The following is a 71,913-nucleotide window of genomic DNA, read 5'->3' on the forward strand; positions in this document are numbered from 1 at the left end:
GATAATGTTGATATCCTATCAACCATTCAATGTTATATGGTGGATAAGATGTATTATTGGCACCTTTAGCGTTATCTAGATGATTTCCCTTCTTAGTAATTTCTTTAAACTTTCTTAGTATATGTTATGTTATGAATTTTTATTTTCAGTCTCTGAACCATACTTCTGTCTTTGAATTTATGATATGTTATGAATTTTTATTTTCAATTTTTGAATCACATTGCGGCATTTTGTTGAACGTACGTATGTGGTTGGCATTCTGGAACGACCCGTTTTGAATTCAGAACGGCCCGTTCTGCTACACTCGTGGTGTGTTAATTTTGCATCTGGAACGGCCCATTCCAGATGCAAAATTAACACACAACATATGCAACCAGAATGGGCCGTTCTTGTAACGACCCGGCAGGTCACCACACTCATAACCGCAGTACACCGGAAATACTAGACAGAATAGAACGAGTATATAAATATAGGATCTAGAATATAAATATATACAAATGTTTCAATCCGACTAGAGTTAGGGCGTACAATATAAAATACAATCCAAAATATCCAGATAGTGGCTTAACATCCAAAACATCAGCTAGTTAAGACTCCCCGTCCTCTGCCAGCTATAAGCTTGCTCCTATCACAAATCTAGCCCTGCTCTGCTCCCATACAAGTATGATCATCGCAGTCCAAACACATGGAAACAACAAGGGTAAGCTAGAATAAAAAGAACAAGATATAGGGAAATTTTTAAGTAATAACAGCAATTACAACCATCAACAATTCATCAATAAACATCCTGTCAGTTATTACCACACAGTTTATCAATACACACAAAATGCGTCGTCACGCATATCACCTCGGAGATCTCCTACAACACCTCAGCCTTTCGGCCTACAACATCCAATAGCAACACACAGTGCAACACAACTGTTCATCTTAACATATCATCTTCCAACACTGTACAACTAATACAACTCAACATATCCACTTACAAGAATGTGCAACTCACATAACTCAACATCAGCAACAACATTATTTACTTTGTATTCTTCCATTTCTAATCAACTCAGCATAAAACAACATTGCACTCTATATAATATAACCTCATTCACGCGCCCGGCGTACTCGTAGTTGCGCCCAGCGCAGTGCAACCAGAGGGCACCAGAGGGTCAGCGCGCCCAGCGCAAGCATGCCCGCGCCTGGAAGGACTCAGCCAGAGAGCCAAAGGCTCTCCCGCGCTTGGCGCAATAGTTAATTGCGCCCAGCGCATGCCAGACAGAGACTCCCAAGAATCTCTCACGCCCGGCGTGCCCAAACCCGCGCCCAGCGGGGGGAAAGGCAGAGACCTTCCTTGGTCTCACGCCCAGCGCAATTTGGATTGTGCCCGGCGCTTTCCATGGCAGAGACTCCAAAGAGTCCCCGCGCCCAGCACGGCCAAAATCGCGCTCAGCGCCATGCCAGAAGTCCAAAATCAAGTTACAACTGACATCACGCCCAGCGCGGTTCAACTCTCGCCCGGCGTGGGCCATCCAGAGGCAAATATTTTCAAGCACGCCTGGCGCACACATCTTTGCGCCCGGCGGCTTGCCTAAATACTACCTTCAGGTGGCCACGCGCCCGGCGCGAGGAACTGCGCTCAGTGCGAGTTCAGCAGCAAACCTTAAACTTTCGAAATCTTTTCAAAAACCTGTAAAAAATCATGAAATTCCACATGCAAACCATCCAAGTTATCCATTTTCATCCAAACGTCAATAAAAACAGTTCATTTACAACATGCAAACACAAAACCAAGGATTTTTTTCTCAGATTTTCTCTGAAACCCCCAAAACCCGAAAACCTCAATTGTAGCAAGATCAGTCAAGCACACACAATTTTCAGCAACCACATACGTTCCTAAACCTATTTTCAGCCAAGAACAAAGCAAAATTTCTAGCTTCCCTTACCTCAGTGACGAATCCGAGTTCCAGGACGGCGGGTAGGGAAGAAGAAGAAGCTTGAGGAAATGAAGAACGGAGAAGAAGAGTTTGCGTCTCTACTAGCTCTCAACACCTAGAATCAGCACCCTGAATCCACACCAAAGGGGAAAGGTCAGCCAAGAGAAGATTTGGGAGGGAGTGAGAATTGAGAGTGAAGAGAGCTTGGGAAAGAGAGTGAGTGAGAGAGTGTGTGTCGGGGAGAGAAAAAGGAAAAAGGAGGGTCTCACAGTTCTGGTTCCAGGTGCATTTAAGAAATTTGACATCCACCTATGCATCTACGTGGCATTCACCTGACATCCACGTGGCCAACAGTTAACTTTGTTTAAATAATTTGGACGGAAGTCTGACATTGCAATAATTTAAAATTATTAGCGACCAAATTGAAACCAAAAATTAAAGTGAGACTAAATTGAAACAAACAAATATTATAAGGGACCAAATTAGGGTTTTAGCCTTATATATATATATATATATATATATATATATATATATATATATGGCTGGCATTAGAAAAAATATTTTTTAAAAAAATCAACTGAGTCAACCTATTTAACCCATCAACTTATGGTGAGCTAGATCGAATTCATTTTTTATTTGCTCACTAGAAGGTGAATCAGATTGGGTTAACCTATTTATTAGCCAACCCATGATGGTGGGTTGAGTTGGGTCAACTCAAGTGACCTGTTTTGACAACTCTACCCACGAGGATGTGCACAACATGTGCAAGATCTCGTCATTGACAATATAAACTAGGTGCAGATGGGACTGTTGGATCTCAACGCCAACTTGGAGAGTGAGGGAGGTTCTTAGGGAGGCTAGAAGAAGTTTTGAAAACTTGAAACAACCAATTTGCGGTGGGGTGGCGCCTACCTCGCGAGCTTCATCATGCCTATGACGAGCCTAGGGATTAGGGATGGTAATGGGACCCCATGGGGGTGGGCGCTGAATGAAAATTGGCCTCATACCCACCTCATATCCGTGCGGGTATCTATAAAGCGGGTATCCATAAATTTCTTGAATACCCACGGATATCCATGGATATTTATAAATTTTTTAAGAAATTAAAAAAAATTATATTACAAATAATTTTAAGTTTATATTTAATGTCATTGAAATATTAAAAATAAAAATTCAATGTTAATTTTGAACTTGTATTTGACGTTAATTTTGTTGAAATAATAATAAAAATGCAAGATAATCAATAACTTAAAATACACTGATCTCACAAATAAGTTAATGTCTCATCACAAAGCTACAATAATTCAATCTCATAATTCTAAACGAAAGTAAACAACTTAAAATACATAAATTTTATTGGTCCAATCAAAACTAGAAAATTAATCAAATTACATCCAACATAATTATATAACATGCTTAACACATGTTGGTAACTTCATCAACCTCACTTTTGTAAGAAAATAATATGAGAGAGTGTAGTTTTAGGGTTATGTGGTACAAGGATAATTAGGATATTGAATAAATATTATTAAACGGGTACCCGCGGGTATAGATATCATCATACGTGCCCCCGTCCCGTTTATAAACGGGTAAAAAATTATCCGTCCCCATTATCCGTGGGTACCCAATTAGCCTATCTATTTATTATCCATAGTGGATTTTACCCGCAAATACCGACGGGTACGGGTATTTTTGTCATCCCTACTAGGGATATGAGGTCACATGAGATGAAATGGTGGAGGTGGAGCGAAGATGAAGTTGAGAATGAAGGCATGAGATAGAAGAGAGAAAGCACAAATGTGGGAGAGAAGAATCAAGGGCTCTTCCTTAATTTAGTTAAATGATATTTAAAATCGGTTATCTAAGAACCAATTTTACATACTACATACAAAATCAATTATTAAATAATTGATTTTAAAAGTAGTATGAGAGAAATCTTTTAAAATTGGTTAAAGTTAACTAATTTTAAAAGAACTTTTAAAATCGATTAAAGTTTAACCAATTTAAAAGTGGTAACATTATTTTAAAAAAATATCACCGTGTCACTTTTAAAATCGATTCCCTCTTAACCAATCTTAAAATACTAATTTTAAAAGTGATTTTTGCATTAGTGCAAACCATCAAATTTTAACTTTTAAAATATATATTCTTAATGAATAAATTAATTTTACAAAAATAGTCTATGTTAAACTTGAATCATTAAATTAAATGTTTTTAATGAACAGATCAATTTTACAAATTTTGTAAAAATTTAAAAAATATTTAATATTTTGATATATATTCAAATTAGCATATGATATATTTCTATGAATATATGTCAATTTCGATTAATATAACAAAGTAGTAAAAAAAATTAATTTTATAAAATTTTGTAAAGTTAGTATATTCAATAAGAAAATTTAATTTAATAATTAAAATTTAATATAAATCATAAATTAATGAGTGAAATAACTCTGTCAAAATAATAACAAAATTACTCAAAATTAGAATATATAATGATAATTTTACTATATTAAGTGTATGGCATATTATCAAATCTCTTCACCACGAAATTAATTCTAATGCATTTCCTCATATAAATTATCTTATTACATTCATGTTTGTGTATGAATAAAAAAAATCAAAATAGCACTATTTTAAATTTAAAAATACTTTTTTATCAACTAAATTAAAATACTTTAATTCTCAATGACTTGATAAAAAATAGGATATATGAATATTTGTTTTTCTTTTTTTTTAATAAGACTTCAAGAGTTCATTTGATTCAAAGAAGGGGAGAAAAAAAAATTTAATGGAAGGAGGAGCAAGTGAGGGAAAGTAGGATTAGAAATTTTGTTTGGTTTGAGAGGAAGAGAGGATAAATAACTCCTTTTATTTGGTTTGCAGGAAAAAGTTAGAGGTTTTAAAAATTAATTTATTTTTATACCTTTATAATTTTAAATTTAATAACATAAGTAAAAATATTTTAGACTATATATTAAAAAAGTTTTTAAATCCCTCTTCTCCCATCCAAATCACCTCAATATTAGAGGGGAGCTAAAATTACATGAGAGAAGAAATTTTTATATTTTTATAATTTTAAACTTAATATCATAAGTAATGATATTTTTGACATTATACTAAAAAATTTTAAAATTTCTTTCCACCTCTTCAAATCCTCCTAATATTAAAAGAAAGTTAAAATTAGATGAGAAATTTTTTTACACTTTTACCCTCCTAAAAAATAAACGAAACAATAGATTTTTTTTCATTTCCATCTCCTTCCCTTCTCTCTCCTCTCTACCAACCAAACATTTTATAATTATTAAACATTTCTATTCATCATAAATATATAGTATAAACTAAAAATACATAGAATTATTATAATCATCCGATTCGATCGCTAGAATTATTCTAACAATAGAGTCAAGATAATTTATATAAGATTTTATATTTTAATTTTATGATTATTATTGTGCACTAAAAAAATATCTATTCAATTTTTCTTCTATCTTACTTTCATTTCTGTTCTTATTTTTTATATTTCTTACATGTTTATCCAAAATTTTCCTCCCATATTTTTTTTTTATTTTTCTTTTCCTTCCACTTATACACGTTTAGTTTTCTTCCACAAACAAAATTCTCCTTACCATATTCCACAATCGCAAGAGTGACGGAAATCACATAATGAATTAAGGATTAAAATAGATTAAAATCGTGACGTGTTAACGAAGAATTAAGATGCAAGACAAGACATGCTTCACTATGCAACACTAGATTAGAGACAAAAGTGTGATCCTCTTTAACCTCTCACAAACACTCCTAAAATGTTGGAAATAGAAAATTAGGGGGAAAAAAAAGTCAAAATAATGTTAAGAATGCAATCATACTGAGAATATTATATTTGAAAACTCACTCCTTAACATAGACTTGTATATTTTTAATATATAAATGTCATGATACTCCACAATCTAGAAAAGGACATATAACTTATAAGTAATATAAATTATACTTTATCATACTGTATGATTGATTCATAATTTTGTCCATTATAAATATAATTAAAACTTAAAAAGTCGTAATTATGAGCCATATATAATTTTAGTTTTCTCAAATAAAATTTTATGAGTTTTATAGATAAAAAAAAAAGTGAAAAAAGAAATTGTACTGTCAACTTCCTCTCGATGAAAAAATTAATTTTTTTTATGTTAACTCTCTTTAAATGAATTTTGAATTAATTATTGATTCTCATTAGAAGTTTAAGTTAAAAAAATTTAAGTATTGTAACAATTTGTTATGATTCTTACATTTAACAGTTCAACCACTAGTATAACAAAAATATAAATTAACTACCTAAGATTAACATACACAAAGTACCTGGATATACATACCATAATATATATATGTGTGTGTGTGTGCTCGCGTGTGTATATGTGTTGTATGTGTATGTGTGTGTAGAAATTTAACAACAACTGAAAGTATAAAATAGGCATACAAACACACATATACACACAAAGTAATCTAGTACTAAGAATGAAAAATCTTAATGGTCGGTCAAACAACATCTACAAAACAACTACATGAGAGTAGCACAAAAAAATACCTAGACCACCATTCTCCAACATGGCCTCAAATGTACTCTTTCTTATATCCATTCTTACTCTACTTTTGTATCAAATATAATCATTATAGTTCAATCATATGAAAACATGCAAGGGTCACATAAGTAACTTAATATACTTCAACATAACATTAACCTGCAACTTGTCAACACAATACAACATGATACTCAACTAGAAAAACACAACAATGCAACCCAACACCATTTAGATAGCATGTGAACAACATAAATGTCAACACTATGACACCCTTATCCCATAGGTCTTAATACAATATAAAACTGAATAACCTCAATATAATAAATAAACTCAAAGTTCACACAGGTAGAGAGAATCACATTTTAATATAAACTAGACTTAGCGAAAATAACAATTACAACGAAAATAAAAATTAAACTACTCAAAATAAATAGCAAAAATCAAATCCTAACTAATTCTTCAGTGTCACATGTCCTGTTAGAGAAAAACTCAATGTTTAGGACTAAGCCTCATCATCGACATCCTCAGCACCATGCCTAACTCACACCTAACGTCATTGAACTAACACCTAGTGTTGTCTAGCAAGAGTCTTTATCTTGGTCACCAAGTCAGAAATGTTTTTGAACTAGATTACAAGAAGGGGGATTGAGTTGCTTTCTATTTAAAAATCTATTCTTTATAAAAAAAATATGTTCTTCAGAAGACAAGTCTTCTAAGTATTGAAACTTAGAGTATTTATCTAAAAACAATTTTTTATTTTACTTGTTTGTAAAATAGATTATGCAGTAACGTAATAATGGATGCAACAAGACAAATAAACAAGTAAAGAGATAAGGAGAGAAAGATTGAACATAGGATTTATATTGGTTTACCCCAACTAGGCTACATCCAGTCCCCACACAATCTTGTGGGATTTTCATTAATCACAACCAGTTGTTGTTCAACAAAACTCAGTCACCTACTGATACAACTCACAATAGTTTTAAAAACCAGATCAGTTATCAAACCAGTTAGGGTACTGGGTTAGTGGGTCACTAATTGAACCGCATGACTCGGTTTTTATTAAAAATTTTTAAATATTCATGTTAAATATATTTTATACTTATAAATTTCAATAAATTCATATCCTATTTTAAATTTCAGTTTTCATCTTATTTAAAATTATCTTTATTTTTATTTTGTATAAAGAAATATATAAAAAATTACATGTTAAACTGTATATTAATACAAATTAAAAATATAAATAATATGTATATATATAATATGCTTGTAATTGATATTACAAAATAATATATGTAATATTTACATAGATATTATATTATTAAATATATAATTTAAAATTAATAATATATTATAAAAGTTATTTAAGTTGCATATATTACAGACAAATACATTAGAATAAGTAGTTATTCTTATGTTTAATAAGACTTTTTGCTCTTCCATTAACAAATTCAATTTTCATTTTTATTTTTGTGGTTTGTGGTCCTTTAAAAAAATTATTAAAAAAAAAATTGTGGTTGAACCAGTTTGACCCACTGGTTCACTGGTCGAACCGAAAAATTGACCGGTTCAACCGGTCCGGCCGACCGGTCCGATCCGGGTTTTTAAACATTGCAACTCACTACTACATAGCCACCTATTATTAGTAGCAAACACTCTACCACTTGCTGGAATTTGTACACTCAATCACCTGTTATGAAACTATATAACACTTATTGTAATTTCTTTCTACTTCCCTATACCATTGTACACTCAGCTCTAGTTAGGGACAATATTTATAATAATGGGCGTTTTGTGTTCTTGCAAAATGCTAAGATCATAGATAACTCTCTTATGATGGAGCATTCGCTAAGGAAGGTTTCACACTTCTTTTTATTGCAAAACTGATATATAAATATGAAGTAGAGATCTTTGAAGCAAGGATTACAACTTGATTGCTTATGTAATTGATTTCTCTCTTTTTTCTTACTTGCTTCAAAATATTACCTTTATCTTCCCTTTATAACCATCAAAAATAGATCTATTGTGGTTTGCTTAATTTTTAAGCAAATGCTGACTCACTGTACTTAGTTTTTTCTGGTCTTGTTATCTTTTTCTATAGATGAGTTGCCTTCCGAGTATGTCATCACTTCAGGTCTTCTAAACAGAGTCTTCAATACAAGTCTTATGAGAAGTTGTGTTTTAATTGAAGCCTTCTGATACATAGACCAAAGTGTTGGTCTTCTAAACCAAATTTTCAAGACATTTATCCTAATAGGCAATCCACTAGAATTGATTCTTATATAAAAATGACTTGTGAATATTTTTTTACTATTCATGGAACCATGAGCTCATATAACCTTTTGATCATATTTAAATATTGTTGAAATGCTTGAACAAATTTATTGACACACAAATGAAAACTCTTCTTATTTTAGTATTCGAAACTAAGAATTTGTCATTATTAAAACTAGTTTTTAGGCAGGCTTCAATAGTTTTTCTCTCTTCCAATCCTAAGTTTGGCATGACCAAAGTAGAAGACCCCCAATGCCATGAAAACACACCCGACATAATAATGAAATCTACACTTGACAAAATCACAAAATTTCTTAATCCATCTGAAACTCAAAAGATTCGAAGCATGCATTGCAACAAGTCATATATACTCATCTTCAACAACATATTTCGCACCCAAATAACAACATCCAACACCAATTAAGATATAATCACCAAAATTCATCTTTACAAGTTCAAGACCCCAAAACTAAACATGCACCCAATCCTAACTCAAATTCATCAATATAGCCATGAATTTAAAGAAGTCTAGACACATACAATTCAACAATTCAATCAAGATTCAAGTTGTAGCTTCCCTCACCTCAAAATTAATAAAAAACGAGATAGGAGAAAATAGACAATTACACTGAGCTACTCCACACCACCACCAACCAACTGTGTTGATTCTTGGCTCGAGTTGAGAATCTCCTAAACAACCATGGACCACTATGGGGGAGGAGAAGAGAAGGAATTTTTAAGCTAAAAAGAAATTGTTTCGCTTTGTCTTCGAAACTCTTCTTTCTAAACCATTTCTCTAAGTTTTTTAAAAAAGAACTTATGAAACTCAATTCTTAGAACAACCTTATATATTTCCCTACATATCAAACTAAATCTCTACTTAGAGACACTACTAAGCAACTAAAACTCAAAAAAATTCTTAATTTAAGAGTTTCTCAACAATCAAAATTCAATCACCATAACATATATTTCAATTAAATGAATGATAATTAATAAGACTATATGGTGTTACAAGTATTAATTAATTAAAATCAACATTTTAATTGATCTGTGTTTAAATTACTCTGATCCGTGTACAGAAATGTCATATTCTTGTTTAATAGTTTTTCAAAATCAAATGTTTCTGATCCCGTATCATATATTTTCTATAGCGCATTATTGATTGTAAACCTTTTTTTTTATTTTATTTTATATAGATTTAATGATTTCTACTTAAATACTTTATTAGAAGATCAGGATGATAGCATTTCGATGTGATCTAAAGAATATGTTATACACGCAGACGAAAAAGTTGGCAAAAGCTGTTCTGCATTCTCATTATCATCTTTTTTTCTATTTATTTATCATTGTTAATCATGTGTGAACTACCAAAAAAAAAAAACCTAACAAATAAACGAAGACATTGTTTCTGGGATCCAATTATGCAGAATAATGTTCTCTCTGTCGTGGCTCGTGCTAAAGTTTTTTTAACTCAAATTAAAAAAAGTTAGTATACAAATGAAAGCGTAGTATCGATTTTATAAAATTAACTTTTTTTAATTAAAAAGTGCAATACAGTAATATCTCTTATTCTAATTATTAGTAATAAGTTATGTTTTTCTTTGATTTTATTTATAATTAGTAATCGTTAATTTTTAAAACTATTCAATATTAAATTTTTTATACCCCATATTTATTATTAACTCTATTTATTATATATTCACTATAACTAATATTAAATATAATAATTATTTAAAATAAATGGTATTTTGAATGTTTTTGTCCTGATGATTTGTCTTATATCACTTATAATTAAGGCTAAATGTAGTATAAAATTTATTTATATTTAAATAAAAAAATTAAAACACTTTTTTTTTTAGTCAGGAAGGAGTACTAATCAGTATTTTTACTGCATGTTAGACACATAACATGTATTTAATATAAATTGAGAGTGAGAAGAAAGGAAATTAATGAGAATCCAATAGAAAGATGAGTAGTATTGACCATCAATAGCCAGCTGTTTTTCACATGAAACAAGTAAAGTTCATTGCTTCCCAACCCACTCCACCACACTCCATAATTGATTTTTATTGCAAAAATACAAAACACAAGGAAAACAAAACCTTGTTTTCTTAATCTAATATGTACTATACATAGTAATAGAATCATCCTGTGTCAACAAGACTCCATAAGAGACAAATTTCATAGCCTCTATCCTCACACCGTTTGCCAAAAATGTATCCATTTCGTGGGGACAATCATGGGTTGCAAAAGAACAAACAAGAAAAATGGTAACCAATTATCGCAATTATCTATGGCACGGGAATTAATTAATAATCAATGGAAATGGCTAGGATTTCTGCAATGCCTTAGCCTTACCTAAGTTGACCATAAAGGCACTATCATTTCCTACGTACAAATTCATTTTTAAGTAAAACATAAATATTATATATATATATATATATATATATATATATATATATATATATATATATATATATATATATATATATATGAGGAGGGTTCAAACGACACCGGGGTAACTTTTACTAAGAGTTACACCACTCAATAACTTTATATTATCTGTGAATTTTGTAAATTCAACCGTTAGATTGAAAATTCATATCACTTTATATGTGTATATCAAATTTTGTTAAAATTGAATAACAACTCGAAGGTAATCAAAGTGTTCATATTTTAGTATATTTTGAAATGAATATATTACATCAATTTTTTTTTTATAAAAATGAAGTATCAAATTATCTTGGATTAATATAAAATTTTGTATATATGATCTAAGAGATATAAACTTTCAATCTAACAGTTGGATTTTCAAAATTCACATTTATTATAAAGTTATTATAACCCTCCTCATATATTCAAACGACACCGGTGTAACTTTTACTAAGTGTTACAAAATTCAATTTATATTATAAAATTTTGTATATATGATTTAAGAGATATGAACTTTCAATCTAACGGTTGGATATAGAAAATTCACATTTAATATAAAGTTATTGAACAGTGTAATACTTAGTAAAAGTTACACCGGTGTAATTATAAACCCATCATATATATATATATATATATGAAAACTTTGATTCCTTATATTCTAAGTGAGATGGTCTTACATAAAAGATCATTTTTATTTTATTTTTAAAAGTTATTTAATAATTGATATTTTTTAATTATATTATAAGTATGAGGTATTTACTTGACTAATCTCCAATAGTTGACCATTATTAGTAGGTCTTCCTTCAATTTAATAATTGAGTTTAATTATATTTTAGTCTTTAAACATTTGTAGATTTTCCATTTTAATTTTTGAACAATTTTTATTAAATTTAATCTCTAAAACTCTTGTTGATTTTCATTTTTAACTACTGAAGATTTTCTTCCATTAATGTTTTTTTGTTAGCATCAAAATATTTTGTATATGGAAAAACATTTAAGAGCTAAAATCAAATAAAAATTTATTTAAAAATTGAAAGTAAAAATTAATAAAATTTCAGAAATTCAAAATATATTAGTCTTAATAATTATAAGGATTACATTAACACACGCTTAATTATATTTTTTCATCAAATTTTTATTCGAATAATTTTTAAGTTTATTTATTTAACATTTGACAAAAAGGTGATGAAAGTAATCATATTTTAAGAATGTTAATCGGTTATTCATTTAAAATACATTTTTCAAAAGAAAAAAATTATGTTCGTGAAAATATAAGTACTCTAACTCGTTTATTATAAAGTAGTGTAGAATCCTTAACACTAAAATTTAATATGATTTTATAAGTTGAAGTCGAGTAAACAATAAATATAATATTTTTTTTTCAATAAATGTACTAAATATAATAATACAAGATCTTAAATTCGATTTTTTACGTTGTCAATATAATTTTAACGAATAATATATATATATATATATAATAAAAAAATAAAATGTATTTTAACTCTCACAAATTTTAATCAAAATTAGTTTAGTTCATATATTTTAAAAGATGTAATGGATTTGGATTATTTTTCAGGTTAAAATGGAGTATACGATAAGGAACGAAATTTACTTTGTTAAAGTATAATGTTAAAATTACAAATTTGAAAATGTAGGACCAAAACTAATTTATATCAAATTTTGAAGGAACTAAATGACATGTTACCGTGATATTTATAACCAATACCAATATTCGTCGATGGTTTCGATCAAATTAAAGGAGATGTATTGATTTAGGATTTTATAGAATTTTAAAATATTTTTTTTAGTGAAAAAGTCTGTTGATATTTGATCAAGATTTTATGTCACTTAAAAATAATCTAGTAGTATTTAATTTGGATTTTCAAGATTTTTTAAAGAATCCATTAAAATTTATTGATATTTATTTAAGACTTTTTACAACTTAAAAATAATTTATTGGTGTTCAAAAATATAAGAATTTTAAAGGATTGTTGTATTAGAGGGATTTTGAAGGATTTTTTAGTAGTATCTATAAATACCAAATTCATAAAACAATGATCCACGCTTAAGCAAGGTCAGGGGTTCGAAACCTGCCTTGTGTATGCAGCTGCGTTAAATCTTGGGGCTAGCTATCCCACCCTTTGAGGTGCCTCCAACGTAGCGAGGAGATTAGTCAGTGCTGTCGGCGGTGGATACTCCAGGGACGAACCAAAAAAAAAATCATAAAACAATCCTATCCAAATCTATCAGATTTTGAAGGATTGTTTGAAGTGACTTTTCAAGTGCTTCAAGAATTTCAAGTGAGTTTTTCATTTTTTTTTTCTATGCTCATATCTTCTCCATTTTTTTTCTTGTTAATAATATTGCACTACTACTCATATATAATACTGTATTATTATTCTCATTTCATTCCCCTATTTGGTGAAACTTCAAATGATAATGTCATTGACTTGCTCTATTTTTATCTCCGTTCTCTTTAATTAACTTGCTCTATTTTGCTCTATTTAGTTGAGATTGTTCCTCAGTTATATAACACAGAAAATACTTAAAATTTTAACTTTTAAGTAGTAATTTCTTTTATAACACATGTCAAGAAAAGGGAAAAATGAAAACTACAATTGATATCATGATCTCTATAATCAACTGTAGATCTTCAAGACTTTGTAACTAATTTAGATTTATTTAAATTATATATATATATATATATATATATAAGATGAATTTGAGTTAGAGTTTTTGTAAGTAGAATGAGATAAGAATGGATCTTAGTTGAGGGGAAGAACCCTCTCAGCACAAAAATTGCAATCTCTATCCTTCTCTTGAATTTGTTACTGTTATTCTTCCCCTTTTATGACTAAACAATTATTTTATTTCTTTTTTTTTACTGTGAATTTTATTTTTTAATTTTTATATTGTGAAATTAGGATTTTTTATATTTAAAAAAATTAACATAAGACATTGCAGTATCTTAAAATTCAATACTAAAAATATTTTTTCACGAGTGAATAACTGAAAGCAATTAAAAAATTTTAAAAATTATTTTGTAAATCTCTAAGATATTTTAAATGAATAAAAGTGTATGAAAGACAAATTTTCACTCAAATATCAATATAAAATGAAGGAACATATTTAGTTATAAGAGAGTAGGGTAACTGTCCTACTATTTTTTTAATCATTTATAAATAAAATACTTTAAATCACAAATTATAAAAAAATTTGAAATGTTGTTTATAATAATTTTGAGCATGTGCAGCACTACATAACTTTCTTCGTAAAGAATGTCATTTTGATGAATTTTTAATTGAAGTAGTGGATGAACCTTCATCTTCAACATTATCAGTTAAAAAAAATCATAATTTTGAGTCTATTATTAAAACTTAGGAGCAAGAGTGAAAAGATGTTAATGCTTAGGGGACTATTATAACTATGAATATGTGGGTGAATGCTATTTAGAAGGATATGATATTACGAAGAATTATTATTATTATTTATTCGGATATAGTTGTTTATTTTTATTATTTTTTGTCTTTGACTCTTTTTAAATTTGAATGTATTAAAAATATCTTGAACTCTTATCGTATGTCAAAAATCTATGAAATTTTGCAAAGTTCATAAACTCTCGTAGAATCCATTAAAATCCTGACTTAAAAGTCTTACAGAATCCATTAAAATCTTTATTGAAAGTCTTGCGGAATCCTATAAAATCTTAAAAGTCATGAAAATCTTGCGAAGTCTTTTAAAATTCACAGGACTTTTTTTAACTAAAAAAGTCCTTTAAAATCCTAATTCAATACACCCCTAAGTATTTTGGGGCTAAACTCTAAAATTGTCTTTTAACAAAAAAAAATAAAAATACCTTTAAATGTTAAAACGTTTGTCAATAAGTACAAAAAAATGTTAACATTTTCTTAGTTTATAATTTATTAAATATTAAATTTTCTTCTAATAGCGCAAAAAATTAAATATATTATTAAATGTTAAATATTTGTCAATTATTCAAAAATTAAAATATATTAAATAATTTCTTAATTTTGTATTATTAAATATATCTTTTCCTAAACACTTTTAATTCATTCATGAACTAATAACCAATGTAAATGAATTAAATAAATTATTAATGAGTTTACAATTTCTTGAGAAAATGTGTAAATCTAAACATTTATATAAAATTTTATACTTTTAATAAATTTTTTTATAATATAAATTTAACCGATTTAACTATTGAATCACGTGATATTATATTTAAAATCATGTATATTAAATTTTACATAATTCTAAAATTATTTAGTAGTGTATCACATTATTTTATTTTTATGTATAATATAATATTTATAATATGTATAGTGTGATATTTAAAATACGTATAGATATCTATTTTGACATAACATATCTAAAAAAAATTAAATTATATAAAATTTGATATACATAATCTTAATTAAAATATTACATAATTTAACAGTTTGATGGTTAAATTTGTTGTTTAAAATATTATATTTAAAAGTAAGTTTTTAGAGTTGCATCTATTATTAAAGGATTCTGATTGATTATTAATTATATCCATGAATCAATGCTCTTAATTAACTTTTAAAGTAAAATAAATAAATAAATATTCTATCAAATACTCTCAATGACCATAGTTTTTAACATTTAGAAAATATCCCAACATGAACCATACTCTCGCTTTTCAATGTATTATTATTTAATTTTTTTCTAATTTTCTTTTCCATTAATTATTCTACCACCACTTAAAAATAATGTATTTATTAATAGTGTCTTATTTAAGTAAAATTATATAATAAAAAAGTAACATTTTTTTTTTAATTCTTAATGTATGTGAAGAAACTTTAAATAACAGTTATTATGAAGACGAAAGGAATATCATAAATCATGTTAAATAAGCCCTTAGTTGTTGAAAAAATCATTTAAGTTCATTCAATAAATATTAATAAAATTATATCAATTTAGAAACTAAGTTGAGAAATAGTTGATACTTATACAATTTTATTATTCTATAAGTATAAACTACTTAAAAAAATTCAAATCTTGACCAAAATAGTTATTATAAGAGAAATACAAAAATTATGCCGTAAAAACGAATTCAATTCAATGAGTTAACTCTAATATCTTGTGCAATAAATTGGGTTAAATTGTACTTTTTAACCCTTCAATTTACATAAATCAACACAATCTACCAATTTAACGAGTTAAATGAGAGATAGAGTTGAGTGGGTCTTCTCTTATTTTTTCCTTAACTTTTATATATTAACATTGACTTATAATATTATATTTGTAATTTATTTGCTTATTAAAATTTATTTATAATTGCATTTTATATTTATTTTATTATTATTGATAAACTTGTAAAGTTATTTTCATGTTAACAAATTTATTAAATACATGTCTTATTAAATATTTGAGTCATTTGATTCATTATTACTTTTATAATATATATTTTTTTCTGTTTTAAACTATATTCATAAAATGTGAAAAAAAATTAAGATATAAAATAAAAATAATTTATAATTTTTTAATGAGATTAAGAGTTGACTCAACTTAACCCACTATCCTAGAATACTATAAGTTAAAAACTTTTAATCCAATAAAATAACATGTGAACTTAATTCAATTCAACTCATTTTTTCGACATGTTGAGAATTAGGAATATGAAAAAAAAAATCAAATAAACCAATTTAAAATTGCAATTGAACCACACCATTTTAAAAAATTAAAAAACTTAAATTACATTTTTTTATACAAAATGAATTTTAGAAATCGAACCATATTGGTAATTAAGTTTGGTGCACCATTTTTTCAATAATAAAATAAAATAAAATCAAAATAATTTACTTATATTTCTTATATCTATATCGCATAAAATATTTGAGTATTGATTATAATCATTATGTTTTTTTTTATTTTGTGTTTTTATCTAATTTTTTGTTTATCTTTAATTATCAAATCGTGTCTCATAATCAATTTTTCACTTAACAGTCATAGTTCTTCATGTGTTTGGTTCATTTGTGTAAAAAATATTCTTTTAAAAATATTTTTTTGATAAAATAAATAATTTTCTACCTTATATGATGTATTTGTTTACTTAATTATTTTCTAAAAGTTAAATGTTTTAGCTAATAAACATTTTTAATTTGTCTAGAATGTATTAATCATGACTTTTATCCACAATTTTGAAGAAAAAATTATTTTTTTAAAAAAAAAATGGTTCATTTCTCAAAATTACTTTGAAATTAATTTGAATATGAAATCAATTCTAAATAATTTATAAAAATAATTTAACTATGAACCAATTTATTGATGTAATGCAAATATTTTATAAACCAATTTAATTTGACAAAATGATATGATACCGTTCGACATAATTTTTTTATAAAAAAAAAAAAAAACAGAACTATGTACACACATGATGAGAATGAGCTGGATTAGATTAGATCACGTAACACTTCTAACATATCCTAGTTAAAAAGGAAATTAAAAAAAAAAAGAGTATAATTCTAGTCTAGTTCGAAATTCGAATCCAACCCGATTGGCATCCAAATCCAAGGGTCCCCCAGCGTGTGATTTTGTGCTGGTCTATTCCACTATGTCACACTATGACTTGTAGCATACTTCTAACTTGTGGCCCCAACTTGCTATCACGTTCACATACTCTCTCTCTCTCTCTCTCTATTCTCCACTAGTGTTGATTGATATTGATGCCCATGAGTTCATCCATAAATACTAGTAAGTGAAACCACCATGCAGATTCCAACTCAATCCTTGGAATAAAGGTCTAAACACCAACTTTATCCCAACACAAGACACTCAATCTAGGAAGCTTCGCCATCCTTGGAGATTCCGAACTCACATCACATAATAGCATCCACAATTGTGGGATCTCAACCACTTCACTTCACCATGGCTCAGAATGGAAATGGAGACAATGATTTTGATGAATCCCCTGACCATGAACATAAGCTAGGCCGAAAGGGTAGCAGCACAAAGGTGAAAGAGGATGAGGTTTCTGTGGAGAGGATGTTCCAGCACATGTTAGTGCCTTCATGGAGGAACCAATTGACTGTGAGAGCCTTTGTGGTCAGCTTTGTACTCAGCATATTGTTCAGTTTCATTGTGATGAAGCTCAACCTCACCACTGGAATTATCCCTTCACTCAATGTCTCTGCTGGCCTTCTAGGGTTCTTCTTTGTCAAGACTTGGACCAAGTTCTTGGAGAAATCTGGCATGTTGAGGCAACCCTTCACAAGGCAAGAGAACACTGTCATCCAAACCTGTGTTGTGGCCTCCTCTGGCATAGCCTTTAGTGGTACCCTTTTTCTTTCACTCTGTGTCTGCCTTTGTCAATTTGCTGCTTTTGCTGTGATGTTTTTGATTAATTGTTTTGACCTTTTTTTTATTTTTATTTTTTTTTATTCATGGGATTGAAATTGTGGGTTTTGAAATTGACAATAAACTTTTCTAAAAGGAGGATTTTTGGTGCTGTTTCAGATTCTACAGTGTGTTGATTTGTGGGGGGTTTGAATTTGAGGCAGGCCTAGTTTAATTTCTAGTGTTGACCTTGATTGTAATCCGATTTCTCAGAGAGAAAAAATGGTTTTTTTGTCACTATTAAATCATTTCAAGAGAAGTTTCCAAAGGAGAAAGCCTAACCAGCATATAGATGATAATTGACAACCTCTGGAGTGGTTAATTGAATCAGTATATAATCAATTGTGTTCTTTTTTTTTTTTTTTGAAGATTTCCTAATTTTAGGTCAATTCTCTCTGTCCCTCTGATTGAGTAAATTGGAAGAAATTTGTGGCCGGATGATATCATAAGCTTTGTTTTTCGTGGGGGACAGGGGAGGGGAGATATCACAATCTTTTGTTATCAAAGGTCGCTTTTTTCACTCAGGCACTACCTTCTAGAATATACTAACTTCGGAAAAGCAACAGGAGATGAGTCGCAAAGTCATCAAATTTGTCCATGCATTGAAAGAGAACTTTTTTCTTTGTTTTCAAATTTCAACTCACGAGAAGAAATTTGGAAAATTTTGGGCTTCATTTATTTAACCAAGTTGATGTCATTGAATAATATGTTGATTTTTTCTACCAATTTCAACTGTTCATCAGAAGAAATTTGAAGTTACTTAATCTCATCTTACATCGTTATTTAAAATAATCATAAATTTTATATTGTTAAATGTATTGCATTACATTTTGAAATGAAGTATTGCAAACTGTTTAATCTGGTTGAAATGTTATGTGATAGTTATTTAAGAAAATTGGACTTTAGAACAAACAAAAACTCTAGAATGAGATATTTCGTAGATGTCATGATTGGCCCAGTTAAATGAAATTTTCATTCTGTGACTGGCTTGTGTGGACAGGAGGGTTTGGAAGTTACCTCTTTGGAATGAGTGAAGAAATAGCCAACCAATCCACAGACACCAGTGACTTTAAGAACCCAAAATTAGGGTGGATAATAGGTTTTCTCTTTGTTGTTAGTTTTCTTGGCCTCTTCTCAGTTGTACCTCTACGAAAGGTATGATACTTGTACATTCTTGAAATATTGACTAAACTGTTCATCAATGTTCCATTTTATTCCTAATAAATTTGAAAATGAATGAGCTTGTTAGAATACAAGTTAAAAGTACTTTTGCGAGATTCTCTAATGAAAATAAAGAGTTATTTCCCGTAGAGAAACTCTCAAAAGTACTTATAGACTTGTACCTAAACATGCTCCATATTAATTTAGAGAAGAAACACCCACTTTAGTTCTTGAAATTTAGGAACTAATTTGGGTGTTTGGTCTTAATTTAGAAAACCTACATAGTGTTTTTTAACCTTATTTATTTCTATCATGGAAATTGCATTGCAAAAAATGATTGTTAAGTAGGGGAATGGTTGTTTTTCTAAGTGAGTTTTTCATTTTCTTTTCTATGCTCATATCTTCTCCATTTTTTTCTTGTTAATAATATTGCACTACTGCTCATATATAATATTGTATTACTATTCTCATTTCATTCCCCTATTTGGTGAAACTTCAAATGATAATGTCATTGACTTGCTCTATTTTTATCTCCGTTCTCTTTAATTAACTTGCTTTATTTTGTTCTATTTAGTTGAGATTGTTCCTCAGTTATATAACACAGAAAATACTTAAAATTTTAACTTTTAAGTAGTAATTTCTTTTATAACACGTGTCAAGAAAAGGGAAAAATGAAAACTAAAATTGATATTATGATCTCTATAATCAACTGTAGATCTTCAAGACTTTGTAACTAATTTAGATTTATTAAAATAATATATATATATATATATAAGATGAATTTGAGATAAGAATGGATCTTAGTTGAGGGGAAGAACCCTCTCAGCACAAAAATTGCAATCTCTATCCCTCTCTTGAATTTGTTACTGTTATTCTTTCCCTTTCATGACTCAACAATTATTTTATTTCTTTTTTTTACTGTGAATTTTATTTTTTAATTTTTATATTGTGAAATTAGGATTTTTTATATTTAAAAAAAATTAACATAAGACATTGTAGTATCTTAAAATTCAATACTAAAAATATTTTTTCACGAGTGAATAACTGAAAGCAATTAAAAAATTTTAAAAATTATTTTGTAAATTTCTAAGATATTTTAAATGAATAAAAGTGTATGAAAGACAAACTTTCACTCAAATATCAATATAAAATGAAGGAACATATTTAGTTATAAGAGAGTAGGGTAGCTGTCCTACTATTTTTTTAATCATTTATAAATTTATAAATAAAATACTTTAAATCACAAATTATAAAAAAAAATTGAAATGCTGTTTAAAATGATTGTTAAGTAGGGGAATGGTTGTTTTTCCTTATTACTTTAGCCCTTTAGCAATTGTTATCAGTATTTCACTTGCCACAGTCTTGATCAAGTTTATCTTCTATTATTGGCTGTAGATTATGGTCATTGATTTCAAATTGACATATCCAAGTGGTACTGCAACTGCACATCTCATCAACAGCTTCCACACTCCTCTAGGAGCCAAACTAGCAAAGTAGGCACTGTCTTATACTCCATGTTACAAGAAGTGACTGCATGAGATGTTTGACATCCAAACTAATTTTTTCTGTTTCTTTCGTTCTCTTCCAGGAAGCAAGTGAAAACGTTGGGAAAATTCTTCAGCTTGAGCTTTTTATGGGGTTTCTTTCAATGGTTCTATACAGCTACTGACCAGTGTGGATTTCAAGCCTTCCCTTCATTGGGGCTTAAAGCATATGATAACAAGTATGTTGTCACATCTTCATTTTAACTGAAGTTTCTTTTTGTAAACATGCATGAATCTGACCGCAAGATACTTCAAATTGCTCCTGTTCTAATCGGGAATGGGTAATCCAATCTTAACTTATTTGCAGGTTTTATTTTGATTTTTCTGCCATCTATGTTGGAGTGGGAATGATTTGCCCATATATCATAAATATATCAGTTCTTCTTGGAGGAATTATTTCTTGGGGAATAATGTGGCCTCTCATAAAAACCAAAGAGGGTCAATGGTATGAAAAGGGCCTTGGTGAAGGCAACCTTCACGGTATCCAAGGTTATAGGGTAAGTTTCCTGATGTAAAGCACCTATACTGCCACAATATTTACTTAGGAACAGATCATATATATTGTAAAAAACTTGACATGGTTAAGTGCTAGAAATTTATTAAAGGGCTAGGATCTTGTGCAGTGATAAAGTCACTGCAGAGGATTCCTTCCCATATTTATACACTTTCTAAGGTCTATTAACTAATTGATTTACCTTATACCTTGACTTCAGGTATTTATAGCCATTGCCTTGATCCTGGGTGATGGTTTGTATAACTTTGTTAAGGTGCTAACTCATACCCTTTGGGGGTTGTATCATCAAATCCGAGAAAAACAAAGGGAGAATGTTCTTCCTGTTGCAGATCAAGATTCCCCCACAAATCCTCAGCTATCTTATGATGACCAGCGCCGCACCCAACTCTTCCTTAAAGATCAAATTCCCACATGGTTTGCAATTGGAGGTTATGTTGCTGTTGCTGCCATCTCTACTGCCACTCTGCCACACATCTTCCACCAACTAAAATGGTATTACATAATTGTTATCTACCTAATTGCTCCCACCTTGGCATTTTGCAATGCTTATGGTTGCGGGCTAACAGATTGGTCCCTCGCGTCCACCTATGGAAAGCTAGCCATCTTCACAATTGGAGCCTGGGCCGGTGCATCACACGGTGGAGTTCTTGCCGGCCTAGCAGCATGTGGAGTGATGATGAACATTGTTTCCACAGCCTCAGACCTGATGCAGGATTTCAAGACAGGCTACCTTACGCTGGCTTCACCACGTGCCATGTTTGTGAGCCAAATAATTGGCACAACAATGGGTTGTGTAGTTTCTCCTTGTGTGTTTTGGATTTTCTACAAGGCTTTTCCTGATCTTGGGAGAAGCACAAGTGAATATCCTGCCCCATATGCAATCATATACCGTAATATGGCTATATTGGGGGTGCAAGGTTTTGGCTCTCTACCCAAAAACTGTCTCTTGCTTTGTTACATATTCTTCGGTTCTGCAGTCACGATAAACTTGATTAAAGATTTCCTCGGTAAGAGAGGGAGATTTGTACCGCTTCCAATGGCCATGGCGATACCTTTCTACATAGGGCCATACTTTGCCATTGACATGTGTGTTGGAAGTTTGATATTGTATGTCTGGGAAAGGATTAACAAGGAGAAGGCAGATGCTTTTGCACCAGCTGTGGCTTCTGGTTTGATTTGTGGGGATGGAATATGGACTCTTCCTGCTTCAATACTCGCTCTTGCCGGAGTTAAGCCACCAATTTGTATGAAGTTTTTGTCAAGAGCGGCAAATCAGAGGGTTGATACTTTATTAGGGAATTAAGGTCATATTTGAATTGGACATAGTTGGTTTCGTGTGAAAAGTTACTGCCTGTAAATCTTTGAAACATCACTCAAGTTTGTGGTTTTAGACTTTTGCAGCCATATAGTTGAACAAAACAAAGAAGGGAAAATATTGTGTATTTTATAATTTATACCAGATAGAAAGTATGTTTACATGTTTAGATTGCAGTGTTTTTTGTGGGGCTCCTAAAACATCTTCATTTGAAATATGCTTCCTCTGATCATGCCATAATTTTTGACGTATTACGTGTACTTTTAGTGGTATTTTGATGACTTTGATCTGACCCCAAGAGTTATTTTGATGGCATTAAGTTTCCTAGGATTTCAATTAAGGGTAAGAAATGGTAACTTTCAAGTGATGAGTTTTTTCTTTCAACTAGCAAATTCTAGAGTAATAAGAAAAAATGTAACGTAAAATGGTTACAATCTTCTGAGTCTTCATAGATAAGACTCAAACTTTGTTATAGATGATATCATGCACACCTAGCATCAACAGTGGGCATGGCATGGCATCAATTCCACCACACATTGCACCTCTCAGCTTCACGGATCTGGTTAAGTTCTTGGCGAATCACAATTCTCACAGACCTTGAGTAGTAACTCATGTCATGATATCTTTGAATACTTCCTCCGGATCCATATATATACAGACCGGTTACTTAATATCACAAGTACCTGTTTTTGCTAGTCTTGGACAGTACCAATGCATCAGGTTTAAGAATTATTTTTGGAGTTTATTGTTATATTTAATAAACTTTAATAATTATAGTATTATACTATTATATTTATGAATTGTAATGTTAAATGTTTATGTTCCTAATGTAATATAGTATGTTTGTATGATTTAACAATGATTTTTCAACTCAGTTATAAGTTCTTTAACTAATTATTTATTTATTGAACTCACATTTTACTTTTATCAAGTTACTGGTCACGCAAGTATAAAGTCGGATAAGAGAAATTTTTTTAATTCATGTATGGTGGGGATGGGTACTGTATTAACGATGGGTACAGTAATACCTTTCACTTAGATATGCTCATTTACCATTTTATATCTTACCAATTGTTGGATTATTAGAACTCTTGTTATCGAATCACTTTTAAATATTTAATTTTGTAAATTATACATTTAAGATGTTCGGTCATCTTAAAAAAGTTTAAATAATGTACAAAAGCAATCTTTTTAAGCTATTTTTATTGTTGATCAATATGTGACCAAACTGATGTGATTCCTCTATGATAGATAATTGTATAATTGATGAACAAGAAGATTCATAGAATATTAAGTTCTAAGTAATGTTCGTGTAAAAAAAATTCAAAATAATGTTTTAAAAATTAGATCTAGTCTAATGATCAATCTATTAAATATGAAAAATCAGAATATCTTATAATTGGTCCAAAGTTGATGATGAAAATTAGTTTTTCTTTTTTATAAATGGAAAATAAAATACAGAGCAACAAACAAAACTAAACAATTCTAGTGAAGGTGAAGCCAGAGGCATCTGCCATAATTAAAAGCTAAAGAGAAGTAGAACATTGATTGTAGGCAGCAGTTGAAGAATCAAAAATTGCACTAAGCTTTGCTAATCAGTTAGCACAAACATTGACTTTCCCTCCCCCTTATACATGAGTAAAAGTGACCTATCAAGTGAAAGCTGAGAAAAAAAATAGTTTAAATTAGTATTTTATTTTTTTAATTTAATTTAAAAGTTTTTAAAATAAATAAAAACACATTTTATGTAATCATAAATTATTCAGTCAAAAAAATGTCCTCATAAATTATTTTTCAAATTATTATTATTATTATTATTATTATTTTATCTTATAAAATATATAATTTTTAAAAATATATAATTTTATCTTATAAATATATAATTTTCACAACTTTATATTATTTTATTATTTAAAATATTATATAATATTAAAATATAAATTTATTATTACCTGTTCACCGTAGTTTGATTACAGCCAGATCATTGAACTTCAAACTAGTCTTTTTACTGATTTGATTGCGGTTTTATTTTAGAAAAATTGCTATTAATTATTTGAGCTTGAACTTGGATTCAAACCTAATAGGGTATAGATTTGACTAATGAACCTTATCCGTTTTTGTTTTTATTTGACTAATTATAGTAAAACAATCTAATAATAAAAGACGTGACAATGACCACCTTTTTCGAAGATGAACTAAGCAGACAATCGTGACTTCTGAATCCATTCCCTCATTCAGAATAATATATTGGGTTGCCATATAAGAACAACCGTTAAAAAGGTCGAATTTTAGTTTGAGAGGGAAATTGTTTTCTTTTCCTTTAATTAAAAGACATGAGAATCTATTGGACTTTGGCTTAGTGAGGAAATATCAAATTATGATATAAAGCTTTGAAAATGACAATTGAATGACAGAGACCATCTTTATTATTTCAAGTTATTAACCCTTTGGGCAATTAAAGACAATCATATTATCTTTTCAAGACAATGAACAAGCTAAATAATTCCAAACTATTCTTACATGTAGCCCTAATTCTGATTTCAATTGGCCCCCAATTTTAAAATTATTCCTTACTCTCGATTAAAGAAAAGGGAACCATTCATCCCTGTGGAACTCTTTAAAAGATAATTGGAATTAAGAATATAATATTCCCAATTGTGTGATAAAAGATTGGATTGGTAAACAGTGAATAAATTTCATTCTTTCTCCATCATAACCTCAGGATATTACATCTATTCTCACATTCATACATGCACCAAGGTAATGGGGTATACAAAGCTAACTCATTGCATTTGGTTTGGTCTATCTTGGTGACTGGTGAGACAAAGGGGCATTATCACATCACTTGCATCAACTTGCCTTGTCATTTCTTGTGCCTAGCAACCACAACTTAGATCACTCTCAAGCAGCCCAGTCTTCGTCGCTTTCATCATCATTATCCTAAATAAAACAATTATTATAAACACAATTAGTATATAAAAGGTTAACACCATGCCTTTTATAAACTATAAACAATTAAAAACTAGTTTCATGTCAGTATGTACATGCATTCGTCTGTAAGGTTAGGAAAAATTACCTCTGAAGCATTTGAAAATTCTTCAATGTCATCATCACCATCATCTTCGACCTACATTGATTATATAAATATCAAATTACTGGTGAAAGGAAAACTACAACACTAATGCAAAGTTTCTTATTTCCTAAGATATTTCAGAGCACCAAGTGGCATGTAATCATGTTGGAGAGATTGATGTAATTTAATTTTGGTTAAATTATACTTTTCATCCTTTATTTTATTTATTAGATTCATTTTAATCTTTTATCTATTAAAATGTTTATTTTGATCCTTTATCTTTTATATTTGGATCAATTTGGTCCCTTTTAAAACAACAATAATTTTTTATTTTATAACTCAATTTTGAATTAATTTTTAATTAATTTGAGACATAAAATTTATAATAATAGATTCAACTATATAAAAACTATAAAATTTAATTGACGTTTGAATTCATAAGCTATAACATAATAAAAATCATATAAAAAACATGTCTAATAAACAACTAGAAAATAGTATGAAATTATAGTTTTTGAAATTTTAATTTCCTTTTAACATTGTTTTTATGCAATTTTCATCATGTCTGTAATATTTTTTTATTTAAACTTTAGTTGTGTTTAATGGTTTTCATATAAGTGAATCTAAAGAAATAAATTTAAGTATTGGATCTGTAAAAAAATAATCTAAAATCATGTCTCAAAATTATAAAAAATCATTATTTTAAAAGATCTAAATTTAAGAGATAAAGGACCATAATGAACATTTTAAAAGATAAAAGACTAAAATTAATCTAACAAATAAGATAAAAGACCAAAAATATAATTTAACCTTTAATTTTTTAGAGTGAATAATATCATATGAAAATATAAATGGAATTTATATAGTACTAGTCTCCCTTTAGACAACTATCCATGCCAACAGAGAACACGATGACACTCAAGTTCTTCACACCTTCATGTTTGAGCATGAAGACTCTGTATTGTACTAGTCTCCCTTTGACCGACTATCGACGTTGACAGAGAACAATAACCTAGTTAAACGTTTGTGATTTGCAAAACGATTACGATAATAATCATAATGACTAAGATTCATGGGTATTATAGCATTAAAGGCACGACACAATTCACGAGATTGACGCAAGAAGCAAGGGATCCTTATCTAGGGGATAAAACTAATATATGTAAGCTTGAAGGGCTCCAAGGAGGCCAAGTTACATTCACCGAATGTTCCAGGTCGGGATAGTAACTAGGTTTCCTTAATGACCATCTCATTGAGAATTCTTTGGTGATCATCACACTTACCGGAACATAATTATATGGGTACGTAATTCGCTTATAGCACAAATCAATGCAAATCTAAAATTGGAATATACAACTTCCATCACAATCAAACAACATTGTACCAATTTTCAGATAGTTGCCTTCTTGAAACTACCATGGAAGCTAGAGACATACCTTATCCATAGAAAGAGAGCAACTATTTTTCTTTTATACCTAGTGGGATAAGGCTATTGTTGTATATAAATAATCTTAACATAACTTGAAGACTAAATAATATACACATAGAGAGACGGTAATAACACATTCTTCTTAACACACTCACTCTCATTGGTTAAAATTTATTGAAAACTACAAAATTAGAAGAGAGAGAGAGAGAGTCATTAAATAGGGTGTGCGACCCACCAAATTTTATGTTTTCCAATAAATTTCAACCAATTAGAGTGAGAGTATTTAAAAGAGTGTGTTACTTATATTTATCTATACATATATATTCCTTTCTGCCTTTTCACATTGAAGTTCTTATGACCCTTGAGACATTAGGAATGAATTGATTTTTCAGAACAGTCTACCACGCAAAAAGTTTGAAAACTCAACAAGAAAAACAGCGCAAAAGCTCTAACCAAAAATATTAATGAAATCAATGATATGTGGAAAGGGAAAAAAAATTAAAAATAAAATATAACAATACAGAATTATAGATATTAAAACTAAAGGGGACAAGTAAACAAGAAGCACGTGAAGATGCAAAATTATCTGGGATGAAATCAAACAAAGATATTGACTTGAATATGTACAAACCGACCCAGGAGTACTCCAAGAAGTAGAAAGCAAAGTAGACAAATTTAATAGCATAGAAATCAAAAGTGAGATGATAAATTAGCGGTAGCAATTGTTAAAAGCAAAGCTGATCCCAGGAAATAATTAGAGATGCCAATGGATAACACAGTTTGCAAATTGCTTTCCTATCAGTTGCTGAGTTGGGTAGTATTATGATTAAGCACAAAACATAAGAAAACGTTAAAAGAAGATTCAATCACTTAAAGGCATGGAGTTTCAAGAAAGAGGATAAACTTACATCGTATGCCTTGCTTTTTGCCTTGTTTTTTCCACCTAAAAAAGTTACGCACATGGTAAGTTAGTATAAGTTTATTTACGCAACAGCTTATTTTAAGACACAAGTTTTAAGTGCAGATTGGTAGTTATCTGAAAAAGAACGTGTATCCGAATATAAATTTTTTAAAATATTTAGACAGATACTACAACAATAAGAAAATCATACAAGGCCAAAACAAGCCATATACTATGCCAGTTTGGCATCATCAACAAGGCCAAAATTTATATATCTAAAATAATAATCTAGAACTAATCCTTACCGGAAAATTATATTGCTGACAACTGTTTTTTTTTTTGGATAAACGGAATTTATTAAGAAAGAAGAAAGCAAAAGACTAAGAACGTGAAACATGTATTACAACACGCCAATCTCTCTGAAGACCTTCCAAAGACAACCCCATAAAAAGAACTTTGGCATAATACCACAAAAAACCCAAGTGAACAACTCTGTCCCAAATGAAATCCAAAGGTGATACTTGACAAGTGAAATTTCTAACATTTCTTTCCAACAAAACACGCCAAACAAATGCAAATTGAGAACATCGCCAAACTTTTAGCATCCTTATTAGTGCCAAAACCTCTAAAGTAAAAGAGGAGCATCTGGAGATCCTTGAACAAATCCTATCTTCAATATTGTCAGACAAATTTAAAGAGCAAGCAATATCTGTGGCAACTCTGAAGTTGGACACAAGAACATTTAAATCATGTACAGATGGGCATGTTAAACTTTTCCAAACAAGTATCAATTCTCACAACTTTTATATCATTTCTAGCATAATACAGCTTCAATAACATGCATCTAATTTTTATTCGGTTGGGTCCTTGTCACTACCCACCATAACTACAAACATCACCGCAATGAGGGGTACAGGGATCAGCAATTTTCTCCACATTGTGGTCTTACCAAATATCAAGAGATGCATATTCATTCATTTTATCAAAGGGAAGAAGGGAGAATACTCACCAGGATCTTTGTCCTTGGTCTTTCTTGCCCTTTTCTTGGATCCTTCATCCTACAATAATAGCCAATAACTCAGCATGTATTCAACTCCAACGTGAAACACTTATAGCCAATTAAGGAAATTTCTCATTCCCACTTGAGGAAAGAGAGATTCGGGAAATTAAGAAAAAGAAAATTCAACCAGATCAATCTTTCTTTTTGAACCAGCAGGCTGCAACTTCTTCCCAGATGCTGAAAAACATCAATATTTTTTGTTATTCAATCTTCATAATCTTGCTCGAAATAATGCAAGAGAAACTAGGAAAAGTATAACCTTTTGATGGAGATTTCCTTGAGTTTCTTGGAGTCTTCTGAAAAATATTAGATTTTTGTAAGATGATCAATTTGACGGGTGTTGAGCAATACCAGGCAGTATGTACATGATATGGAACCAGTTTAGTAAGAAGATAAAACCATTGTAAAACTAGGGTCTTCTAAATCATATAGAAATTACTTTATAGATATAAACAATCATGAACATTTATCTATTCATGGAAAGGTTTAATCAAGGAGATCAAATGATAACATAGCCTAATGACTAGCGAGAGATCAAGATAACCTTTTGCACAGTTGCTTAGAGACACAGTAAACACATAACTTCAAAGCATCACACATGTTATGTGCTATTTTACCATAATATTTTTTATGTAGGAAATAATAGGAACCTAATAATGACATGCGGTAAGGTACTGGTACACCTAGGTATGGATGAAGAAAGAACAAAATTGCAAGATAGTACGTATCATTGATCTGAAACTCTCTTGGAAAGATTTCCTCAAGAGGAAGGAATGAGATACAAACTCAGGGAATTTCGAGAGCCCTATAACAAACTCTCCAATTGTCAAAATTGACCCCTCATTACAAGGTTTCTCTGAAATTATTCTCTCATTTCTATGGTAACTAGGTTTTGGAAAACCACCTTAATAGTGATCACCCCTTGCTAGAAAGGGCTACCTATGAAGGACCTGACCAAAAAAGTTGAGTTAACCGTCTAAAGTTCAACAACCAGGAACTATTAATTAAAGATATGGCTTAAGCAATGCTTATAAAACTTGAACAATCCTCATTTTATAAGCTGGTTTTGTGGGATTGAAATAGGCTCTAAACCCAAATTCTAAGATGGTATCATAGCCTCTCCTAAATCCATTGTTGGGTCACTTGCATTGCCGGTTGGCCATGCTCTAGGTCTATAGCCATAGACATAAGGGGATGCAGCTCTTAGGCAGTTTAATCCTGCATCAACTAGAGATATGCCTTAAGTAGATCTTATAAAGCTTGAACAGTCCTTACCTTACAAGTCAATTTTGTGGGATAGATTCAGCAGAATTAGGCCATAAGCTCAAACTCTATAAAGTCTAAGTATAGTCTGCCCCCCTTTCCATATTCTAGTCAGCTAATTACCACAGAGTTGGGTCACTCTAATTCAGCCCTTTTAGACCTTCTACTATGGACTTCATTAATTGGGGGCCTAAGGGATGGCAAAATGGGTCCCCCAGCTTGCAAGCTAACCTATTGGCCCTCCAAAAATTGGCGGGCCGAGTTAGACGTCGTAACCCACTAGCCCACCCCATCTAACGTGCCAACCCGTTGGCCTGCCTTTTTTTTTTTTTTTTTTTAATGTTAGCTTTAAATAAGTCACACGAAATTTATTATGTGAGTATTCTATGATTTATTATGCAACAAATATGTTATGCATTTGATTTATTTTATTATATATGATTTGAGATTTTTTGCACAGCAAATTTGTTGGAAGAGATATTATTATTATAATTACATATCTATTTTATTATATAACAAATTTGAGATCTGTTGTGTAACAAATCAAACCAAATCTATTATAATTTGAGATTTATTTTATTATTTAGGAACATTAATTTATGTGAGTCCTTTAGAGAATAAAGTGAAATAACAGTCATTGATTAAAAAAAACAACCATTGATATTATAATTAATTATAGATTTTATTTTGCAAGAATTTGATTTTATCACAAATCTTAATTGTTGATTTTATAATCAACAATTGTGACTGTATTTTATCCTCTAAAGTACACCCCTCACTTAAGAAGAGTCAAATCCAAGAAAGAAATATGTTGGAAGAGGTACCAAATTAAATATGCAAACATTTTTTTTTTCCTTTTTTTTAAATTTTTTTGGCGGGATGGCTCGCTGGCCTGCTAACTCACCCTTAGGCAAGGCAAGGCAGGGCAGGGGTGTCTAGCCTGTTTTTACTTGGCAAGCTAGCTCAGCTCAACCTATTTTTGGCGGGCAAACAGTGAGACGGGCCTAAATGGGCCAGACTTTGCCATCCCTAGGCCTAACACATGCATACAGCTATTATACATTTATAAAATATATAAATGATGAACAAACAATTTGACATTTTTCTTTAAAGCTAGTAAGGGTTGAGACTTGAGTCTCATGCTAACAATTTCAAAAGCTTACCTTTTCTTCCACTTTCTTGAATAATGTGGATATAGTAGCCTGAACAAGTGAACCACGATTACTGGACTTAACTTCAGTAGATGCACTGGCTGAAGGAGATTGAGACACTTTTTTACATTTTGAACGAGAAGCAGACTCATTATTTTCCACGGCCAGTTGATCTACTGGTGCATCATCCTTATTATCAAGGTCAAAAACTACAGTTTTTTTTCTGCATCTGTGAATTAAGGAAGATAATATATAAATTTATTGATAACATAAGCTATATAAGATCAAGAAGCTATCAATTTCAGGTTGACAGGAGATCAAAAGGAAAATTAAAAATGAACACAGCCATCCTATCAACTAATAAAGTATAGGGGTCAGTTTGGAGTAACCTCAGAAATGAGGTGCAAAATTCAGAGATGAAGTTTATATAAAAGAACTGTTTGTGAAAGCACATCTAGCATTTTTCGCCCACAATTTTAAGGGGATACCAAACTGACAGTGAGGATATTTGAGTTATTATGATCATTTACAGAATTATCAACTTCTGCTGCTTTCTCTTCATGTTCCGAAAGGTCAGGGCTGTTTTCACCAGAATCATCACCAGAAGAAATTTCAGCAAATCTGGTCCAACAAAAAAACCAAATGAATAGGACTTCCAGTCGCAAATGCTACAACTTTTACTCAAGTCAGACATTCCACTTTATGTTAAATAACTTAAAATAAATGGTCAAACAAAAACAAAAATATTAAAATTATATTTTTAAGCAAATAATGCATTGTTACACACAACATAACAATTTATTTTTCAAAACTTTGTGGCTTGAAAGCAGCACATATTGAGTAAACTGATATAGAAGAGGCTTATACTTATAAGATTTTCTTGCAGTTCTTGCTGAATGCCGAACAGGGACCGATTCCTTTGTATCTTCTAAATTGACTTCACTGTCTGACAAATCATCTTCAGTGGGTGTCTTTGGTGACTCTTGCTCTACACGTTGAATCCTGGTTCTGGGAACATCGTGATTAACTACAGAAGTTGCACCGGCACCTGCACCCCCTTTAAAGTCATATTCAGCTTGGGGTCCCTGAAATAGAAGGACATTACGTGAATGGACTTCATATTCTCTACAGACCAAACAATAAAAACAAAAAAGTTACTTCTTATGCCAGGCAACTATTATATTGTTAAAACTCCCAACCTCATACAATTCCTTAGGAAATTCAAGTTTGGCTTCTTCTGGGTTTTCATCTTTCCTCCCGATCCACCATGCATCCGAAAATACAATCTAGTAAAATAAAGATATTGCTGATAAGGAACATAGGTGAATATACACAAACGGTTCAATTCCAGAAATAAATTAGTAAATGAAGAAGAAAGAAGAAATGCATAAAATATTAATTCCTATACCAACAAGAAGTCAAAACAGGAAGAGGAAGGGGAAGAACACCAGCGATTTTAGACATAGATACATGTATGTTTCAAAGGAGAAATGAATCAGTCATAACATTCACTCTAATATCATAAACATAATTATTAAAATTGTATTATGTATGAAATGGGAATTGTGACAGCACTAACTCAAGTTTAGTTCTGTTGGCTACTTTCCACAATATTCTGGAGAAATCAATGCATCATTCTATCCATCCTACGTATTACAAATCAGTTAGAACCCCTGTTTTCTGATAAGGAGAACGTAACAAGAAAGAAGGTATGCTTATTAATATAACTATTACCCATGTACCTATTTACCTAATATAAAATTATGATATGAAAAGGCTGTAAGTATGCACAAGGAAGTTCTTTGACTGAGCATTTATTAGTCCCCTTATAAATAAACATCAATAGGTCCTGCTCTAATCCATGCCTCAAAGGAAAACAAAAATAACCAGGATGGGTAAAAAGAACAAACCATGTTATCAAAATAATCCTCGCACATTACACCCTTTCCGCCTCTAGAGAACTGTAAAGTCAGGTATCTGTTCTTTGGATATACAATGGTCCCGAATAACTTCATTTGACCCTGTAAAGTGAAAATGCATCTTGTCAGTTAAGAGTTAACATTAGCAATACACAATATACCATATCAAAAGTCTTAAAATGATCCAAAATTTAAAAGAGAAACAATAGATATATCATATATTAAAGAAAACGTTTCCTCTTTTAATTTCCACTCTCCTCCAACAAGACTTTGACCAACAAGTTGTCATTGATAATTATGCTGAATTAGACTAGTTAACTACAAGTCAAGGAATATCAGGGTCAGGTACAACTTATAGATCATGGTGCTTAGTGGTAAGCCCACATGAAGGTAATTCATGAGGAGGGTCTTGAAGAGAATTAGGAGAGGAAGGGGGAAGGAGGGGATGGAGCAATTTGTATTCAAAGTCTGCGCTCTTCTATCTAGCCTTTCTCTGAATTTCTTGCTGCAGGCCACTACTTATTACTTCTTTGCTTTTAATCATGAGTATTCTTTAACCAGTAACCATGGTCTGTTATTAGTCCTGGAATTACCTTGTTACAGTTCCATTTGATACACTCACTGATAGCAACAATAAATTGGCAAACCCATTACAACTTTAATAAAATTTACTTTACTAGTTCCCCTAAACTTCTGCTCAGCACATAACTCAATCAGTGTTTATGACTGCATGAGCTACCACCACACAAGCTTAGTCAACCATACAACACAACAGCATACATTCGATGTTCACAGATAACAGATTCATCATAAACTCCCTTCCTTAACATTTCTCAAAAGAAGCCAAACAGAACCAAGAGAAAACAAATGCAAACACTCGTACTAAAAACCAGCAACACAAACAATATTTCAAGTAGAAGGCTAAAAAAATTAATATGCTTAAAACAGGCTAACAAAAAAAATATCCCACCAGGTGAGATTGGCTAAATGGATCACACACAACAACGGACGTTTAAATAATTTAAGTACCAAAACATACACACAAATTAAAATCAAAGTTAAAACCAAGTTAGAGTAACACTCTCAATGACTAAAGGCTTGTTTGGATAAACTTTTCCATAAATAACTACAAGAAAAGAAAATAGGAAAGTAAAATAAAATTAACTTTTTTATAAGTTAAAATTAGCTTATGCACAAGTTGAAAAAAAAAAAAAAAAAAAAAAGTTTTTGGAGAAGTGAAAACTTCTACAAATTAGCTACCAAAGAAAAAAAACATTTTCTTTTTCTTTTGTACTTTTTCTCTTATAAGTTCTTGTTTATCCATACATGCCCTAAATTATCATTTTAAGCGATTAAAACAACCCCAATTTCCAATGGTCACTACCCAATTCCCGAAACTCAAAACCAAGCCAAACCCACATCCCAAAACCCCAACTTGCAGTCGAAATCCGAAAAAACAGAGAGAAAAACGACCTGGGGGAAATCAAGGTAGAGAACGGGGTTTTTGGTGCCCAAGTCCTTGAGTTCACCGATCTTGCCACCGGCAATGGGAGCAATTAGACCGGAAAACGAAAACAGGTACCTGCTGCTCTTCCTCTGAGACTTTTTGATGATGTCTTTGCCGTGGTGCTTGGCCACGACGGAGGAAGGGTTGAGGTGGACGGAGCTCCGGGCAGGGATCTCGGAGAGAATGTTGTGGGAAATGGCCAAGGATTTGAGCCTCTTCCGCTCTATGGTTTCTGGGTTTGTCACATCTGTGTCTTCACCTTCTTCCTTCTTCTTCGCCTTCCCTCGCGCCATTGTTGGTCGAGCTTCTCTGTTCAGTGCTAACACGCGGGAACGAGTTGGGTTTGTTTTTGCTGTGCCAGTGTTCCCTGTAAATCGCGGTTGGTAAAGGTTTGTTTGGCTCGTGGAATTGCCTAGATTTTAATTGTGGACACAAATAAAAAAAGTAGCCATTTTATTTTTAATCCTGAGTATATAAGTTGATATTAAGCAATAAATAAAGAGTTAATCACCCGTGTAAAGTTTTTTTACACTAACAATCAATTAGATCTTTTAAATTATTTTATTTTATTTTTATTTTATTAAATAAGTAATTAATATAACATTATTAAAAAATTTGATTAATTGTCAGTGTAAAAAAACTTACAATGACAATATATAGGTGATTAATTCATAAATAAAACAGTGATTAATTCATAAATAAAAGACAAGAGAGGTACTTGTGTCTTTTATAATGAACATTTCCACATCAATTGTTATATAACTAATATAAAAATATTTATTTAAAATCTAGTTCATTTTTAAACAAACCCAAACCTAGAAATAGAAAATGAAAACAAGTATGACAGAATAAACAATCGCAAATGAAATGAAAACATTTTTACATCAGATTCTACTATGAACAATCATTTTGGTGGTTTATTAGTGTATTTTTAATATTTTATGTTCTACAAAAATGGTTCATGGTTGATCTATTGATTAAATATTATTAGATTAATAAAAATTTAAATAAATGAATCAAATTTAACAATTTTTATTTAATATTTAAATTAATTTATTAAATCAAATATTTATTTTAATGTTTATTTAAAATATCACTTTCACCCACCTTTTTATGGAATGTGCATTATCATTTCTACAAGAATTTTTATCACATTCCATAATCACCCATTAAAGATTTAGATAAAAAAAAATATTCTAGACTAATTAATTTTATTTTATTACAATTTTGTGTCGTGAATTTGAAATCTCTTTTTATCGCAAGGTTTTATATTCAAAACAAAAATAACAAAAGTCAGAAACTCTTGAAATTTCTTTTGTTGCACACGAATACCATGAAGTAGCAAAGTGATTAAGACTTCTTTCTAACAAGCATAATTGAAGTATTATGAGCCAATGGCTTGAGAAAGGGATGAATTGCTGCCTCTCTTTCATCGATCATGATGGAGATTAAGACTTTAGTAAATATGATGATATGGAGAGATTATGTATGTAAAGGAGATAAGTATTTGGATGGTGGTTGCGACCAGAAAAAAGAAAAAGTGATTTGAGAATAATTAAAAACAAATTAAAAAATATATTATTTTATGATTCTTTACGGTAGAGAGTGCCAATTTTTACAATCCAAAAAAAAATGGTATGAAGAAGCTTAGGCTTTTTACAGTGAAGCCGTAACGCAAATAGATCATCAATAGACAACTAAAACAAAAGCTATTTTTTTATCTTTTAAATTTATTTTAGTTTTATGAAATGACACAAACACCCTCGTTAAAAACTCATGAACCAAGGGCAAGAAAGGGGCGAGGATGAAATGAAGAAAAATGATGTAACTTGTAGATGTCATCAAAGGTTGTGGAAAATGAAAGAAATGCGACAAAAACTTATAGGAGATGGAGCATTTACTTGACACTTTGAAAACTTAACTATGGTGCTACCCTAAGAAGTTCAAAGTGAGCTACAAAATCATATTCTCAATCACACCTTATAAAATATCATTTGGGGAATGGTGTTTATTCATCTACAAAACCACACTTCTCTTTTGCTTTGATTTATTTCTAATGCATAAAAAAAAACTATTTATATTTACATTTTTAGATTAAAAACTTACATTTATCTTCTTTGTTTTTATAAATTTTGTTACATGTACAAAAATGTTAACAATACTTATTTAAAATATCTTAAAACTCACAAAACTACGTGAATTATATTACCAATTTTTGTAATTTTATAGATTTTCATAAATGTCAATTAATAATAATAAATCTAAGAAAAAAAATTATTACTAACACGGCTTTTACATGCATAGTTCTTACGGAGAAATAAGATAAATATATATAGTTTGGAAGAATAGTTGTTAGTTTATTCGGTTAATACTTAATACATACATATCGTAAAAAACAAATATAGTAACTTGTTAGTTTCTTATATAGGTGAAGCTGATAAATATAGTTTTTTTATCTAATAACAAGGACCACAAAATTAAAACTTAAAACTTTTAATTCAATATTTTTAATAGAGACATAACTAACATTAAATTAAAACAAGTTATGAAGAAAAAAAAAGTAATATATAATTTTACCATATCATCTAATCATAAATCACCATTTATAATCAATTCTTGATTTTTATAATTACCTTTCTAAACATATATATATATATAAGTAATTTAGGAAGTAAAAATTGTATTAATTAATAAAATTAAATAAATTTAACTAATTTTTTTAATACATGTAAATTTAAGAATTTTTATTTATATATAAGTTTGAAAAAAAGTAATAAATAAGTAAAGAAAAATGATATGAAGAATAATATTTAATTAGTGGAAGTGTATTCTAAAATTAATTGAGGAGGGAAAGAAAGATTATGATGAGTGGTAGGTTAAAAGTTAAAACCCTCAAGAGATTCAATCAGTGAGTTCAATCTGAGTAACACCCATCTTGAATTCACATAAGGACATAAATAACAATCTATTAATTTCTCTGATTTATTTATTTATTTTTTTGTTTACTAACTTCCATTTCCCTAAACTCCACCAACCATTTTCCGTTACAGTTCTTCTTTTCCCTCTGCAACGTTTTCCACACTGCGCACTCTCATCACTTCCTTCTCACGTTTTCTGTTTCTCTCCCAATCCATTCCCAAACGGCCAATTGCAAAATATCCCTTCTCGCGTTTTCCGTTTCGCTCCCAATTGCGCGCAATGTGTGTGTTTCTTCGCATTGGGAACTCGGAGGTGAATTCCACCGCTTAGGGTTTTAGGTTTTTGGCGGGGAATGAATGGCGTTTGCCTACGCAGCTGCGATCGCTCCCTCTCTCTGCGGCGTTGCGCGCATCGGTTTCTGCGACCAGAGGCCGCCGCTCCTCGGTCCCCACGGCGAGGCCGGCGCGCCGTCGTTTTGCGTCTCGTCGCACGCCGGGAGGAGCGACGTCGCGCTCGAGAGGAGGAAGCTGAAGTCCGGCGACGCTCGCGTTGTCGAGAACGCGCCGACGAAATCCAGCGTTGGAGTTGAAATTCCGGTTTCTTGCTACCAGGTGATAGAGCTGACTGTTTTTGTCGTTTTCCGCGTGCTTGCGTGTGTATTGTTTTTATTTATTTTCATTTTTTTTATTTTTACTTGGCGAGGAGAATGGGTGGTGTGTTTAGATTTAGAAAAACGCATTTTTTTTTTAATGAAAATATTTGGAAGTGAGAAATAAAGTAACGACAGTTTGAGGTTTTGTTATTATTATTATTATGAAAATGAAAATAATGAATATTAAATGTTTTCTGAAACTGAAAATGTCTTCTAGTTCTCAGTAGTGGACGATGACAGGTAAATAGTGGGGGAATTTCCTCACTTGGTTATCGGTACTTGTATGTTTTCCAAAAAATAATCTGGATAAGGAGTATGGATAAGGTCTTAGATTTGAAACTTACTATGATCACTGTATACAAAAAATAAATATATATGTTCTCTTTGGATAGAATGGTTGTTTTGCTGTTTTGTTTTTTTACAAAAATAGTATGCCAATGTGATTTACTGATACAGGACAGTTACAGAAAGTGTTGTTTGAGTAGATAAAATCAAGCAGGAATCTCCTATTTCAAATATTGGTTTGATGCCTTATCCCATTGTGGTATTAGGCTTGCATGCTGAACGGTACTTATCTGCAATTATGGTACATTGGAAGCGGTTGGATTACTGCATTTTTGTTTTCAGTGTATTGAAGGAGTTGGTGGTTGGTTGGGAATGTTCGGCCGCAATGATGGGTTTTTATAATTTAAGTCGTATAATTAGAGTGATAAATATTCAGATTGTGTTATCTCATCCTTGGCCAAAAAAAAAATAATCACTGTCTTAAGATTTAGGCTTTATCGCTCAGTTATGTCTTTGCAGCTCATTGGTGTTCCTGATCGAGCTGAGAAAGATGAAATTGTTAAGGCAGTTATGGGATTGAAAAATGCAGAAATTGATGAAGGTTACACAATGGATGTTGTTACAGTTCGTCAGGTATGGACCAGTTATGCTTTGTGATTAGTTGATTACAAAGTTTTGCTAAAGTTGGCTTTTGATATGCATGCAGATAAAGTAATTAGAGTGACTGTTGGTTGTTACTCTTATCTAATATTGCTTTGCAGGATCTTCTGATGGATGTTAGGGATAAGCTTCTTTTTGAGCCAGAATATGCTGGTAACCTGAGGGAAAAGATTCCCCCTAAATCTTCCCTTCGAATTCCTTGGTCTTGGTTGCCAGGTGCTCTATGCCTTCTTCAAGAGGTAACCTTGGCATGTGCTTAGTTTTTTTTGGTAATTTTCTAATAGTTCACTTATACAAAATTTTCTATCTTTTGTTGAAATTTTGACTGTTGCTATTCTGTTCCTTTTATTCAGGTTGGAGAATCAAAGCTTGTGCTGGAGATTGGACAGACAAGTCTTCAGCATCAAAATGCCAAGCCATATACAGATGACTTGATTCTTTCTATGTCGCTAGCTGAGGTAAGACGTGGACGGAGATAGGTCAGAAATTTACTCCCTGAATTTATGGCAGTCTTATTATATGCCCTTTCCTTATTATTGTTTCTTTCTCAAAGTGTGCAGTCGCAAAGATTGGCTTTGAGAAGAAAAAAGTATCTCAAGGTTTTGAAGCTCTTGCTCGTGCTCAGTGTCTTCTAAGAAGTAAACCATCTCTAGCAAAAATGACACTGCTATCTCAGGTAAGAAACTGTTTTCAAGTGTATTCACACTAAAGTTCTTTAAGTCAATTGCTGGTTTGCTAAATATATATTTAATGAGTGAATGATAAGGTTATAAACCTTACCCCTCCATTCAACAGAAAAGGAAAAAAGATCATTAAAGTAAAAAATGAATAATTGTTACACTCCTAATTTTTGTTTCTGGAAATGAGTTCTTCCAAGAATTATTCAGTGCACATCACATATTTAGTGAAAATGATGATTTGCATTTCAGCATTAGCTTGTTATTGCTTACAATAATTCTAGAAGCTTTAATAACAGATACTTCAGGGCGACTTTGTAAATATCTAACCTAGGCATAATCAGGCAATACAGTATACTTATTTAGTATTTTTGCATACTTATTTATTTTTAGCAACTTTATTGCTCTGCCAGTTCTATTTCAACATCATTCTTCCTCATTTATGTTGCCTCCTTTTCCTACTCTTTTTTACTGGGCAATTTTCTGTTCTGCAGAAATGGCGGTTTAACTTATTTTGGGAAAAATAGCCTGGTATTTTTGGCTGCTTCCTATGAGAAAATTTTTTGATTATCTTTTAAAAGATAATCAAAGCCAAACATTAAACTTAAACTTCTTTCCTGTTTGAATTATCACATTATGTCTGTATATTAGGCATGGAACACAACACTGAGGATCCTTGTCATGGTTTCTAGATTGAAGAATCTCTTGAAGAGCTTGCACCTGCTTGTACCTTGGAACTACTGAGCATGCCACAAACTCCTGAAAATGTTGATAGGAGACGGGGAGCAATTTTGGCTCTGCGGGAATTGCTCAGGCAGGGTCTTGACGTTGAAGCTTCATGCCAAGTACAGGATTGGCCTTCCTTTCTAAGCCAGGCATTTGACAGTTTGCTGGCTAAAGAGATCGTTGATCTTCTTCCTTGGGATAACTTAGCAGTGATGCGAAAGAATAAGAAGACTATTGAATCACAGAATCTAAGGGCAGTTATTGATTCTAATTGTTTGTACAGAGTTTTTAAAGCTCATATGGCAATTGGGTTTTCCAGCAAGCAAAAAGAGTTGGTAATACCGTTCTCCGAATCTTGTAGGCATATTTTAGTACTCCTGTTATAGTCCATATTTCATAAATCCAGTTTTCTTGGCATACATTCTCAAACAGTAGCTTTCTGAATTTCATCTTAATACTAATTGTTTGTATTAAATTTATGCAGATTAACAAAGCAAAGGGCATATGTGAATGTTTGATAGCTTCGGAGGGTATTGATTTGAAGTTTGAGGAAGCTTTTTGCTTATTCCTACTTGGCCAGGTACATTTTGAATCTTGGTTTTCAGCAGCAATCTTTTTTCCCCCTCCCTTCCTAATTCTCCCTGGAGTATCTGCAGCATAAATCATCAATACTTTTGTCCGTCTCAAATTCTAGGGCACGGAGGCTGAGGTGGTTGAAAAGCTTAAGCAACTTGAGCTAAACTCAAATCCCAAAAATAATTCTGTCTTGGGGAAGGCAATAATGGATGCTTCTGCTGTAAACCCATCATTGGTATTTCTCTTGTTAAGTTCATTCTTATTTTTGTTGCTGTATTTGACATGTTAAGTATGTGCAAATGTGCAATTAACTATATGACTTGGATTTCAAAGATTAGTATATTTTGGAATAATTTATGCTTATATTAAGTCTAGCCTCAAATTCAAATGCCATGCACTTATATTCATTTTTTTTAATTGTTTTTTATTGTCTCCTTTCATAGAAAAAGAATTTGACAAAGAATACTTATGTTTTTTGGTTTCATAAAACATGTTTTTGCCTTCATAAAGTATGATCTTGAATGCTTCCAGAATTATGTTATAGTAGTATCTTCCAGAAGTATGATCCCAAAGTCTTGAGTTTTTGATTTCTTATATCAGATCACTTGCTGAACTTGTGCAGGAAGTGTGGCTGAAGGATTCTGTGCTTGCATTATATCCGGATACTAAAGATTGTTCTCCAGCTCTGGTGAGATCAATTATAGTAGGCAACAACTAATTTGTCACTTTGATTTTGAAAAGAAAAATGTTTACGGATGACCATTTCTGTAGGCCACTTTCTTTAATGCTCAGCAGAAATTTTCTGGAAGCAAGAATTCTAAAGGAGCTCAACAAATGTTTCCCACTATATGTCATAGACCCCTATCCTCGTCTGGTTCCTTAGAACGAAGAGATGTTGAGGAATCTCGCTCATACATGAGCTCTTCTCCTAATCTAGGGTTTGCTGTCAAGCAGCTGACTCCTACAGATTTGCGGAGTTCGTTGCTATCTGGAAGAAATGAAAATGGAGGCAACTCTGTTGAGTTACCCATTCAAGTAAAAAGGAACCTTGGTAGTCAGCGCAATTCAGGAATTTGGCATAATTACTTCCCTGTTGGACAAATATTTGAAAGAATAACATACATGACTGTATTGGGTTGTATTGCATTTGCTACCATTAAGTTGTCAGGAATTGGCCTAAGCAAGACTCTTGCTGGTTCTCATCGGACTTTTACTAAACCCAATGAAAACATTGCTTGGACCGCAGATTCAGCTGACTACCCTGTAGGCCCTGCTTATATTAGGCAAAGTATTATGGCCAACAAACTGAAGAGGATCCTGACAACATTTAAGATGCAGTTGTTGCCCCAGTCAAATGCTGAAAAGCATAGTGATTTACGCACTATTCGTACCTCATCATCCTCCCCTATTAATGTTTCCAGAAGACCGATGCCTGCAGAAGAAGCAGAAACCATTGTCAGGCAATGGCAAACAATCAAAGCTGAAGCTTTGGGGCCTGGCCATGAAGTTAATTACCTAGCTCAAGTTCTTGACGAATCTATGCTTGCTCAGGTAGTTCTTATTTTAACCTTCTTTTTATATGATCAAATGTCATTTCAACTTGGTATTGTTTAATAATTCAACTTACCATTCTATTAACAATATCTTGTTAAGTGATTAATTTATCCTCTACCAACACATCTTGTGTGCTTTTGACAAGTGGCATATCTAATGTGCTTCTGATGTGAAATACTCAATTTGCTAGTTTATGAATAAAATGACAATGAAATGATAACGAATAAAACGTCATGTAACTCGAGATAAGAATTCAATTGGTGTTGTTATCCTTGACAGTGGAAAGCTTTGGCCAATGCTGCAAAAGAAAGATCTTGTTACTGGAGATTTCTTTTGCTAAAGTTATCCATCACTCGAGCTGACATTCTATCAGATGGAAATGGAGCTGACATGGCAGAAATAGAAGCTCTCTTAGAGGAAGCAGCTGAACTCATTGAATGTTCTCAGCAAAAGAACCCAAACTACTATCTGTAAGATGTACTTGCATGCCCAACTGGATAGTAGTCACTAGTCAAAGACACTGGCTATCCTTGTTTTATATTTCTTTTCCTTCCTAACTACAATCAAGCACTGCATCCTGGTTTCTTTGCCTATATTGTGTTTATTAACATCAATTTTTCCATTGATTGATTGCAGCACTTACAAAGTTAAGTATGTTATGAAGAGGCAAGACGATGGATCATGGAAGTTCTGTGAAAATGATATAGGAACACCATGACATTTGGGTTTATTACTATGCCACGCCTTGCAGCTAACTAGTCCTAACTTATTTTATGGAGCCTTACTATTCAAATACGAACTCCATATAGGCAGATGATGACATCTCAAGATTTTCACTTCACACAATATAAGATCCTCCATGCCCTCTCCTTTCTGATTATGACCCATTAGGAACTGATTGATTGGAATTCTTTGGGGTTTATTAGAATATTTAAATTTCTTATTCAATTTTCTGGTAAGATGTGTAAAAAATTCTTTTTAATTTTTAATTCTAAAATCTTTCTTCGATTTCCATTGTTTTTTTGTACTTGTGTTTTACCATTGGCCTTTATTATGGAAATAAAGAATGTAGTCCAAGGACAAGAAATTTGGTTTTTAACCCTTTTCTTTTTCTTGCAAGACAACAGACAGCGCAACATTTTTTTTCTTTAGAGGGACTCATTGCTATAGAAAGATAAAAAAAAAAACTAAAGTTCGAAAAAACTATAGTTTGTCATGCTTTTATGTATATCGATGGTAAGCAAAGATCTATTAATAATATAAAGGGAACAAAATCTTCCCTCCAAAACTTTTCTCCAAAATTTTCCAACAAAAAAATCTTATATTTCTGGAGTATTCACATAATTTCACAATAAAATTAAAATTATATTAATTATATAATAGCACATTAATAAATAAAAATTTAACAGTATCATAAAACATTAATTATAAAAATGATTATTACATTAAATATTTGTGTAAATATATTTATATGGCGAAAAACTTTCTAGCCAAAAAAATTACGTTATGAATTATTTTAAAATACAAATAATTTAATTCATTAATTTTGTAAATAAAAAAATAAAAAATTATATTAATCATATAATAACACATTAATATAAAAAATAAAATTTAAAATTATTAATATTATGTTAATTATTATTTTATAAATAATAAATCACGTCAAAAAAATATTTACATTTTAATATTAGTATTTTGACTTAATATTAAGACAGAAAATGTAGTGAATTCAATCCGAAATAGTTGCATAATTATTGAAAATATAACCGTAAAATAATATTATATAAAAATGGTAACGACATCATAAAAAATTAATTACATTAATTTTAAATTATTACAATCTTGAAGTAAAAATAATAATAAAATTTACATAAAAAATATTAATTATTGTGTTAAAAAATGACGTAATATTAAAAAAAAGATAACATATTAATAAAATTAGATTAAAAAACTTTCCAAATTTTTTTTGAATGTATTAAAAGTCAAACAAATGTAATATTTTACAATTTAGTTTAAGTTGAAATTTTTTTAAAAATTTATTCATTACTGTATTTTACCAAATGTAGCAGAATAAATCATCCTATAATATTTTATGATTATATTTGACTATTTTTATGGGCATTAATTGACAACAATATTTTATGGTATATTTTTATTTATTTATTTACATTTATATGAGCATATTTTGATATTTTGTTTTTGACACTTGAGCATATTTTGATGTTAATATAGTAGATAATTGTATTATTTTTTAAAATGTTGTAAAAAAATAATTAAAAATATTTTAATAATAAATTTATTATTAACACATACATAAAATCGAGAAAATCTTGTGCAATACATGGATCAACCGATTAGTTAAAATCAAACTTTAAAATAATGTTATTATTTTGAAATAGTGTCCAAATCAGATCAAATGTGACAAGTTAACAATTTTATTATTTGTAAGTTATTTTATTAACCTTTAAAAAATTATATTTTATTAAATTTTGTTGTATAATAAACATTTGTTTATTGTATATCATTTGCCTTTTTCTTAATTTTCTTCTTATTGTATCTCTTACCTCTTCTTATTTATTAATGTGATATTATATAATTAATATAATTTTAATTTTATTGTGAAATTATGTGAATACTCCATAAATATAAGATTTTTTTGTTGGAAGATTTTGAGAAAAGTTTTGGAGGGAAGATTTTGTAGGCTTTACAAAACTTAATTGTAAGTGTAGAATGAATTTTGAGACAAGATCTTGTTAATTCAAGAATATGAACTAAATTTGATGAAAAAAATATATTTAAAACAATCTATTTAATCAAAATTAAAAATTGATTGATTTTAAATTGGTGAAAATTGAAATATTAACATAACACATATATTGTAACATTGTACCTATGTAAGTATGTATGTTGTGAGGGTTTCTGGATAGAGTTTCAATTGATCATGAGGAGAGGTGGTATATAAGGCTTTCTTTTAAAATTAAGCTTCATAACTTCAGTTCTATGGGTCTTTCCTTCTCCCTAAACCTTCTCTTAATCAATGAATCATTTTCCCAAGATTTTTTTTTATCTCTTCTTGTGTGTCTTGATTAAGGTTCAAAAGTTTGAATCTACTTCGATACCATGTGGAGTTCTTCGAAAAGCTCGGTTACCTTATTCTTTTTTCCTTATACCTTGGTGCAATTGTTGAGGTAAGGGAAGTTAGAGTTTGTCCATTGGTAGATTATGGTGTTCCTGTACCTTGATTCTTGATTAAATGCTTGCTGGTGTGATGAAATAAGATAGAGTGTTGAATATTTTAATAAACTGGGGGTTATTGGTGAAGGGTGAGGGAATCCTTAATTTGCATGCAATTGAGTGATTACATGTGGCTTTTTGTGCAATTTTTGAATTGTAGGATGATAGAAGATGTTAAATTATGAGTTGTATGTCTGAAAAATTAGTTATAAATAAGAAGATTTGAAGTTGTATTTGGTTCTTGAAGTTACTACATTCATTCATGAATATGCAGGTTTCTAGGTTTGCTTGCTCAAAGCGCCAATGGTGGGTTGCTCAAAGTGAGCGGATGTGACCAAGTCAGGGGTAATCTTTGACTTGGCTTGCTTAGAGCAAATTATGATCGCTCAAAGCGAATTTCAATGGCTTAGAGCGAGGATTCACTCGCTTAGAGTGGGGTGATATCTCTTGAAGTAACCAGAGTGAGACTCTAATGGTGTTTTCTATCTAAGCTTGCTCCAAGCTAGTTTCTTAGCCCTCATAGCAAAATTGTGTTACTTAGAGTGAGAATCTTGGATGCTTGAAACGTTGAGTTCCTTATTTGTTGTATGAATGGATGTTGTATGAAGTAGAATGGAGGTTTACTTTAATATCTTGTATGCTAATTATACGTTGATCTGGGATAATGTATGATGATGATTTAATTGTTAATGAGTACATGATGTATGGTGAACATGAATAAAATATTTAACTCTATTGCATGTTGTGTGATGTAGCATGATGACAATAAGCATTGGTAATGCTATATTTGTGTAGTTGAAATGAGGATAATCATTGATATGTTATGTATGATTGATATATTATATTTTGATGAATTGGTAAACATTGATATGTTGTGATTGAGTTGCATGTTGAGCATTAGTATACTGTAATTGAATTGTATGTTGAGCATTAGTATGTTGTTCTTGGTTGAGGTGTTAAGTATTGATATACTATACATGGTTGGTGTGATTTGATCTTTATATACATTTACCTGGGGTAATGTATATAAAAGATGCATGTTGAGATGTTGATGTTAAGAATGTTTTGAGCATTAAAGTTGAAGATGTATGTTAGGACTAAAAGAGAAAATGTTGAGATCCCACATAGGAAATCTTATTTTGGCGCTCTGGGAGGTCAATTGTTGAAAACTCTCCTTAGGTAGATGTGAGACTCTTGAAGTGGATTTTATTTAGTCTCATCTAGACCGTTAATCAATGTGGAGTTAAGTATAAAGTTAAAGGCTATAACCTTTGATTGATTTCTGGAAAGGTTGTGTGGTTTCTTTCAGATAGTTAGTGGGTTAACTCCATAAGAGACTTGGTAATGCATGTCAGGATCGTGGTATGCCTACACCCAACTATACTAGTCTTGGTAGTAGAACCAAACTTTCCTAGTGTAAGTGATAACATCCAAGAAATCAAAGGAGGAATTGGTATCCTATTTTAGCTATGGATCCAATAGACACATATGGCGTGAAAGTGATGAAGGTTGATTCGGCAAGGTCAAACCACTTAGACTTAATATATTAGGAGATTTTCGTAAGTGAATGCATGACGATGCATTAGATGTGATGTTTGCATATGATGTGGCATGAGTTGATAGTGTTCATATGCATGGTGTGAATACCTTGATGTATGGTATTATTATGGTGAATGTTTGAATTTGCTTGAGTGTTTAACATTCATACATAATGGTGTTGTGTTGTTTGGTGAATGTTGTAGACCATGTGGTGTATATTTAGTTGATTTACATGTTGGCGAGTAGTATAAATGTCCTTTCCTATACTTGCATGTTTTTTAAATCTAACTTACTCTTGAGTGTTTTCCATGTGATTTGGAGTGTGATGATCATGATTTTCATGGAATTAGGACAAGGTTAGCTAGAGACAAATTTTAGAGTTGTAATAAGGTCATGTTGTTGGCGATGTAGTTGACAATTACTCTTGTTGGTCTATATAGATGTTACTTGACCAGCAACATAGGATTTTATATTATTTTTATATTGGATGATTGTACATGTATTGTATATATTTGTAAAGTGATTTTTAGTTGCTTATACATACATACATGTTATAGTTTGCATATCTAATTTATTTTGAGTTTAAATCATTCTATATGAGTTAATTTCGTTGCTAGTAATTGTGATCCATAAGTGTGATACCCACAGTGGATCATTACATAGATTAATGAATAATTTATTTAATTAATATTAATGTTTAATTAATTTTAAATTTGATAAGAAATGATATATTAAAAGTAATATATTAAATTAAATCATTACATAGATTAATGAATAATTTATTTAATTAATATTAATGTTTAATTAATTTTAAATTTGATAAGAAATGATATATTAAAAGTAATATATTAAATTAAAATTAACAACTGATTATTTTTTAAGTGAGACAACTAAAAAAATTAGGAGCCTTATAAAAACAAATTACCTTTAACAACCTAACAAAGTTAAAAATAAGTTCACAAATATGAGGTATGTTCCGAAACTCTAAAAGAATTTCATTTTTTTTTAGCACTTTAGACTCTCTTGGTTGTTCATATCAAGCTGAAGGAGGAGCCTTAAAAGTTTCTAGAGGTGTCTTTGTAGTTATAAAAGGAAAGTCAAAAAGTGGACTATATGTCTTGCAAGGCAACACGACAATAGGTGTAGTTGTAGTTTTTTTATTTCAGATCTTGACTAAACTCGTTTATGGCATACAATATGAGTGAACATGAAATGGATAAGCGTAACAAGAGGGGCATGCTTAGGAAACAAAAGAATTGGGAAGCTAGATTTTTGTGAGTATTGTGTTTATGGAAAGCAATATAGAGTAAAATTTAGCACTAAAGTTTATAAAACACAAGAGACTCTTGATTATATCTATTTAGACTTGTGGGGTTCATCAAGTCTTCCTTCTCACAATGGAGCAAGGTACATGTTAACTTTCATTGATGATTATTCATAAAAAGTTTGGATTTATTTCTTGAAACAAAAGAGTGATGTATTCCTCAAGTTCAAGCAATGGAAGTATCTAGTGGAGAAGTAAATAGAAAAGAAGGTCAAATGACTCATGATAGATAATGGGTTGGAATATTGCAAATTTGCATTAGAGAGTTCAAAGAGTTATGTGCAAATAAAGGAATAGCTCACCATAGAACTAAGACACCCACCACAACAAAATGGCGTCAATAAAGAGTTTAATGAGTTATGTGCAAATAAAGGAATAGTGTAAAAGGGTATAAGTTGTGGGACCTTAAAGAATCAAAACTCATGATCAGTAGAAATGTGACTTTTGATAAGACAACCATGCTTAACTCAAGATCACCTCAAATCCATGATAATAAAGTTGCATTTCATATTGCTAACAAAAAAATGGAGCTTGAAACTGAAGCTCTTAAACAAAAATCATAAAAGACACAAGATAAAGTCACAATAACAGAGTTTGAGTATATATTGGTTAGAAATAGGTCAAGAAGATAGGCTAAACCATCTCAAAGGTATGAGGATTTTGTCACTTTTGCGATTAGTGTGGTAGAAGATATTGATGAACATGAACCTAATTCATTTCATGAGACAATTATCATGATGAAGTATTACAATGGATTGGTGGCATGAAAAAAAAGTTTGAATCCCTCTACAAGAAACCTTAAACCCTAAACCCTAAATATTTAGACAAAGAGAAAGTATTGACCTTAATGAAGTTTTTTCCCTTATTGTGAAACATAATTATATTCAAGTGCTTATTATTTTGGTTTTCTAGATGACTTAGAGTTAGATCAGCTAGATGTGAAAACAACATTTTTTCATGGTGATTTGAAGGAAAGGATTTATATAGAACCAAGGTTATCAAACTTTAGAGTCTACGCAAACTTGTAGAGCTCCCGTAGACTCATAAGAGTCTACCTAATATTAAAAATATTAAAATAAAAACACTAAATAATGAACACACAATATGATATCACTAATTCAACATTCTAAGTTTGAAATAAGTCAAATAACAACAATAAAATGTCATAATACAAACCTTAACCATACATGAACAATCGAAAGTCCAAAACACATAAGTCCATAAGTTAAAAACATAAAACAAGATCTAAATATATTAATCAAAGTCCAAACCTCCAACAAACTCATGTGCATCATCATCATCTTCATTTTCTTCAAGCTCATCCTCTTCATCTGAATGAATGGTGCTGGACGAGCAGGAAAACATGTAGAATAGCTCATTGGAAACTATAGGGACGACGCCAGAAATTACAAGGACAACGTCGAATGGACAAAACAAAGTTGGAAGGTGTTGTGGGAGCTCGAACAGAGGCAAATCGAAGAACGCCAGAGGGAGGAATGTGGTTTTTGTATGCAGAAAGAGAAATCAAAGAAAATAGAGAGGAGACTAGAAACCCTTTTTGAAACGATGTCATTTTGGGCATTTAGGGGGCAAAAAATTGACCTGAAGCTAACTCGTTGACTCGCCCACAAACTAGCTATTTTAAGCGATTCTACCCAAGTCCAACCGAGTTTGCTCGAGTCTACTAGAAAACGATTCTAGAAACGAGTTAACTAGTTTTTCTTCCCTGAAATCATAAACTCGTACAATTCTACAAGTTAACTCGCGAGTTTGACAACCATATATGGAACAACTTCAAGCGTTTGTCATACCAAGAAAAGAAAACCATGTGTGTTTGTTGAATAAGTCGCTATATGGGTCGAAGTAGTCACCCATGCAATGGTATAAGTAATTCATCTCATTTATGACCAATATTGGGTGTACAATAAGTAAGTATCATGGTTGTGTTTATCATAAGAAATTGCTTGATGTAATGACCTATTAGGTCCCTACACTTCACATCTCAACAATCGGTAACGAAAGCAAACATTTAACTACCTAGGATTAACATACAAGCAGTATTTTGGAAGGCATGCTATAATATATATGTATAAAATTGGTTCCAACAACTGAAATAATATAATAACAATACAAGTGTGTGTGTGTACACACAATAATAATCCACTCAACAACATATGCACAACACAATAACTAAAATGCATTATCACATATTTCAACCAAGAGATCTTTTATAATATAGGTCAGCAGTTTAAGTGGTTTAACCCTATCAAACCAACTAACAATGCAATCTTTTTGGGCTAATTAGATTAACAATTAATTTGGATAAAACTCCACAACCTAACATGATTTCATATTTTTCCACTTGAGCTAGGAAAGTCTAGCTTTCCTATTAGGGTAGAATAACTTAGGTTTGAGCCTACCATGATTTTAACATACATAACTAAGTCTCATATGAGATTAACTCATTGACTACCTCCAAATATTTCACTCTTTTCAATACTTAGTTAGGAATCAATTATGATCCTTGACCTTATATCTTACTCGATTTGGTCGCTTTCTAACATATGGATCAACTTGGCCCCTATACGAATTAACAGCTTGGTTGTTTATAATCAATATAGCTTGACTTGGTCATTATATTGTGGTCACTTATAACTAATATGGCTTGACCTTGCTCTCATACCGCATCAACTAAGGTTCTTAAGGATACTCAACATCCACTTTAAGAGGTAATTTCTCAAGAAAGGCTTTCAACCACTAAGCTTATAGAGTACCACAACACCATATGTTTACAATGAGATATTCAACTTTTTGAAACAACCTCTCTTTTAGTCCTAAGTCAATCAACACAACTCACATAATGCTTTAAGCATTTTCAACATAAACAAATTTAAACAACTAAGCAACTTACAACAATAGGAAACTTACAACATTAGCCAACTTATAACAGTAAGCAACTTACAACATTGGGCAATTTACAATTTGATAAAATCAACAATTATTAATAAATGGAGTGTTACACTTGACAACTTTTACTTACTTGCTTCTTTATGTTGATGACATGCTAATTGCATGTAAGTATCTAATTGAGATTAACAAGGTGAAGGCATAATAAAGTGGTGAATTTAAGATGAAAGATTTGGGTCTAATAAGGAGAATTCTTGGTATGAAGATCATATGAGATTGAAAAATCGGAAGATTATGTTTATCTCAAAAGAGATATATTGAGAAAATTCTAGAGAGATTTGATATACTAAATGCAAAAATAGTACATATTTTGCAGCTCATTTTAAGTTATTTGCAAAAATGTCTCCATAAACAATAGAGGAGGAGAAGTTCATGTCTCAAGTGCTTTACTCTAATGCTGTTAGAAGTCTAATGTATGCCATGTTTTGTATTAGATCAGATATTGCATATGCAGTGAGTGTTATTACTCATTATATCCAGGAAAGGCTTATTGACAAGTTGTGAAGTAGATATTAAGATACTTGAAGGGTTCAATAGAAGTAGGTTTAGTGTTTGGGAGAGGAACAAATTATAAACATGTTATTGGATTTGGTGATTCAAATTATAGTGATCTTTATCGTAAGAGATCCTTGACTAATTATATTTTCATGTTTAGTGGTGGTGCTATTAGTTGGTGTGTGACTTTACAATCCATTGTTGCCTTGTCAATTATAGAGGTAAAGTATATGACAACTACAAAAGTGGTGAAGAAAGTTTTATGGCTTAAAGGTCTTGTTGGCGATATTAACATAAGTTAGAAGGACACTATGATGTTTTGTGATAGTCAAAGCGCAATTCACTTAACAAGGAACCAAATATATCATGAAAGGACAAAACATATTAATATTATGATGCATTTCATTCATGATGTCACAACACGAGATGGTGTGTTGGTAGAGAAGATTGTTACTTTTGATAATCTTGTAAACGTGATGACAAAAGCTCTTTTATCAGTAAAGTTCAAATATTGTTTAGACTTAGTTGGAGTTATAAATTCTATTTGACATTAAAAGTGGGTGGAGCAACATAAAGAAATGATGAAAGTTATTTGGTATATGAAATTCAAGTCAAGGTGAAGATTTGTGATGTATAACTTGAATATGTTTACCATATATAGTAACTAGTTATAATCTATTCAGTGAATTAATGATTTAATTGATATTAATCATATACGATGAAAGACTTGTATTATAATATATATAAGTGCATATAATTGTAACAATTAATTCAAATAGAAAAGAGAAAGCAATAAGATTTAATTCTCAGTGAACATTATGAGAGATAAAATATTTTTTATTTTTTTAATAATGAAGATTTTTCTTAAAAACAATTATTTTTTTATACAATTATATTTTTAAATGAAATAAAGATTCAATATTTGAATTTTAGGTAATCCAATTGTACATTAATTTTAACCAAGACACAACACAAATAACTAAAATTCACTCTTAATTAATTTGTTTTTTTTCTTCAGAATAATTGTTATAAAATCAATAATTTTACTGATATATCAATTTATAATCACAACAGTGTAATCAATCTTTACGTTATTAATGTAAGGCTTGATTCTATTTGCAGTGGTTAAAATATTAAATTGATTTTGTATTTATAAAATAAATTAAAAATAAATATATTTTATATTAAAGTCAAATAGTATGATTTGGAATAACATATATGATATATATTGTAATATATGAAATATCTTAAATTAGAAAATTTTTATTTATTTATATGTTGTGTTTCTTTTTAGAAAATAAAAAGTCCAAAAAGGAAGGAGGAATTTTGGGTTTTGGGAAGCTGCAGCAGTGGCAAGCAGCGTGAAAATCACATCGACGACTGAGGAAAGCAATAGAGAGAGAGAGAGAAATGGGAAGACAAGCCGTGACAAAGTTGCTGTCCATCGCCGCGCGCCGCCACGGCATCCGCCAATTCTCGTCGGCGACGCCCGCGGTCTTCGTCGACAAGAGCACGCGCGTGATCTGCCAAGGCATCACCGGCAAGAACGGCACCTTCCACACCGAGCAAGCCATCGAATACGGCACCAACATGGTTCCTTCTCTATTCCCTCTCTCTTTCGATCCATTCGTTTCTCGATTCCTCTCTCGCTAACGACGCCGTTTTTCGCTTTCCCTAACCCTAACTCGCATCAGGTTGGCGGTGTCACTCCCAAGAAAGGCGGAACGGAGCACCTCGGCCTTCCCGTCTTCAACACCGTCGCCGAAGCCAAGGCCGAAACCAAGGCCAACGCTTCCGTCATCTACGTCCCTCCGCCGTTCGCCGCCGCCGCCATCATGGAGGCCATGGAGGCTGAGTTGGATCTCGTCGTCTGCATCACCGAGGGGATTCCTCAGCACGACATGGTACCGCTTTCCAATTCTGAATTCATAACGTGTGAAATGCACATTGCTGTTTAAGGTTTTCGTTTTGCGGTTTTAATTGCCTTTTGATTTTCTGTCTGATTATTTATGTATATAAGTGGAGATCATTGCTCATTTTACAAGGATAGCTTATGTTAAAAAATTCTATTGTATATTGTTGGATTTAACAGTCACCTGCGATCATGTCGTTATCAAACCACTCGCTTATGGTTAATGCATGTCTTTGATATTGTTTAACTGCTGCTGATGGGGGAAATGAATTTAGCTCCTATAAGGGGAGAAAATGGTAAATTAAGTAATTTTGGTGATCAATGATTATATTTTAACACATTCATAATTTTTTATACATATGTGCATTGTATCGATTTATGAATTTTTCCTGAATTAAGTAATTTCGGTGATCAATGGTTAATATTTCAACACATTTATAATTTGTTATACATATGCACAATATCGGTTGTTGAATTTTTCATCAATGAATGATATTACTTACTTTACCTTCTGAATAGAGGAGCTAAGATTCAACAATGGGCTAATGAGTGTACTGGTACCTTCTGTATGAACACGGGGATGTAGATTTCTTTGGGTTGTGCTGCTGATTTGAATGTAGTGGTTGAAGTTGATATTTTTTTTTTTTTGTCAGGTGCGGGTTAAGGCAGCACTGAACAGGCAGTCCAAGACTCGTTTGATAGGACCAAACTGCCCTGGTATTATCAAGCCTGGGGAATGTAAAATTGGAATCATGCCTGGTTATATTCATAAGCCTGGGCGCATTGGAATTGTCTCTCGTTCTGGTACCTTGACATATGAAGCAGTGAGTACTTGTTTTGATGTTGGAATTTTTTTTTGTTGCAGTAGTGTATGATGAGTTTGACTTATGTGTATTGTTGATGAGATTTGAAACTTCAAACTGAGCCCCCCTAATGATGAGTAATGATGTGTCATTGTAATGCTTATTTGTCAAACTAGAATTAGTTGTCTTTGTTATGCGGCTTTTCTTAAGTGGAAGCTGCACTTAGTACTTACTATTTTTCCAGTCCACTTGTGAAGTTACGACTGCGCTTTCCTGCGAATCTTTTGTGCCACTTGTGATATTATCATATCTTGATTTCTCCCACAGCAGTGTTTGGCATAATAATTAACTTGCTTGTTTTCTCTGGAATAATTTACTGACATTATTACACATTTAAAGAAAATCCAACATCCATATATCATTTTAAATTTTAATTGTATGCTTTCACCACGAAAATTGATGCTCGTCTATTATTGGATAAACCATGTATTTGTTCTTAACTATTCAGGTTTTTCAAACGACTGCTGTTGGCCTTGGACAATCCACTTGTGTGGGTATAGGAGGAGATCCCTTTAATGGAACAAACTTTGTTGACTGCCTTAAGAAGTTCCTAGCAGATCCTCAAACAGAAGGTACTTTGTCATATTTTATTTTTTCTCATGTATGTTTCTGTGTGTTCTGTTTATCCACTGAACCTGGGTTATGTCTTTTGCACATAGTTTCTTTGCCTAACAAGTGTTACTATAAGATTAATGGGACAAGGTCATTTATGATTATTGTTTGTTTGTGCAAATCAGGTATCATTCTTATAGGAGAGATAGGAGGAACTGCAGAAGAGGATGCTGCTGCACTAATTAAGGTTCCCTTTTAATTGTTACCTGTGCATAAACATGTTTTTTTACAGTTATCAGTATCCAAAAAATTAAAAATGAGTGTATCTGACAGTTGTGGGGAAGGGTCACCTGTTAACCAGTCTAAGATATGCTTCTTACCTTTTACAATTATAATTCTGGGAAGGCATTTTGATAGAGCTTGGATTCAAAATATACTTATGAATGGGTCTAACTCCTTTTAGCAGAGGAAGTTCTCTATAAAACTTAGAAAAGTTAGAGGAAAATGGTTTAAGAAATAAGGAAAAAAAAAACAGAATACTTTAATTATCCAGCCACATCCAAGCCTCCCTCAAACTCAATATCTTGTTTGCCTTCTCCTGTTCCAGGCCTTTTACCTCCTTATTCACTGTCTCTCTCTACCCCACCCTCCCTCATACCAGAATCCTGCTCCCCACTTTCCATCTGTCAGCTGCCCCTTGCCACTTCTGTTAAGCTCCTATTTTATTTATTTATTTATTTGTAAACAATTCCACCTCCATTTCATTATCTTCATTAAGTGCATTTCCTTCGTTACTCTTTATGTCTCCTTGCCTGCTTTCATTGACACCTGATGCAACTTCCTTCTATGCCTATATTCTTCTCAACACCTGTCATTCCTTTCCACCTGTTGTAAACATGGGTAAAGAACCTGAGATTTGTATATTGCTCAGTGCATAACCTGCTATGTTATTATTCTGTTCCTAATTCCATTATTATTTTTAATTTAATCGATTTATGATATGGTGTTCTGACATGTGTTCTCCATAACAATATGCATCAATGGATTGATGATCAATTCTAAATGATCTCTTCTCTAGTCTAATTTGGTTAGGCTTGGTTTTTTACTTTTTGTTATTTCATATCTGTTACTGTAAACATTAGTTGTATTTTGACACCATGATCTCAACTCTGGTGGATGCAACACTATGGCTTGTCATTAGGTCTAAGTTCATTATATGATTACTATGAAGCCAATGTTAAGTTCAAAATGATGGGGTTTGTGTTTTAGATATCTTTTATTGTACTTGGATGGCTAAAGTTAGACATATAGGCAATGAGGTCATCAAAGCATATAAGTTGCATGTGGCATTTTTTTATATAAAGAAAAATTCAAATGTGCTTTTTAATAGCTCAAATTCTTGTATTGGTCTATGTGAATCTCCTTTTGTTGGTGGACAAGAAAGTAAATGTTTATTAGGTGTTACATTGTTATATCATTTTATAGAGAAAGAATGAATACATGCTCATCAAAGCATTTATATATGCTTACTGGTTTTATGAACGACTATACAGGAAAGCGGTACTGAGAAGCCTGTTGTTGCATTTATTGCTGGTTTAACTGCTCCTCCTGGTCGTCGTATGGGTCATGCTGGAGGTAAGATTATTTCTGATATTTTGGAACTGATGTCATTTCTACATGTTGCTTGACTTGACATGAATAAGGTGGCATGCTTCTTGATCTTGTTTTGTTTTTTATTTGTCTATATTGTGGCATTTGATTTTCAAATTTGTTTAGAGCTGCTGTTGATATTTATTAATATTCTTTAATGTTGCATGATATGTGGTATAAACATAACATTGGACACTATAATAGACGCAACAAAACAGTGTCTGATTGGATAAATTTCTCCAAGAATACTTTAAAAAGAAGAAAATAGGGAAGAAGAATAAAATAAACTTTATGAGATAAAATTAACTCATGCGTAAGTTAAAAATAAGATTTTGGAGTAGCTATTTAAGAGTTTCTAAAAATTAGCTTATGCAAGAGTTTCTAAAAATTAACTTATGGAGAAGTTAATTTTATTTTTGTTTCCTATTTTCTTCTTCTATTAGTGCTTTTGGAAAAGCTTTTTTCGAACAGGTCCATTATCTAGAATAGACTTTCCATGGGATGCCATTGAATTCTGTTTTAATTAAATACAAAGAAAAAAAGCTTATATAAGTATGAAAAACATAAGCTAAGATGAATTGAATGATACGAATTTCTCTCCCACTATTCAAATGTACAATCTAGGTGTGCCGCAGTATCTTGTGGAGTGTCATCAGGTGTTAAAAATTTCTCGGTGTAACTGTGGGGTATGCTTAACCAACTTTATCATGGGGAGTTCGATCCCATATAATTTTTCTTATTTTCTTCTTCTAAAAGTATGTTTGGAAAAGTTTATCCAAACACACCTTGTGTTTAATATGGTTGGATGAATCTTGGGCTTATGCAAAATATTTTAAACTTAATATGATTAACGGTCAAAACTGATGAAAGTTAGTTAGGGAAAATTGCATGTTCAGGGACGACAATAGAGCAATGCCAGCTTTTAAGTTGAATTTTTGTTTTTGGCCTTTACTTTGCAGCTACATTTAATTTAGTTAGATATTCACTTTTATATGATGTTAACCCTTCTTGCTTGTGCAGCTATTGTGTCGGGTGGCAAGGGAACTGCACAAGACAAAATTAAAACCCTCAGGGAAGCTGGGGTCACAGTTGTGGAGTCCCCTGCCAAAATTGGAGCAGCCATGCTAGATGTTTTCAAGCAGAAGGGCTTGGTGCAATAGTTTGGGTTCATTTAATTTCATCAAATCATTTTGGTTTCGATTATTTATAACATGTTCAAAAGACTTGGTTCCCATTGGTAATAGTGGGCAATTTTTTTTCTCTTTTTTTTTTTTTCAAAGTTACAAGAGGTGTTTTAAAATAAAAGTAATTCAAGATGCTTTATATTTGCGGAAGTTTGAGACCGGCCCCTTTGCACTCCATTTTTTGTGGCCAGTGAATTTCCATCAACTTAGATTGCATTTTTTAAACTTTAAATGCTGTGTCTGCAAGGTTGGGCAAAGATGTGTAATCCAATGATTACATATTCGACCCTGATAGTTTTGGGAATGTCTGTGGTAGGCATTAATTGTTATGGTGACATTAAGGGAAGAATTAGATACACACGAACATGTAACATCACCAGGTGTCACTTTGATGAGTGTACTGAATCTTGGTAGATGACCAAGCAATGACAGTGTAGACTTATTTCCTCCAAAGTTTATGATAAATTCATTTCGAATCCTCTTAATTGGTTTCAATCGTCCGTTTAAATTTTCTCTACTAACGATTTCTTTCTTCGACGTTAATATGGAACAAATAAGTTTTAGGATTCTGCGCTTTGTAATTGTTGGCTAGATACAAATTCAGCAGCTGAGAATCAGTAATTTTTGTTGTCTTGTTAATGCAACACTATGGAATATTCTCGCCTCATCCTTCGTAGGTTGGTTATTTTTTTCATGGTCATAGGATTTTAACCGTGTTATCCATAGTTTGTCTTCCATACTGTAAATTAGCCCAATTTAATTTTGATAGAGATTAATGCATTTTAGGATTGAAATTTTGAAAAAGAAAGGTTCTTAAATCATATTCGGATTTAAAATTCTTGATCACTCCTAAAATTATAGTTTTGGAATATAAATTTTAAAATAAAAGAGGCGTCGAGTAACGTGAAAAGTAATTTCCAGATTCATTATTTTCATTCTGAGTTCTGAAGGCCCAGTATAATGATAAAATAGGATATGCCCGTTTGTACTAATTTGTAGCGGACCCGGCCCGTGACAACAGTCTCTGCAAATTTTTTCAAAAATAAACTAATATTTGGTCATGCATAATACATATAAATTATTATTTTTATTTAACTAAAATTTATAATAAATAAATACTTTAAATATATAAATTATATCATATTTAAAATGTATAATAGGTAAATTTTGTACTTAATAAGTGAACATATACTGTGATCTAAATTTACAAAAATAATTTATAATGTTATAAAATTATTTTAATTATTGATAATTTATTTTTATATTATAAATTCAAAATCTTATCCAATATTGAATGAGTAATTTTAGGAATTATTTTTTAATTTAAGAACTTATGTTGAACCGGAGCTTTTTTGAGAGTTGTTATCACTTTCACTAATATATTAATTTCATATATTGAACATTTAATTTAATTTTAATTTTTTATTGTTTTAAAATATATTTTAACTTTTAATTTGAAATTTGATTTAATAACTAGAAAAAGAAATTATTTATTAAAAAAATTAATTATAATACTTAATATATTCAAAATTATTTTATTAAATTTAAATTATTTAAATAAACAGTTATCCTATTTATTGAAATACCAGTGTCATCTTAAATTTTGTTTGCTTAAAAAAACACTCCCGTTGACTCAGAGTATTGTTCATTCCTTGACTCAATCAGATTCAGATCCAGTGATCCACCATCGCTCCCATGAAACCCTAAACCAATCAATCTCAACAATGGTAGTCACCTCCAAAGCCTCTCCAATGGCGCAAGATCTCCTCAACTCCTTCTCCCTCCCCAAAACCCTCAAGCTCAAAACCAAGCAGCAAGAGCTCCTAATCCGCGTCGCCACGCTCTCCCTCATCTACCTCCTCGCCTTCGTCACGCGCCTCTTCAGCGTCCTCCGCTACGAGTCCATGATCCACGAGTTCGACCCCTACTTCAACTACCGCACCACGCTCTTCCTCACGCGCCACGGCTTCTCCGAGTTCTGGAACTGGTTCGACTCCGACTCCTGGTACCCCCTCGGCCGCATCGTCGGCGGCACCCTCTACCCCGGCCTCATGCTCACCGCCGCCGCCATTCACTCCCTCCTCCGCCTCCTCCGCCTCGCCGTCCACATCCGCGAGGTCTGCGTCCTCACCGCCCCCTTCTTCGCCTCCAACACCACCCTCGTCGCTTACTTCTTCGCCAAGGAGGTTTGGGACTCCGGCGCCGGCCTCTTCGCCGCCGCGCTCATCGCGATCTGCCCCGGCTACATCTCCCGCTCCGTCGCCGGCTCCTACGACAACGAGGGGGTTGCGATCTTCGCCCTCTTGCTCACGTTTTACCTCTTTGTGAAGGCTGTGAATACTGGGTCGCTGGCGTGGGCTTTGGGCTCGGCGTTTGGGTATTTCTACATGGTTTCGGCGTGGGGGGGTTATGTGTTTATAATCAACTTGGTGCCGCTTTATGTGTTGGTGCTGCTGGTCACGGGGAGGTACTCGTTGAGGCTCTATGTGGCGTATAACTGCATGTATGTTTTGGGAATGTTGTTGGCTATGCAGATTAGGTTTGTGGGATTCCAGCATGTGCAGTCCGGGGAGCACATGGCGGCAATGGGCGTCTTTTTCTTGCTGCAGGTTCGATTCTGGTTTTAACTCTGTGTGGGAATTTAATTAGGATGGAATTTAGATGCAGTTCTTTAGGTGGCTTTCATGAGGTTTTAGAAAGGATAAAACTTGCATGAAGTATCAAAGATGTTGTTGGTGTTGTTCTCCCATCAGAATTGGAGTTTAACCTAAGTAATACGTATATTAAATATGCATTTTAATGTACATATTTAGAAAGGATAAAACTTATATGTGGTACTACAAATATTGTTGGTATTTTTGTCCAATCAGAATTGGAGTTTCACATTAGTAATATGCGTATAGTTTGTGGTTGTTGCAATGTCAAGGGTTTTGGAAGTTCTGTGCTGTATTTTGACTATCTGCGTGTTGGGATCATGGCTCTTACCCTTGGACGTGGACCCAGCAGAAGTTACTACAGAGTAGCTTCTGGGGCTTTTGATGCCCTTGACGTGAAAAAGGGAGATATGTGTGTGCGTGTTTGGATTTCAATTGGGAGAGGTCAAAGGTACTTTAACTCTCGAAGTAACAATTTCTTCGTAGTTCTTTTTTATGTTTTGGAATGCAGATGTGCATTGGAATTCACAAAAATACTTTCTCAACTTGTATCCAAGCATAAGACTATGTTTGGATAAAATTTGGGAACATGTATTTGGGAATTTCCAATACACATTTCCAAAGTCGATGGCACAATATTAAGAAGGAAGAATTAGTTGCTCTGGAAGTAAAAGTACTTTTGAGCTTTCTCAACTAGCATCCAAAGATTCCAAACATTCACTTAATGGTTCACGATTGTGATTTTGGATGCAATGTGAAGGTTTGTTGGGATTTATGCACCCCTAGGTTTTAAAATGCAATCACATTTTTGTCGTGATCCTTGGTGTTTTGGGAAATTGCGAACAAAGGTTGCTGATCTTGCTGCAGTTACAGTCATGAAGAATTCACAAACTTGACATTTTGCAGTTGAAATACTAGTTGCATTGCATACCACTTTTTAAAACCTTAAAATGGTCACAACATCAAGGCTTTTGGAATCCTCACAACATCCATTGTTGTCGTATTTGTTCACAATTTCCCACGATATTAAGGATTGCAACTGAATATCAAGTGCAATTTATAATCTTTGACTTCTTCAACCAGAATTAGAAGTTTACTTTAATAGTTTGCATTGTAAAGGTTAGTTTTGAAGGTTAATATAGGTTGTCGAGGTGAAACTTCAATTCTAATAGGAGAATATTAGTAAAAGCACATGAGGAACTGCTCCTAAATATCGTTGTTATATGGTACGTGTTTTTCTCTTTTGGGTCTAACTTGGGTTGTTTCTGCAGGTATTTTTCTTCTTGGATTGGGTGAGGCATTTGCTGAGTGATACAAAGTTGTTTCAGGCATTTTTGAGGATCACTGTGACCAGTGCGGTTGCTGTTGGTGCTGTTGCTTTGGGAGTAGGCATGGCATCTGGTTATATATCTCCATGGACTGGGAGGTTTTACTCCTTGCTTGATCCAACGTATGCTAAGGATCACATTCCGATTATTGCATCGGTCTCTGAGCATCAGCCTACTGCTTGGTCATCCTTCATGTTTGATTTCCATATCTTGTTGTTCCTTTTCCCAGCTGGCCTATATTTTTGCTTCAAGCGCTTGTCTGATGCTACAATCTTTTTAGTTATGTATGGTCTTACAAGCATGTATTTTGCCGGGGTTATGGTTCGGCTGATTCTTGTTGCTACCCCTGCTGTGTGCCTCATTAGTGCTATTGCAGTTTCTGCCACCGTGAAGAATTTGACTCGGTTAGTTAGGGCCAAAAGCCCATCTGTTCAAAGTGGATCTAGTAAAGGAACTAGCACTGCAAAAGGTTCTTCTAAGGTTAGATTCTTTTTAAGTAACTCATTCAGCAAAGGTTTCTTAGTTGAGTTGCATTGTATTGTGTTGAGTTTTTTCTCTCCTTTATTAATCACATGCTAACCAGAATGGTAATTGCCATATTCTTGCACAACAATTATATTTAATAGTTTATTTTTTCATCGGTTAATCTTTTTTTCAGGTAGAAGCTCAAATATTGTATTAGAATGGTGTTTTTGCATTTAATGCTATTGCAGTGAATGTTGATGTGACAATTTAACAATAGGTGTATGATTACTAATGCACAGGGTGTAGTTGACAATTCCCAGCCTTTCCAAAAAAATGGTGCTATTGTGTTACTCCTTGGTGCTTTCTATTTGCTCAGCAGATATGCTATTCACTGCACTTGGGTCACATCAGAGGCCTACTCATCTCCCTCAATTGTCTTGGCTGCAAGGGGTGCCCATGGCAACAGGGTCATTTTTGATGATTATCGTGAGGCTTACTTTTGGCTTCGCCAGAACACTCCACCAGATGCCAAGGTGATGTCATGGTGGGATTATGGTTATCAAATCACTGCCATGGGAAACAGAACGGTTATTGTTGACAATAATACCTGGAACAACACACACATAGCTACTGTTGGGCGAGCAATGTCATCCTATGAAGATGAGGCTTATGAAATAATGAGATCGCTCGATGTTGACTATGTATTAGTCGTGTTTGGTGGTGTTACTGGTTATTCTTCTGATGATATTAATAAGTAAGCCCATATGAAATAATGTTTTTCTTTTACATCCATGTTTTCTCAATGCATCTGCCCATTTTTTTATGAAAAATGCTCTGCATAGACGATCATTGCATTCAGAGCTTTGCATAAAACTTGCTAAGGTTGCTTCATCAGAGTTGATGGGCTTATAGAACTTTTAAGTGTTACCCTAGCTCAAGCCACTTATATTCTTGTCTCTCCTCATTCTTTAGTGTGCCTCTTATGGTCTCTTACCTACCCTTGTCTTTCCTGTAGTGTATGCTAGTCTTCATGCTTTTTAGAATATAAATTTTTTATAGATATTCCATCATCAAGTTGGTGCAGATTGGCAGGCTATTTCTATGAAAATATGAATCTAGGAAAACGTGGTTCAAAAGTCAAATCTATTTGTCTTCTGACTTGTATTTGGTCCTGTACACCAAAAATATCTCTATGTTTCTAATGATTGTCTGGTTGGAATGAGTTTGGATAGTTTGTTGTTGGATTTTACTGCTGCAATTTTTTTCTGAAGATGTAAGCAACCAATCATACATTTATGGATCATCATGTTCCAGATATTGACATTTCTTTTTTTCCTATGATTATTTATTGTTTTGATTTGTACAAGTATTTATCTATCTTTCCTGCTATAGTGCTTCCAGCACCTTTGTAAGATATTCCAAATTTGGTGTAGATTTCTTTGGATGGTGAGAATTGGTGGTGGAGTTTTTCCTGTGATAAAGGAACCTGATTATCTTGTCAATGGAGAATATCGTGTAGATAAAGGAGCAGCACCAAAGATGTTGAACTGTCTTATGTAAGTCTTTTATCACTATTCGTTGGGCTTGGCATTTGAATTATCATTTAAGTTCTAGCAAATCTATTTGCACACTAGTCTGTTTGGGTTTGGTATACAAATAGAGTTGTAGACTTTTAGCTTGACGAGATGCAATTATGGAAAAACAGCAAGTTGGCCTGTGCCTTCCACAAGCGCTGAAGTTTAACTAGTTTGGAATTCCTAATTAGTCCGTTGACATAGGTCTATGGCCAGCGTATTTGGGTTTAACCAGGTTGTAGGTAGTGTTTGAATAGCTTATTTTGGGTTCCTTTTCTCCTTAGAAAGAGCTGTGCCAGACATTTCTAGAAAAGCTCTTGCATAAAAGGAGCTTTTTAAAAAATATGACATGAAAAAAAGCTTTTAGATAATTTAATTTTAGGATCTTCTCATTGATTCTTTATTTCAAATCCCAGACTCGAACAAAATGTCAAACAGTTTTCAATTTATAAGTAATTTCGAACCCAAAATAATTATATAATTACCAAATAGATATAATTTTAAAAGCTTGTTTTTTACTTTAAACATTATAATTCTAAGATCATTAAAAGTGAGGCTAAATGCTACTCTAGTGCTAGCCTACAGGTCAACAAGTAAAGTCCTGAGTCAAATTGTTCACTAATGAGTTCTAGTTAACTACTAAGTGGACAATAGTGCCTTGGTCTGAGGTTCCTCAACATGCCATTGGCTCCTTGTCTGGTAGTCTTTGGGGGTGTCATCTCCTATTTGTCACTTTTACTAAAAAAAATGCTACTCCAGTGTTTTGTCAGTTAGAATCAGATGCCATTTCTTTTAATTGCTGAAAAAAAGGAAGTTGTTCAGGACTTCCGGGTAGCATTATGTACTGGGATTTATATTATATCTAACGGTGTGTAATGACTTGATACATATATATTTTTCTTGTATGATTCTTAGGTACAAGCTGTCTTATTATCGGTTTGGAGAGCTGACAACTGAATATGGCAAACCACCTGGGTAAGTTCCATAGTACTTATTGTTGGTACAATTTTAACAACGACACAGAAAAAGTCTAGGTGTCCTCCTTGCGTTAGTGTCATTGACAAAGAATATGAAGAATCTATGCCATTTGATTAGCTATTTGGGGATCACGCTTGTTAAAAATCTCCAAAATATTGTACAAGTTTTTTGGACTTGGATGAGTTTCTGCGTATTTATATTTGATATCTTTTATTCATCTATTGTTGGAGAGCCTATGTTATACTCTAGTTTAAGAGGGTATCCCATGTAATGCTCAATGTAGTAGGCTCTTAGATTGAAGGTATGTTTAGCCCCAAAGTCACTGGGATTCAAATTTTAGCCAGCCTGTTAAAATTTCATAACCTGTTGTTTCTTGCAACATTTATTACTTCCCTTTCGAAAGAAATGAATAGGAGTTCTTGTATCAGTGGCTATCCTTTTGTCCAATGACAATCCTGAATGATGATTTCAAATTTGCAGCATAGTAATTTGTGAATACTGTGTATGCATTTTAACATGTTCTCTTTGTATATGTATATATATATATATATATTTTTATGTAACCACGTGTATCTTGAAATGACAGATATGATCGAGCTAGAGGTGTTGAAATTGGAAATAAGGACATAAAGCTTGAGTACTTGGAAGAGGCGTTCACTACACAGAATTGGATAGTTCGTATTTATAAAGTGAAACCACCTAAAAACAGGTGGTAAATCTAATCCCCCTTCCCCACAACCCAAAAGAAAAAGAGACTGTTCTCTCTCTGCGGGAAATGAGTATTTTAGTGAACTTGAGCGCTGAAAATCTGTTTACAGATTGTGGACCATTTTTTGAGTATGTAGAATTAGTTGAGGTAATTTTATGGGTTTTTGAAATGATACAGTTTTCGACTTTATGACAACTAAACAACTTAACCTATTATTGGCTTGGCACCACTTCGGCACAAATTATACAAGATTGCCTGAATATAACTGTTCAGAACTGAACCGAATCATACAGGAGTGGCTAATTTTTTGTTTAAGACAATATTGGGTTATTTGATGACTTGGCTTGTATGGAGAAAACATTAGATAATGCAATATTCATAAATAAATAAATAAATAAAAAGAATTTGCTTTTGGGAGTTGATACCTTTTCATCTTCCTCGAGACTATTTTTTGATATATTTCTATTTGTGTCCCTAAATATAATTAATTCTTACCTATTAAGAAAGTTTAGTTATGGATATAAAATTTGTATTTTTTTTAATTTATTCTTAAAATAATTGATAATTTTCATTTCATTCTTTTTACTCAAATTATTTTTTACCTAATTATTTAATGTGAAATCGTTTTTTAGTTCTTGTAGAGAAAAAAGTATTCACTTTATTAATTTAAAACATAATAAACAAAACAAGTATATCCTATAAAAAAATAATGAAATTAAGAAATAATTTGAAGAGTTTTATTAAGAGACATTTAAAATGTGTTTTGTATATATGGAGGGAGTACCAGGATTAGTGATGTGCGGTGCAGAGCACACTAACACTAATTAGAATCTGATGGCTTGCTTGATACCAAAAGAATCTTCCTAAAATTATTGGAAGCAAATATTATTATATTAAAACATGTACGTGTCTTAGATTTTATATAGCAAATCGCTATCAAATAATTAGAGCCGCATAGTCGTTCAATATCAAGTGATCATCTTTCTGAGGGCGTCGGTAATGTGATTCAGCCATGTGCCTTAGTCATTATCACATGTAATATAAAGGGGGAACACGCATGTGAGATAATACCTGCATTAGAAGTTGTTTAATTTCCTATCATTCTTTGACATCGCTTCTCCACCACAAACAAGTTTCCATGCCATTTCTCTCATAAACTAGTCCTCGCTTTACTCGTTTTAGGACACTTTGAAAGCACATTTATATCAAAAGCACAACCACCCTACTTTGCGTATGGACACGATAAAAGATCTATTACAATGTAGGTTTCATTGGATGGACCACTTCATGGAGCTTTTATATATTCACTATGCATTTTGATATAGAAGGATATGCAAAAATCAACACAATTATTAGATATAGGACATATAATTAGCAAAAGCACAAAATCAATGAATCAAAATCACATGGAGAGCTTGATTGCTTGGATTTATTACATGGATGGCCAACAGAAAACACAAACATGTATCAATGGGGGTAAAAGAACTAATCCAATTGAAAAGTACAAGACAGCTAGTAGAGTATCCATGTGACATGGTTTACACAATTAAATGGTATTACAGTATAATGGGGTGTCTCAAGAAAAAAAATTTCTTAAATACTTACACAATGTATTCAATAACAATGACGTGATACAGTTAACCACCTAACAGAATGACTTTCACTTGCTTGACTCAATCATTTAACAAATCAATCTGTAAACAACTCTTTATAACCAAGGTAGGGTTGACCATTACATCATTGGTACATTTGAAATATCAGTTGCTAACCATTTTCATGTACCTTTTCTTCAGTTGCTACTGCTTCAGCTTTTCTTATTTGGAAGGTCATTGACCCCTTGAGGCCAGAAATAAATATCCTAATCGTGTAGTTTTGTTTTTTTTTTTTTTCCCTTCTTTTTGCTCAGGTTTACCAACCCAAAATAGTTGCATCTTGTTGCAATTTTTATGTTTGTGTAATGTCAAAAAAAATATTTTGCTCAAAAGGGAATCAATTTTACACTAATCAAGGGCAGCTTTGCTTCTGCGGCCTGTTATTGGGATAGGCAAACCATCAAAGATAGGTTTCCCAATGGCTGCTTGCAAGTCTGGTTTCAAGTTCCATATTGCAGGTGGCCAGGCTGTTGCTGAATTGTTCTTTTCCTGCTCTCTAAGGCTCGATGCACTCGACGATTTGCGCACTCCAGAAAAGCCATCGGTAAATATAGATTCTCCCAACCCCACTGGAATTGAATCTAACCATCCTGATTCTGACTCAGGAAGCAGCGCTGCTCGACTAGCCGATTTCGGCCTCATGGCTAGTGTCTTTCCACTTGAAGAAAAACCATTTGAACCATTACCATTTCCTTCTTTCTGACGTCTGCGGACAGATTTCTCATCAGACTTCTCAGCTCCCCCATCACCAATTTCTGCAAGAGGCACATACTCATGCACATCATCCCCAGTCAGTAGATCAAACACTAAATTGGTTGATTTGGGGTAATCATTTGATGCTGATGGTAGGTCTGAAATAGGTGAAGTTTTGGGAAGCCATTCGCCTCTAGAATGATCTGAACTTGCAGATGTATAAACTGCCATTTCTGTTCCGTTTAATGTATCTCTTGAATTTGAAGATTTGAGGCCATAGAATTTCTGTAAAATGCTCATAGCTGGAGAAATATTCGGTTGAGGTGGTTTCAGTCTTAAGGACTCGAGAGGTTCCTTCATGGCAGATTGACCTATACGTAGGGGTTTCCTTTCAATGCTACTATCTCTGCAATAAGGTCCAGTTAAGAGTGAGTTTCCATAACCCAGCACAGAATCTTAAATCAAAGACACAGGTTGGTGAAGCTATGCTATCTGAAACAAACTCTATACATCAATCTACATTACTATTGAGCAATTAGCAGGAGACTTTTCTGCAATATAATCTTAATATGAAGAGCAACCAAAGGGCAAACCAAAAAGGAATTTTTGAACAGGCATATTAAATCACTACGTGAAAACTTATTAAGCTGCATTGAATATGAACTAGCAGCATAAATAAGTGAAAAGTAAGCACTTTCAAGTTAGAAGCAATAATTGCCGTCAAAATCTAAAAGGAGTAGGTTGTCATGAGAGGATATTGCAAATCTTTCTTGACAGAAGCATTTAAAATCGTTGCCACGACAGGAAAAAACTGAAATGAGTATAATAGTAGTACCCTGACTTGGCAGGTTCATCATGTGGACCAGGAGCAGGAGATGGTGGATGCCGTCCTGGTAATGGAATTTTCAATGTCTTCAGTGCAAACATTTGAAGATCTGTGGCTAGCCCATTCATCCTTTTAATGTCAGCTACCTGAATCGTTACAAGGAATTTTCACCGGAAGATTTCAGTATCATGTTATGTAAGACTCTAAAGTGGCCATAATGTTTGCCAGTTACCATGCATTTTTAACATCTTGGTCCTACATACGTTATACATTAAACAATTCAAGACAAAGTGCATGTATCTCAAAAAATGTATTGCCGTTAGCATGTGTGATTTTCCATGCTACAATTCGATCACCTGTGTTTCTTACAAAGACATTACTAGAAGTGAAAGCGTTATGTCGACAAAGTGGTTTGCAAAACATAAATAAGCATATACTTGACCAATGCAAACAAATGACAACATTCAGAAGTGATTTCAATAAATGAGTTTCAAAACACCTACTACTCCCGTCCTTGTGGCCACAGTCAATGAAGTGATTTCCCAAATTTTCCTCCCACAAAACAACTATCAATACTGAAAATCCTTCATTCCTATTCTCGTCCCCCAAACCACAATCTTTCAACTCATCACCAAAAACACCCTTAAAGCGGATAATGAAACTCCAAGGAGAAATCACGCATTGTTCCAAATAACCAAGAACCATACCAAGCCAAAAGCTTAACAACTTTCATATACACGACACTACAACCGTTGGCATTATTAATCATTAGAGGAAAAACTGAGGCACTCTCCTCAATCGGTTGATTCAGATTTGCTTACCTCTAAAGGATAAAACACAAAAACAAAAGACACACACAACCTTCACCCTTCAAAAAAAAAAATAGAGAATTTTGAAAACCACAACATAACACACAATCTTGTATTCTTGTTCATATATATCTAAAACCCTTAAACTAAACAACACCAACTTAGCCCTCTAAAAAACCAAAAAGAACAAAAGGAAAAACCAACAAAACCCAAAACCAAAATCATAAAAAGCAACCAACTTTACCATACCTGAACCAATTCAAGGTCAGAACAACAACAAAAATACCAAAACAAAAAAGGTATTTACCTCAACACCATACTTGATTGCAACACCAGCAAGAGTGTCAAGTTTTGAAACCTGATGCTCTATATAACTCGCCCCATTACCGCCGCCGCCGCCGCCGTTGTGCAACCCGTTTGACGGCGACATCTACTCCGATCAACCCACCGACGGCAAGATCTAGGATCTGAGACAGATGAGCATCAAATTGACTTTAAGGGGAAGTGTGTGGAGAGGAGAATTTGAGAGAGAGAGAGCAAAAGGGTCAAAGAAAAATGTAATCTTGGAGGTAGAAAAGGAAAGGGGAGAAAGGAAAGTTGAAGATGGATAGAAAAAACTACAGAAGAAGGAAGGTTGGTTATGACTCTGATTTTTATTTTGGTTTCAGAGGAAAAATAAAAATGAAAAAATGGGCTTTCTTTCTTCATTTTAAGCTTCAACACCAATTTGACTTTATTCCACTCACCACTCCTGCAATGCAAAAATGGCAATTCTTAATTTCTTGTTATTTGCTTCTTTTCTCAATTTCCTTTTCTAGAGAGAATTTTAACAGAAAAATTTAGTCGGTGTTTAATGTTTTAATGTGAAAAAAATAATATATATAAAAAAGTCTTAAAGAAATGGTCAATATCAAATAATAATCTCGCAAAATATTCAAAAAATTATTAAATGAATATATGAAAAAATAATAAATAAATTGTTCATAGTAAAAGTTTTTATTATACCACATGTCACTATAAATAATCTGGT

General features: G+C 32.0%; 6 protein-coding genes across 7 annotated transcripts; 4 read left to right on the plus strand and 2 right to left on the minus strand.

The window, feature by feature from the left end:
* Positions 1-17,831: 17,831 nt before the first annotated feature.
* LOC109796814 (putative metal-nicotianamine transporter YSL7) lies at positions 17,832-23,292 on the plus strand. 2 transcript variants are annotated; one of them, XM_020356623.3, is made up of 6 exons: positions 17,832-18,527; positions 19,590-19,744; positions 21,146-21,243; positions 21,339-21,473; positions 21,602-21,791; positions 22,008-23,292. In XM_020356623.3, the coding sequence occupies exons 1-6, from the start codon at positions 18,122-18,124 to the stop codon at positions 23,109-23,111; spliced, it is 2,088 nt and encodes a 695-aa protein (XP_020212212.1). In that variant the 5' UTR covers positions 17,832-18,121; the 3' UTR covers positions 23,112-23,292. The 2 variants fall into 2 exon arrangements, with proteins under 2 accessions (XP_020212212.1, XP_082930455.1); XM_083074329.1 differs by lacking the exon at positions 19,590-19,744 and having other exon boundaries at positions 18,387-18,527.
* A 2,433-nt stretch (positions 23,293-25,725) lies between these two features.
* Positions 25,726-35,844, minus strand: RHL1 (root hair initiation protein root hairless 1 (RHL1)). The gene is given in 13 exon segments (XM_083074334.1): positions 25,726-26,063; positions 26,200-26,250; positions 28,534-28,568; positions 29,536-29,584; positions 29,714-29,763; positions 29,846-29,882; positions 32,013-32,083; positions 32,138-32,229; positions 32,469-32,621; positions 32,868-33,085; positions 33,200-33,286; positions 33,911-34,021; positions 35,393-35,844. Coding segments are annotated over 13 exon segments (1,320 nt in total). The 5' UTR covers positions 35,720-35,844; the 3' UTR covers positions 25,726-26,024.
* Positions 35,845-38,370: 2,526 nt separating this feature from the next.
* PARC6 (plastid division protein) lies at positions 38,371-44,489 on the plus strand. Its single transcript, XM_020356793.3, has 12 exons — positions 38,371-38,956; positions 39,802-39,915; positions 40,044-40,181; positions 40,296-40,400; positions 40,496-40,618; positions 41,312-41,680; positions 41,830-41,925; positions 42,040-42,156; positions 42,544-42,609; positions 42,693-43,472; positions 43,755-43,945; positions 44,112-44,489. Exons 1-12 carry the CDS (start codon positions 38,702-38,704, stop codon positions 44,191-44,193), a joined length of 2,436 nt encoding a protein of 811 aa, XP_020212382.1. The 5' UTR covers positions 38,371-38,701; the 3' UTR covers positions 44,194-44,489.
* A 9,839-nt stretch (positions 44,490-54,328) lies between these two features.
* On the plus strand, positions 54,329-59,372 carry LOC109797466 (succinate--CoA ligase [ADP-forming] subunit alpha, mitochondrial). The gene is made up of 7 exons (XM_020357515.3): positions 54,329-54,627; positions 54,729-54,938; positions 55,600-55,770; positions 56,258-56,381; positions 56,547-56,608; positions 57,915-57,996; positions 59,032-59,372. Exons 1-7 carry the CDS (start codon positions 54,445-54,447, stop codon positions 59,169-59,171), a joined length of 972 nt encoding a protein of 323 aa, XP_020213104.1. The 5' UTR covers positions 54,329-54,444; the 3' UTR covers positions 59,172-59,372.
* Positions 59,373-60,805: 1,433 nt separating this feature from the next.
* STT3B (staurosporin and temperature sensitive 3-like b) lies at positions 60,806-67,115 on the plus strand. Its single transcript, XM_020355849.3, has 6 exons — positions 60,806-61,804; positions 63,121-63,657; positions 63,942-64,396; positions 65,076-65,198; positions 66,132-66,191; positions 66,781-67,115. The coding sequence occupies exons 1-6, from the start codon at positions 60,920-60,922 to the stop codon at positions 66,908-66,910; spliced, it is 2,190 nt and encodes a 729-aa protein (XP_020211438.2). The 5' UTR covers positions 60,806-60,919; the 3' UTR covers positions 66,911-67,115.
* Positions 67,116-68,366: 1,251 nt separating this feature from the next.
* On the minus strand, positions 68,367-71,578 carry LOC109797098 (uncharacterized). The gene is made up of 3 exons (XM_020357014.3): positions 71,191-71,578; positions 70,084-70,220; positions 68,367-69,654 (listed from the first exon to the last, which is right to left on the minus strand). Exons 1-3 carry the CDS (start codon positions 71,311-71,313, stop codon positions 68,904-68,906), a joined length of 1,011 nt encoding a protein of 336 aa, XP_020212603.1. The 5' UTR covers positions 71,314-71,578; the 3' UTR covers positions 68,367-68,903.
* Positions 71,579-71,913: the final 335 nt, after the last annotated feature.

The sequence above is a fragment of the Cajanus cajan genome, chromosome 1, assembly GCF_000230855.2.
Source record: "Cajanus cajan strain Asha chromosome 1, NIPB_CcT2T_4, whole genome shotgun sequence".
Classification (NCBI taxonomy): Eukaryota; Viridiplantae; Streptophyta; class Magnoliopsida; order Fabales; family Fabaceae; genus Cajanus; species Cajanus cajan.

Excerpts from the sequence above, each read along its gene's own strand:
- LOC109796814 (XM_020356623.3), top strand. The coding sequence starts at position 18,122 with ATGGCTCAGAATGGAAATGGAGACAATGATTTTGATGAATCCCCTGAC. Across the intron at positions 19,745-21,145 it reads CAGTTGTACCTCTACGAAAG|ATTATGGTCATTGATTTCAA; the intron begins GTATGATACTTG and ends TATTGGCTGTAG. Across the intron at positions 21,244-21,338 it reads CTAGGAGCCAAACTAGCAAA|GAAGCAAGTGAAAACGTTGG; the intron begins GTAGGCACTGTC and ends GTTCTCTTCCAG.
- PARC6 (XM_020356793.3), top strand. The coding sequence starts at position 38,702 with ATGGCGTTTGCCTACGCAGCTGCGATCGCTCCCTCTCTCTGCGGCGTT. Across the intron at positions 41,681-41,829 it reads CCAGCAAGCAAAAAGAGTTG|ATTAACAAAGCAAAGGGCAT; the intron begins GTAATACCGTTC and ends AAATTTATGCAG. Across the intron at positions 41,926-42,039 it reads GCTTATTCCTACTTGGCCAG|GGCACGGAGGCTGAGGTGGT; the intron begins GTACATTTTGAA and ends CTCAAATTCTAG.
- LOC109797466 (XM_020357515.3), top strand. The coding sequence starts at position 54,445 with ATGGGAAGACAAGCCGTGACAAAGTTGCTGTCCATCGCCGCGCGCCGC. Across the intron at positions 54,939-55,599 it reads GGATTCCTCAGCACGACATG|GTGCGGGTTAAGGCAGCACT; the intron begins GTACCGCTTTCC and ends TTTTTTTGTCAG. Across the intron at positions 56,609-57,914 it reads ATGCTGCTGCACTAATTAAG|GAAAGCGGTACTGAGAAGCC; the intron begins GTTCCCTTTTAA and ends ACGACTATACAG.
- STT3B (XM_020355849.3), top strand. The coding sequence starts at position 60,920 with ATGGTAGTCACCTCCAAAGCCTCTCCAATGGCGCAAGATCTCCTCAAC. Across the intron at positions 64,397-65,075 it reads TCTTCTGATGATATTAATAA|ATTTCTTTGGATGGTGAGAA; the intron begins GTAAGCCCATAT and ends AATTTGGTGTAG. Across the intron at positions 65,199-66,131 it reads AAGATGTTGAACTGTCTTAT|GTACAAGCTGTCTTATTATC; the intron begins GTAAGTCTTTTA and ends TATGATTCTTAG.
- LOC109797098 (XM_020357014.3), bottom strand. The coding sequence starts at position 71,313 with ATGTCGCCGTCAAACGGGTTGCACAACGGCGGCGGCGGCGGCGGTAAT. Across the intron at positions 70,221-71,190 it reads CAATCAAGTATGGTGTTGAG|GTAGCTGACATTAAAAGGAT; the intron begins GTAAATACCTTT and ends GTAACGATTCAG. Across the intron at positions 69,655-70,083 it reads GATGAACCTGCCAAGTCAGG|AGATAGTAGCATTGAAAGGA; the intron begins GTACTACTATTA and ends ACCTTATTGCAG.